Below are 61,611 nucleotides of genomic sequence, written 5' to 3'. Positions count from 1 at the left end.
TCAGGTTGTCTTGGCTGACACGTTTTCTTCAGTCTCAAAGCCCTGACTTTGATGTTTTCCCTTGCTCTTTTCACTGTTCGTGATGGCCCATGTTTCAATGCTGTCCTGAATCTCTGATGGCAGACTGGGATCTGGGATGTGTCACTCCACTCTAAACGTCTTTTGACACATGCAATGCAGCAGGGACTCTCCTAGCTTGCGTAACTCAGGGTGAAATTCATCCTTAGAGCCAACTGCTTTTTGGATGCAAATAAAGGCTAGAACATATGACCAGTAAATTGAAGACTGTCCCAGATGTATAACCATAACTATTTGGGTTAATGGTGATTTTTAAATGACTTTGCAATGATCATATGTCAGCACGTCCTCTAGCACAGTGCTTAAATCTGAATTTCCGTCACACTGAGGTCTTTGTGCCTTAGCAGATGAACGATGCAGTTTGTGTTTTGATGTGATAGTGTGTAACAGGGGTTATGAATCAAGTACAGACTGTTGCTGAAAAGACACAGAAGAGCTGGGCTGTGGCACCAACAGAGAGAAGTAAAGGAACTCAGCTGCTGAAAGGCTGTGTTTGCTCTCTCCCTGTTGTACTGGAGAAAATTGCTGGTTGTGTTTTGTGAAGCATTATCTCTCTTGGCACCCTGTGGCTTTTCTTAACGTGCTCGGGCTTTTATTTAAAACCTGAGCAGTCACGGGGCAGGGCTACTCTGAGCCCTTGAGGAATCCTCTGGTCAGCCTGAGCATTTGTCCCATGGGACAGAGAAATAACCCCTGACCAAGCCTGTCCTTCAGCTCTGGCTGTGCACAGCTAGGAATGGGGGGATGCCCTGAAGAAAAGCAGCAGCAGAGGGGTTTGCTCTCATTCTTGGAAATACTGTGTAAATCTGGATTAAAGGCACAGCCCTGAAGCTCCCTCTCAGCAGCCCCATTGCAGGGAGCAGCAGGGCTGGGCCATGGGCACAGCAGAGCTTCCCTGCAACAGAAAACAGCCGAGCTCTTCCCATCACTCTGCCAGAGCTGGGGAGGGAGGAGGAGCCTTGCCAGGGCTGTTCTGTGCACAGGGATGTGGTTCAACACTCGCTGCCTGAAATGCAAAGTCCAGGGCCAGAGGGTGCAGGACGTGGCTGAAAAACATCTGTGAGCTCTGCAACCCCAGCAGGTCCTGCCATCCTGCTGTTTTCAGGCTCTGAATATCACTGGGATGCTGACTTCCCAAATGACTGTAGCCTCAAAAAGTAAACCTTACATTTTGGAAAGATTCGGTGCTGTATTTATATGAAGACCTAAAAATGGGACCCTCAGGAGAGCAACCGTTTTTGTCTGGAATGAGTTGATCAGGCCTCACATGGTTGGTTTGTTTGAGCAAGGAGCACATTGTGAATGCAGAATGCATCCCGTAATAAAGGTTGTGTAACTCAGATCTGATTCAGTAGAGAGTGGGGCCTGGTTACAAATTCATAGCATAAAGTAAAAATAGTGATTCTACTATGTCAGATTGGTTCTAACTGTGCCTGGATTTTTTTTTTTTTTTTTTTTTTTTTTTTTTTTTTTTTTTTTTGCTTTGTGTTTGTTTGGTTTGGCTTGAAGTTTTCAGGAGGAGTATGTAAGCCAAAAAAATACCAGATTACTTTCTGCTGCCCAACATTGGTTCAAAACTAGAAACCAAGATGAAAAATTTCAATGCAAAACTAAATAATACTTCAAAACCACAACCTTCAAATTCTTCCCTCCTGCCCTACAGCTAGTGGTGATAAAAATGAGAGCTGATTCATTTCTTGGGTTTTAACCAAGTGTTAGCCATAAGACTAAATATTTAGCTGGAAACCCAAAGGAGGAAATATTAATAATGCAGTATTGTATTTATGATTTATGCTATTATGATTTGATTATGTAAACAGAACATAATGGGTTTGAAGTAAAACGTGAAAATTCAGTTTGAATATCAGGAAGCATAGACTGCCTGATACTGTCCCAAAGGAAGGGGTGGAAACGCCGCTGTTTGGCTCTCGGGGAGACGGGAGGCGGCCGTGCCGGGACAGTCCCCGCCGCTCCCCGGTGTGCCGTGCCCGGGGAGATGTGTCCCAGCGGGCGTGAGCGAGCAGGGCAGGCTCCTGCCCCGGGGACCCTGCCGGCCCCAGCCCGGGAGCAGGTGCCGGAGCATTGCCGAGCGACGGCGCTGGAGGGGTGAGCTCGGCAGGACCCCCCTCGTTCCGAACAGCTGCTGCTTGTTTCTTCAGCAGCCCTGTGCTTTCGCAGTGACCAACACCGGGAGGGAGGAAAGCGAAGCTGCACCGAGGATTCTGCGGTGGGATTCCGGGGCCGGCGGCAGCGGGAAGAGCTTTCCGAGGAGCCGCAGGGACAGAGGATGCCGAGCTCTGCCGGCGGGGCAGGGCCCGCCCGCGCTCCCGTTCCCGGCGCTCCGCCCAGCGTCCGCACGTGCCCGCGGGAGCCCCGCACGGCGCGGCCGCCCCGCCCCGCCTCGTCCCGTCCCGCCCCGATCCCAGCGCCCTGGGCCGCCCTCCCGGCCCGGCCCGGCCCGTCCCGTCCGGTGCCGTCCCCGCCCGGCCCGGCCCGGGCGCGCCGCTCGCTGCCTTCCACTGGCGGCGCGCGGGTGCAGCCAGCCCATCGGGCGCGGTGGCCAAGTGGTAAGGCGTCGGTCTCGTAAACCGAAGATCGCGGGTTCGAACCCCGTCCGTGCCTGCCGAGGCAGCGCGGTGCGCTGGCAGCCCCGCCGCGGGGAGGCCGCGGACGCCGCCTCGTACGCGGCTCATTTTTGTTGGTCACCGTCGCAGATCCGGCCCCGGAGCCCCGCGAGGAAGCTGCGATCCACGGGGAAGTTCCACCGTGCGGCCGGCCGGGTGTCCCCGGCTGCCTCGTGTCTGTGCCGCAGAACGGGTTGGGAGCCCGCGGCTGAGCATCCCCCGGTGTCCCCCCCAGCACCCCGGATCTACAAACCCCCTTGCAGAGGACACTTCTCGGCGTTTTGCCTCAAGACCCGTGTCCTGAACTGGGTGAATCACATGTGAAACAGAGCAGGTGTTTGCCCTGTGATGCTGCAGGGAAATGTTGGGTGTGCTTGGCTGTGAGGAATCCTCTTGCTGGTGCTTTCTCTGTAGGTGCAGGCCTTGATGTACTTCTCACAGATAGACAGGCCGAATCCTGGAATAAGCAAGTGCTTAGTGCAGTTAAAATCATACAATTGGCAAGGTTAGACAAGCCCTATAAGAAGACCGAGTCCAACCATTAAGGCAGCACTGCCATGTTCAGTGCTAAACCATGTCCTCAACTGCCACAGCCACATCTTTTAACCCTCTCAGAGATGGCCATTCCACCACTTCTCAGGGAAGCCTGTCTGGCCACCCTTTCCTTGACATTGTACCATTTACACGAGAATTTACCCTAATTGCTTGGTTCTTGATCTGTCAGTCTGTGCAAAGCATGACACACGTGCGAGGGCATTTCTGCTGCCTCTGTACAACATCACTTTGGTTATTGCTGCTTTCAGACAGCTTAAAATATGTAGTCATTGTATTGCAAAATCAGCAATAGCTACATATCTGGGCAGAGCAGAGGAGTCTCTTCCAAACAACTCACTGCTTCCTTTGATGCTTAAGAAAAAGCTGTTTTGGCTCTTTCCTGTGCCACACTTGGCCTGGACTTGACTGGGCAGGAGGCTGTTTGCCTTTCTCAGCAGGGGCTGGAGGTGTGTGTGCATGAGGTGTTTGAGGAGGTCTGTACAAAATGGATGTGCAGGATGCTATTAGCAAGCCACAAAACAAGCTGTAGTATGTTTTGATATAAAAACAGGAAATGCAGTTTAGAACTTGTTTAGAAAAATGCAGACACTATTTTACTTGCAAAATAGAGTGCTGTCAAAATCCCATCACCTTTGTTGGAGGCTTTTGAGGATGAAAGTTCCAGCTTTGAAACACCCTATTTTGATTTTTTTCCCCCCCTACATCATTTCACAGTGGAATATCAAACCAAAATGTTTCTACTGGTTCAAAAGCCATCTTGCAGCTTTTGCAGAGATTTTCAGAATTCTGTGGGTTTCTTTCTGGTCGAAACCAGTTGTGAAACTGAGTTTCTCCCTGAAGCAGGTTTCCCATCCTGTAAACTCGAGCAGTTAGGTCCTGCCCAAACGTGTGCCACGAACCCAGGACTGTGAACCAGGTATTTTAATAAAGCTCTGGCATCGCTGTTCTCTGTGGCCGTAACACATCCAGGCAGCTCACCAGTTGCTTAACTTCAGTCTCTGCAGAACTGGAATATTCCCTTTTAGCTCCTGGGTGTCTGTGAGGAAGGTCCTTCACAGGCTCCATGCTGAATTCCCAGGGGAGGCCCACGGGAAAGCCTTGTCCCAGGATTGCTGTTGTGCATCTTCACTTCTGGAACAACACCACAACCAGATCCTTTCTGTTGAGGAACAGGCAGTTCTGTGTGTGCCATCCTGCCCTTGTTGTTGTCTTCAGGGCAGGGTTGTGCTGGGCAGGTCACCTTTGCTCACCTCCCAGTTTCCCTCGTATTCACTCAGGCAATAAATTTGATTTTGGCTTTAATTAATAGCTAAAGTCCTGAAGTGGCAGCCAATGAACTTCAATCAAGGCATTTATGATCTGATCATAGCTGTGCTGGAGATGGCTTTGGCTTGTGGTTTTTTGGTGGGTTGAGGAAAGAGTTATTTATTTTGGACACAAGTTATGACTAAAAACAGAAAAATTTTTAGGTAGTCCTTTTGAGTTGCTTTAAGATCTTTGATTTTTTTTTTTGCCTCCCTCTGAACATAACACCTCTATGAAATGAGGAGTTATTAAATGAGGATTAAAATTAGGCCCCTTTTAATTACCTAATAAAAACAAAGTGCAATTAATGTACTTAAAAGATGTGTTACTGCTGAAAATCTTGGCCATATTTAAATATAGAATTCCCTGACCTCTCTGGCTTGACAAACCAGTTATTCAGAATCCAGATATTTTCATGACTGCTTTAAAATAAGTGTAAAAATTAATCTATTGTAACAGTATTTCTTGTAAAATTTCAATTTAAGCAGTATTTCTGAGTTATGCATTCTTGAGAGGCTGACAGAAAATGTTTGCTTTTGAAAGGTAAGATGTGAATGGAGACTAAAAATAATGGGTTTAACTCAGATTATTATAACATTTTCAGGGCTTTGCAACTTTCCTGAGTGTCTGTCGCATCCTCCCTTGGGTCTAACTTCAGCAACCAAAAACCAGTGTTGGGAACACGGCAGGAGCTGTGTCTGGGTCAGAAATAGCAGTGAGATCATTGGAAAGCCTTGCTTGGACCTTGCTGTGTGGAGCCAGGCAGGGGGATTGTCCCAAAAGCTGGGCAGACCCACTTCTCCCATTAATAATGTGTTGGATTGGTTTTCTACCTCTCCCTCTACCTCTCCTGCTTTTTAAAAAAAAAAAAAAAGTGGAGGGGAGGTGGTGGGGGGAGAGAGGAAAAAACCAGCCACCCAAGCCCTGAAACCTTGACCTTGTAAAGAAAAGGCCTGTGCTGGGTTGTGCAAACAGAGCGTGGTGTGCCAGGGGTGACCAGGCAGAGCCAGCTGGGCCATGAGCCGGGCACAGTTCCCCTCCCACTGTGGGGGCTGTCCCAGCAGCCCAGACCCCTCTTTGTGATGTGAACCACAGGACCAGGGTGGGAGGATACTCCGTGTCCTCAGTCTGAAACCACAACAACATTTCCTGCAGGTTGGACAGCTAAACTTACAAAGTGTTTTATAAAGCTGCCAGTGCCAGTGAGGCCACCCCAAACTGGGCAGGAGGCAGCGAGCTCAGATGAGGCAGCAGAACAGTATTTGCAGCATTTACAGCATTATCCCAAATATAAGGCAGAGTAAATTAACCCATGAGTAAATAAATCTCAAACTGTGGAAATCTTCACATGGCTATAGCAATGTGATTCCCGTTTCTATTATGCCTGGAATTTAATGGACTGCTGAAGTTTGACCAAAAGGCATTTCTTGTGTCAAAATGAAAAATTACAGATCAAAAGGGTGACTTTGCAGACAAACATATCGATCTAAAGCCTGGGTGACACAGACTTCCTGGAAGAGAGCCCAGAAGCATGTCTGTGTTTAAAGTCAAATGGCTGTAGCCTTTTACCACTGATGAATAAAAAATGTTTTTGTCTGCATGCCGAAGGCTCCAGCAGAAACAGAAATTACTCCATTTGTTTTGCTGGAGGAGCAGGTACGTGTTTGTGAATAGTAATCCATTGAATGCTGCAGAATTCAGTAATTCTAAAAATGACAGTAAGATAGGAAATAAGAATTATTTTTTCCCCTTGAAAACCCTGTTTATAGCACTATAGGAAAGGCAGAGTGAGAATCCTTATTCTGTGTTCAAGGGGCAGAGTTACTGGTATCCCCTTCTCCAGCAATGTGAGGGGAGCAGTTGTGAAGTTCCCCTGTGAGGAACCCAGTTGTATTTTTGCTTTGGTACAGGAGTAACAACTCTTACACAGGTCCCCGAGGTTGCTACTGTCATCTGCAATTAGATATTAATGGACAGGTCAGGGTGTTCCTACCTGACCAGGATGGATGGAGGGCCCAGCACAGCAATGCTGCTGCTCCTCTGGAAGCAAGGAGTACCAGTGGGAATGACAGCTGCAGGATTTTGTGAATGAGCTCTGAGGACATGCAGGAGAGGGAGTGGGAATCCTCACTGCTGTGCTGGTGTAGTGCAGAGCAGCGCTCAGCTTCCCAAGAGAACCTGTGAAACAGATTTTAGATTTAAAAAGTAGTGCTGAATGGCAGCTACTGCTTCTGGGGAGCCCAGAAAATGCCAGCTGACACTCCAGGCAGTGTGTCTCAAATGAGCTGCAATTATGCAGGGAAGGAGGAGCTAAATGGATGGGAGATTACTAATCCCTTCTTCCCAGCCTGTTTAACCTCAGCAGCACAGGGCCTGCTGCTCACAGAAGCCCTGCACTTCTCCCTGACTCCCTCTCAGTTTCTCATGATCCTGGCTGCAAACTATATGAAAAAGAGTATCAGAGCCTCAGCCTGGAAGCTTTGTGTGCCTGGAGGGGTTCTCCTTATCTGTGTACACTCTTGCCTTTACCACTCAGTGAAGTTCACTGCAGTGAGCAAGCTGTTGCAGGATGAAGAGCAGTAACACGAGTATAGCTTTTATTGTGATGATCTTTCTGTAAATTGGAAAAAAATTCTATTTGAGCTGATGAAATGATATGTTTGTAAATGCAGTGCCATGGGAGCAGAGTCAGGTGTTGGATTAATATAGCAATGGGACAAGAGGAAATGGCCTCAAGTTGCACCAGGGAGGGCTTAGATTGGATAGCAGGAAAAATTTCTTCACCAAAAGGATGCCAAGCCTTGGAAAGAGCTGCCCAGGGAAGGGGTTGAGTCACCCTCCCTGAAGGGATTTAAAAGATGTGTTGCTTAGGGACATGGCTTAGTGGTGGACTTAACAGTGCTGGGTTAATGTTGGACTCCGAAAGGTCTTTTCCAGCCTAAGCAATTCTCTGAATCTCATGGAGAGGAATTGCCTTTGCATTCTGCACAGTACAGCTGCACGGGCCTGGTGACTACAGTGACAAAGCCAGGCTCAGAGGCCAGCCTGGCATATCAGGTCAGTGCAAAAGCTTCAGCAACAAACAGGACAAGAGACAAAGAGCACACACTGAAGCACAGGAGGTTCCATTTGAACATAAGGAAACAGTTTTCTAAGTGAGCAGGACTGATGCTGGAACAGGTTGTCAAGTCTCCATCCTTGGAGAAATTCAAAAGCCATCCAGACACAGCCCTGGGCAACCTTCTTTAGGTGATCCTGTTGAGCAGGGGGTGGGACCAGGTGACCTCCAGAGGTTCAGTCTCAGCTAGTCTGTGAAACTCCTTTGCCTCTGAAGTTTTACTGTTTGCTGTGCCTGAAGGACATGGGGCCAAACCATCCCCTGCACTGAGCAGTGGCTGCCTCAGAGGGTGCTCCCTGGGGCTCTGCCTTGCCAGATCATTTGTGGTAGTGGTGCTTCAAACTAGTGCTGAGTTGGTACAATCACCCAAGTTAAAGAATTTAAACTGTATACCAATTCAAGGCAAGGACAGCCTAATATAGAATGTAATGTTTACTGTCTTTGAAGAAGCTGTAATAAACTTGGACGGGAAGCTTAAGCAAGAGATGGAGCAATCAGCTGGCCTTGCAAGTGTGTCAGAGGGTCCTTGGGAGGCAGAGGTCCTTGATGGCATTGTGCAGTTTGCACTGTCACAGCCTTATTGGGACTGTGAGGATTATGCATCTGGATCAGTGGAATCCCTGTCACTAATTTCACAGGGATTGTACCCAAGTTTGAACACAGATTTCATCATAGGAAAAGGAAAGTAGATGTGTGAGGCTCTACTGGTGTAGCTGGGTTTAAAGCCTCATTTCATGCTTCCAGAGTATAGATAGGAGGACTCATACCGTGGCAGCATCTTTAATTTTAGGAAAGTATCTTGTACAGTCCTGTGGTCAGCAGTCACTGTAATGCCTCAGTGCCTGTGCAAGATCTGCACAGTGAGAAATGAGCTCCAAGCCTGAGCCTGGTCTCTTTGAGACTTGCTTGGGCTGAATTCCTGACTCCTGTCCTTTCATCACTCTGGGCCCAACTGAAAGAGTACTTGTGAGCTACCAAATATAGAATGTGCACAGCCTATTTCACAACTGGAACTTGCAAATGCTGGAGTGGATTTCATGGACTGAAGCCCCCCAGGGAGGGAGCATTACAGTAAATAATGTTAGTGCATTTGTTTAATCCCTGGGGATTGTGGAACGTAGGATTAAAGTGGGCTAAGGGGATTTCCCCCTTGACAGCTGCTCCACAGTGCACAAACACACACACACAATTTTTTTTTAATGTAACTTGTTCAGGCCCAAAGAATTTAAACTGCATATGGTGCTGACTGTTATTTCCACATCTGGTTACACATATCTGTCTCCCCCAGTAATTGTCTTTAATAGACACAACTGGGATGAGGTAGTTGTACTAAGAAGAGACAGAGCTCTGTGTTTGAACAGGAAACCATCATTTCTGAGCTTAATCACAGCTCATTAGTACTGTGATTTTCTTCTTTCTCCAATACATGCACACATGCTTTAAATATGAAGGCCCAATTTTTGATAGGGTATTCCTCTTGTATGGATGATTTGGCAGAGGTTCTTTGGACAGGCAGAGCCTTGGCCAGTGAGCAGAGAACCAGAGCATGTCTGAGCAGTGACTGGAGGTTGCAACTCACTGGTTTTACTGGGTGCTCTGAGGTGAACCACCAGGTTCTAGTACAGATCTCAGAGGAGGGACTGCATTTTTCTGTGCATTCTTAATGAACCTGGCTGCTTGGTGTTCCTGCACAGGTACATGGGGTCAGGCCAGCTCCTTGCAGTACATCATATTTGCACATTTCTGAACTTTTAATCACAAGCTTGCTATTCCTGCTGTTCTGATCAAAAAAGAAAAAAAAAAAAGAAAAAGAAAAGAGAGATCTGACCCTTGTCTCTGGCATGGATTCATTCTCACAGGTGAAAAATTTCGTCCTGTGCCATCAATGGGTTTCAACTATTTCTGTGATTACACTGTGTTCAAGTTTAACGTCTTTGACAATCCGGTCTCTTTCTCTACAAGGTCAGGCGCTGAAATACCAAGCTGTTGGCTACCAGCCATTCTTGCTCACCTGCTGCTTAGTGCCACACAGAAGAGTTAACAAATCAATGGATCTACTGGCAGGGAAAGGTACTACATAAGCACAGGCAGGATTGAGAAAGACAGACTCAGATTAATGCATGTATTCATTCAACTGGACCAAGCAGTATCCACAAGGTCCATGTCCCACTCAGCAGCAGGCAGGGCTCTCTCCCACCCACAGAAGATCCCTCCTGACTTTGAAGGTTTCACACCTGGCTTCCATTTCGTGAATACCTCTAAAGGAGCTACTCCATCTCATTCGTGGGTCTTGTGAAAAATGTTTTTTTTCTTCCAAAAAGGGCTATTTTCAGAAGTGACAGAATCTGTTGTTCCATAATTGTTTTTCTGGGCTATTGCTGGTCAAATGTTATTAATATATTAACCTTTTGGGTGCCAAACATCTTAAAACAAACTGGTTATGTTTATTTTTAGAATTGTGTAAGTTGTGATGCTTTACAACTTGATATGCTTGTGATTACATCTGAACTCTATGTGGAACTAATCCTCTTCCCAGCTCCCATCCAGGCAGGGGGTTTACTCATGCATTCCCTGTGCATGGACTCTGCACACCATGAAGGGCAGCCAGCAGGTATTTGTGAGAGGAGATGAAGTCCCAAGACCTGACCTTCTCAGGTACGGAAGTACCTCCTGCCAAGGGAAGACTGCCTGACATCTGCTTGTCCTGTTACTACCACGGGGCTGCCAGGGTGGGCAGTGGAAGTGGGAACAGGTTGCCAGCAGCTGAGCACGTCCTGTGGGATCAGGCTCCCTGCAGAAGAGCTCCTGCTGGGCAAAAATGCTGTGTGAAAGTCTTGCTCTGCTCTCATGAAAATTAAGAGGCGCTTCACATCAGTACTAGTGGGGGCCAGGTCAAGACAAGAGGCAACATGTTTTGAGGCTGCTGAAAATAGCAAATTAAGCAGTTGGTCAGGACATCAGAGAAGAAATGTGCCATCAGCTCAATTAGGGAGGAACTCCCTTCCCTAGCTTATGCTCTTCCTTGCATACATCTAGGTACATTTTTTGCTGTGAATTTGTTGTTCTCAGAATTGTTCTGTGGTGTTTCGAGCAGCTACATGATTGAGACTGAGCAAATAAAGTATTTACAAAAAAGAAAGAAAATGAGAGAATGAGGTTGGTGGATGTAACTTGCATTCTATAAGAGTAGCAGTCTCTTATTTCCTAAAAGCTGATGAGGCCTTTTCTTGTCCAACCCGTGACTTCTACAGCATCTATTCCCTTCACCAGAGAAAAGGTTAGTGTATTTTACACCTTTTTGGTAAGTCTCAATTTCTACCGTACTTTCTAGGCATCATTTCTGCAGAACCTTTCCAGATGGTCAAGAAATTCTTTCATTCTCTACCTTCTGTCAGAATGTCTTATTTTCAAAAGGCTCATAGAGCTCTGTCCCTCTTCCAACCTTTTTGCCCATGGTCCATGATTCACTTTGCATTCTACTATCAGTTTTAAACAACATGTTCCTTGGCTCTACATATTCATCAGGCTTCTAGCCAAGGAACACGTTCTTCTGTGTAGAGGATGGCTTCACAGTGTTGATCAAGAGCAGTTCCGTGGCAGAGCAGTTCAAGTTCTCTCTCTGGCATTCTATCCATGCAGGCCAGGTACAGTCACTCGCCATCTCCATAACAATGCATGCACAGAGTTGCCATGTCTTCAGCATAGGTACAGGAAAAAGATGTGGTGTAGATGACAGAGACGTGCATTGGGTGCTGAACCCAAAGATTTAAAAGATAAGGCCTCTGGCTGTTAACTTTGATTTTTTTCATGCATGAGCACACAATTATATAATGCATGAACACAAAATCACCACATGCATGAAGGCACAACAATGTCATGCATGAGAACGCAATTATTTAATGCATGAACGCACAATTATTTCGTGCATGAGCACATGATTGCGTCACACATGAGCACGCAATTACGTCACACACGAGCACACAATTACATATTGCATGAGCACAGAAGTCATCCCAAAAGAAGCCAAAAAGTTTTCAGGTCCTTGTGAAGCTGGATTTTCTTAAAACACATTTACAACTGAGTGTATTGTAATGAAACTACACAATCTGTCTGTACCTGGTAAAGCTGTGCTTTGTGCCCAGGTTTTCTGGGTCATAGAGTTGTACTCGCCCAGCTTTACTGGAGATGTAAATGAAGAGACTTGGCACACATGGAAGGGTAAAGCATGTCCTCTGCGATACAGACAAGGTCTCCATGCCCGCTTCAAGGTGTGCAGGGGAAGGCTGGACATACAGGGAGCAGTGCAGGGAACTAACTGTGCAGGGAACAATGCAGGGAGATGTACGGGGAGAAATGCAAAGAGCAGTGTAGGGAGACGCCGGCTGCGAGCAACCTCGGTGCGTGGGGATGCGGAGCGGGTGTCGCAGCCGGGCGATGCCGGGGTGTCCGCAGGGTTTGTCCGCAGGGTCCTGGCCGTAGGGTTTGTCCCCCCGGATTTGTCCCCCCGGGTTTGTCCCCCCAGGTTTGTCCCCCCGGGTTTGTCCCCCCGGGTTTGTCCCCCCGGGCCCGGCTGGCCCCGCGCAGCGCCGGGAGCGGCCGGCAGGGGGCGCGCCGCCCCCTCGGTGCGCGGGGCCGCGGGGCTGCCCCGGCGGGAGGAGCGCGGGGAAGGGCGGGAGCGGCCGGGGCTGCGCGGGGCGCGGCGGCCGCTCCGGACCGCGGACCCTCCGCCTGCCCCGTGCGGGGCCGGCCGTGCCGGCAGGGCGTCGCGGAGGGCAGCGGGTGGGGAGGGCAGCCCGGCAGAGCTGCCGGAGCAGCCGGGCCGGGCTGCGGCGGGAGCTGCCCGGCGCAGGGGTGGGGACTGGCCGCTTCCTTAAACGGCGCGGGACCGGCGGAGCGAGCCCGCACCGCGCCGGTGCGCCGGGCCGCGCCGACCCTCGCGGGACGCGGCCGCAACACGTGGAGCGAACTTTTGAGGGACGCGTGTCTGCGCCGGACGGGAGCCCCGCCGCCCGGGACCGCAACGCTGCACGGAGCAGCTCGTCTCTCTCCGGTTTGATGGCTTTGGGTGTTGGATTTTGGCTTTTTTTAACTAATGGGGTTTTTTTTCCCTTCTGCTTTTGGGTGGTTTTGGTATTTTTTCCGTCTTTCCCCTACTTCTCTGGTGCTCTTGTGTCGGGACACTTCAATCTCGCTGGGGCAAACGCCGCGTTTGAAAAGCCGAGAGAAATGTTGCAACGTCCCTTGTGGCAACGCGTTTTATTTATTTATTTTTTATTTTTTGCCTTTTGCAAGGGCAAAGAGGAAAGGTAGGGAAAAACCCACCGTGATCAATAACGGCTTAAATACCCGTCTGCGAGCCACCGGGCTGCGGGAGGCAGGAGAGGGGAGCGCGGCCGCCCACCCTCCGCCGCTCCCCGCTCGGCTGTAGCTCAGCCCGAGCCCTTCCCGTGCGGATTCCCGAGGACCTGCGGCTCTGGGCGGGGAGGCGGCCGCGGGGGCCCGTGAGCCCCTTTCCAGTGCCCCCCCTACTCAGAGCAGGTAACGGAGAGGCTCGGGATTTTCTGTCCGTTTGGTGTTATCGCTCTCGCCTCTCCGCGCACGAAGTTCCCGCAGGAGCGGGATCGGGATCGGCGCTGCCGAGTCACGATGGGCGTCGGGGCCCGGCCCGAGGTGCGGGGCTGGAGCCGGGACCGGGACAGCTCTCAAGTTCGGGGAGGGGGCGGCACGGATCGCTGCCTCCCCCGGCGGGGGGAATGATCCCGCTCCGGCGGGGTCCCCGATGGCCCCGGGGCGGGGGCTCTGCGCTGGCGGTGGGCACCGGCCAGAAAAAGGGGTTCCATTAAAGATAGCGGTGAGCAGTGGCCGCCTGCGCCTGATGGGCGAGCTGAGGGCTGGGTCTTTGCGGGCGAGATGAGAGGTTCGTGTCTTCAACTGGCCTACAAAGTCCCAGTTCTCGGCTCCCGGGACCTGCCGGGCGCGCAGCGGGCGAAGACGGAGCGCGGCGGCAGCGCCGGCGCTGCCCGGGGCCGCTCGGGCGGGACGCGGGGCCCGGCTCGGGCGGGTCGGGTCGCGGGCACGGCGGGCGCTGCTCGGGCTCCCTCGGGGACCGCGGCTTGCCCGGCGCTGGGGCTGGCGAGTGCCCCGGCTGGCCGCGGGCAGAGGACGGAGCTGGTTCTCCGCGAACCGTAAGTGCATTTTGTATTCTTCTGCCTCGGAAAGGGCCTTAAACGTGCGCGTCCTACCGGTGCTGGCGGCCATCCCCGCGGCTCCGCGGCGGCCCGGACCGGCTGTGCCCGGTCCTGCCTTGGCGCGGGGCGAGCGCTCGGTTTCGCTCCCGCAGGACCATGTGCATCCTTCCCTCCGCTTTCACTTTCAAAAAACACATCTGTTTTCTTTTTCCTTTTTCCTTTTTTTTTTCTTTCTTTCTTCTAAAATAAATCTAGTCACATCCGTACAGTCACATCCATTCTCCCGGGAGAATTCCCGGGAATTCTCCTCTTACTCACCTAAGCGTTTTTACCACCCGGCATTTCGGAGTTTCTTATTATTTGTCGGATTTTGCTTCGGCACACTGCACGTCTGCAGACACTGGTTTGTGCTCCTTCTTTGGGCACGGTGTATATACAACTCCGAGTGTATATATTACTCTTGGCTTGTATAGCGTCATATTTATAACTTCTGTGCCCTTCTGCATTATGTTACATTACATTTTGAGTTCTTAGAATTATTTTGAGTGTCCTCAGAATTTTTTTATTTATGTAGAGATGCTTTTACTTCTCTCTTGTAAAAAGTCAATGATATTGACCTCCAGTAAAGAAAAAGGCCAAGTGGCAACAGTATTCTCATGGCTAAGGTCTATAAAAGCAAATGGAAAATTAAAATCTTCCTGTGTGTTTCTTTGAGCCACTTAGAATTTCATTTTCTGTATAATGTAGCATTGCAGGAGTCTACATTCTGTGTGTGTGTACGCAGACTCACACAACTTTTATGCCCTGTTCCCATGAAATTTTTACAAACAAACTCAATTTTCAGGACAATTTTTTGTAGCCATTACCCATGAAAAATAACAATGTTATTTCTTTCGCAATTAGGAGAAATTTAGAAATGCTGTTACGAACCTCTGCATATTTTTTTCTCCTTCAGCCGTTTATATCCCAACACTTGTGTGCAGCACACTAACGTGTATTAATAGCTATTGCTCTGGCACATGTCAGGACATACAGACCTTGAGAGATCAGAATTATCTCCTATGTGTGGACCTGTGTGGTCCCTCAGGTGCTTCTTTTAACTCGGGGGACAGTGGATGCAGTCAGGTCTTACTTGGGCCTGTTCTCTTCATGAACATCTTCTAGTTGGGAGCTTTCTTTGAAACCAAAATTTCAAGGAAAACTTTTTGCACATTTCTTTTCCCTATATGCTTGTTTTTCCAAAGAACTCGGTCTAGTGGCCACAAAAAGGAAAACTACGTGGAAGTACGGAGTAAATGCGAAGATACTGTTACCCACTTAGGAGAGAACCCCTTGGAGCCCACTCTGCCGCCCTGTTTGCAGCCCTCTTCTCCCTGCAGATCTGTAGCCCTGAACGAAATTAATCTGCAGTGAAATCACAGAAATCTGATTCTAATCATCTGCCCTGGAACAAGGCAGTGCTACAAGAAGACGAGCATAGTGTAAAAATACTTTAGGCACGCGGAGCCGTATCATTAACATTAAAACCTGATGGTGTGAAAGGGGGACGGGGAGCAGATTCCTGTGCCTCCTCAGCCCGCTCCTTCCAACTTGTGCAGCTTGTTAGGCGTCTCTGGCAAGCAGTGATTTTTGTGGAGGTTGGTTGTGTTGCTGGTCGGGCTCCTGGACTTACTGGTGGGCTAAAGTGAAGTTTTCCCTTTCATATGAGAGTTTCTTAACTGTGCTGTTCTTTGTTAAGCTGGGTAAACAGCCGAGTTTAGCTTTTGTCAGGTTTAATATAATCGGGATTCTTTTTTTTCCCAGCAACAATTGATTTCTTCCTGCCTTTAAGTTGCTCTGGCAAGTTTTGTCCCCCTGAAACCTATTTTGGAGCATTATACAGCATAATTTGAGTTACTGCCTTTTCATTTGAGTGCACCAGTCAAGATTCAGTGGAAGCTTGGCTTCTGTAGAGAGTGAGCGCTCAGCATTTTATGGTCACCAAGGCTTGTTAAATGTGTACCTTTGAGCTTCCAGCTCCCTAGTCACTTTTAGATTTTTCTTAATGGCATTTGCCAAGGTGAAAGGACACATTTTTAAAGCAATGCTCATCTGTTTGTAGTGTGGATATAGTTGTCTGTAGCTGCGAGAACTCTGTTGACAGACTGGCTGGTACTGGGAATGTGGGTTTTTCTCCATTCATCTACATTATTAGGATTATTTAGATCGTAGCCACATACACTGTATTGACAGGCACTTTCCAACTTCTGTCTGTGCCCCAAAGAACATACAGTACAATGCAGATGTACTTCCCAGCATCTGGTTTACACTGTGGAGTTTAAACATTCTCTCTGAATTAAAGTTCAGGCTGGAAGGGAACATTCCCTCATGCCCCAAATGACTTTTTGTGGGTCAAATTACCAAGTAAAAATATTTTATTTTTAAATAATATTGCTCTGAAGCTGGGTTGGGGGTAGACCATGGTTTAGCACTTTCCAAATGCTAAAGAAGATGGTTCAAGCTTCTGCTGCAAGTTGTGGACAAGCTCTTAAATTATTGTTTTAGCTCTGAGGCTTTCATAATGTTCTGTGCTCTCTGGGATGCAGATTCAATTATTCCCCCCTCCCCGGTTAATAATGGGGCTTTGTTTTATTTTCACTTATAAACTTTATGCCTCTCTTGCTAATCTTTCTGTGTGTACAAATATGCTTTCTTTGTCAGTCAGACTTGGCAATACTTAGGCCACACTAAACTAGTTCTGGGCAGTACAGCAAGGCTTTCTATTTATCAGGGCCTTTCCGGAGAAGTTTATTACACTGTAGGGGTGACATTTTCAGCCTTCTGAAAGAGTTGGTAAATATTTGGCAGGTTTTACTCCTTCAGGAAAAAAAAAAAAAAAGGCCATATTTTATCTGTGATAAGGCCTGAAAGAAAACTATCTAGGCATTAAGGTTTGAGTTGTCAGGCAGAAGGGTGGGGTTTGTGCAGGATATTCTTTGAATTGCCCTGAGTGAAGTCAAATGTTTGCCTGCAATTTAAGAACCACTGTTCCTCTATGTTTGCAAATAGAGACCTTCGAGCCAGAGCTGTATTTTAAGTTGCAGGAGGGCACAGAGCAGAGCAAGCCTGTGCTGTCTGGGTTACAGATATGTGCAGTCAGGGGCAGGTTGGAGTCAGATCGTGCCTGGGATCTGCTGTATTGTTCAGTACAGACGTTTCACAGAATCCTGGACGTGCTTGTGTCAGAGCCTTGCACCCTTAGAGAGGACTGAAGCTCACAGGAGTGGAGCAGTGAGTGTGTGCCCAGCTTGCAGGCACTTTTCCCTCGCTCTTGGCTGTCTCTGCAGATGGCAAATGCCGAGCTCAGGCTGTGCTCCAGGCCAGCTCTTCAGCACACACAGGCAAACCAGACCGGGAAGGGAATGTGCTTCTCTGTTCCCACTGCTGGCCTACTTGAGAAAATCCTTCCAGCTCCTGATGATTTCATCACTTCCCTTCCTGAGGACCCAAAAGTGCCAGGTCCCAGAGGGGAGGGGAAGAGGGGAGGAGAGCCTGGAAGAGGCTGCAGGATGGCTGGTGCTGGCCCACAGGTAGGGACACACCTCTGGGCCTTTGGCTCCTTGCCACAGTCTGAGTGACATCCCTGTCAAAGGTAAATTGGTGGCACCTGCGTGACTTTCCCAAAGCACTTTGCTGTCTCCTTTTGCCAGTGTGATCCTTGCTTGGTAGAGGGGTTTCTCCTGGGCTTGATTCCTCTGGGGAGCAAGTAAGAAAAAGGAGGGTCTATGTGATGGTGCTACCAGGAGGGTTACAACTGCCCAGATCCCGAAGAGGGGAGTGTCTGATTGCTGGGGTAGGGAAACCCTTCCTTGCTGGGAGCAGACCACCTCTTTCAGATCCCATCACCAGCCTGGGTGTTTGTGTGGACCTTGGTGTGAGCCAGCAGCAGTGTGGAAAAGAAATAATGTGGCTGCAGATTGAAGAAAATGAGCCAGGGTGATGCTGGTGTGGGGACAGCTTCCCCTTCTCAACTCATGGGCTTTGGATTCATGGTATAGTTATTTAACTGAAGAATCAAAATATTACCAAGATATTGCTTGGTAGATTTGATTTTGGATAGACTTCCTGAATTTTATTTGGATCTTGATGGTCTGTCAGTTTATGAGGCTTAGGCGTTGGGTTTTCCCTTCTATGGCAGCAGGCAACAGGCCTTTGTTCTTTGTGAATTTTGGGAGAAAGTCCTTCACTGTGTCCCTGTGTCCCATTCACCCATGTGGTTGAATGATGTGCCCACATTTGCAGGATTTCAGTGTTTTCTCAATACAGATTTGTTAGTGACACCATTTATAGGTCCAGGCCTGGAGTTGTGACACTTAGATCATGCCCGACGTTGTAATTAATGATATTATTATTATTATTATTTTAATTACAAAGCATCCCACCTGACCAAGGCTTTGGAGTCCTGCTCAGGCAGTCACTGTGCAGAATGTGGCTAGTGGTGGGCAGATGTTGGCCCATGGAGTAATGCCCCCTGCTCCAGGTGGGATTCTGAGGAGCAGTCATCACCTGAACTGTCCAGTCTGCTGAAAGGGTCAGTCCTGGATGGCTGAAGGCAGGGCAGAATCTCTTCCCATCCTTTTCCTGGTGAACTCTGACGAAAGAAAATAGTGACATTCCAGTTCTTGCAATTGGTTTGAATCTCTATAAATGCACTTTCCTTTTTTTCTTTTCTTTTCCCGTTCCAAGTATGGAATTTCCTCAAACTATAAAATTTGAAAGCAGATTAGATTCAACAAAATCTCTCTGCATGACAACTTTTAAAGTATGGTGAGGAACTCAATTTAAAACACTTTAATTCAATCAGCAGGCTGTAGGAACTAATCTACAGTGGCCCAAAGGCCTGCTAAAATTAGTCATGGTTTTATGGTTTTGGAAAAAAACTCTTTAGGGGTGCCTCTGTTGTTACAAAGAACAGGGCTTTTGAGTATATGACTGTCGGTAGGGTTAAATTCAAATATGCAAGTGCAGTAGTTTAAGGAATAAATTCCAGAAGCTGTTCAAGACTCAGCTGCATTACAGAGCAACGATCAGGTTGGGTTAGGCAGAACTGCCATAGACTGAAACATCTGGAATAATATCACATTTCCCCAAAGTGGAATTTTCTTTAAGAGCAGCAGCAATTGCTGATATATGAGAGGGTGGAGCCAGCAGTAACCTACAAATGGCTGGAAAATGAATTAAGAATTTATAGAGTGAAATATTGAGACTTTGTCAGGAATCATGATTTTGATTATGATCTCTTGTTTAAAGCATCAGCTAATTCTGAGAACTGGGGCTTTCCAGGCTGCAGGGATTGGTTGGACAGTTTCTGCTGCAGCCAGAACTCAGCTCCTTGGCACTTTTGGCTTTTTAGTCTTTTGATGAATTCCAGTGAAACAAGTTGTGGCAAACTGATTTGGAGCTTTGGAGCCAGAATATGCATGAAAAATCTTGTATGAAATGAGAGATTGTTTCATAAAAAATTTGAATGTAGTTAGGTTAAAATGTGCTTGATTAAAAACTGTAAGTGCTATTTTGATTTTTGAAAGAAAGATAAAGGTTTCCTCAATTCTTGCATTATAGGTGTATTTTACACTTGAAGGATACTGTAGAAGACTTGAAGTCTCGGTTGCATTTAAAGTATTTTTTATTTAAAAATCTGCTTTGACTACAGCGATATTTTGTATAATTGTGACTTCATCTGTTAATTTTGAAGGAAGTATTTCTGAAGAAGGAAAACATTCCCATGCAAATAACAGTTGTACAGAGCAAGAAACAGAAAGGTGCTTAATCACAAATAAGCTCGCCCATTTTAATTTACCTTGGACCATAACACCAAAAGAAAAAGTCTTTTGGAAAAAAAACTTTAATCAGATATTTACAGTATCCATTTTTTCCATCTTGTGGATTAATCAGCACTACAGTTAATGGTGTTTTGCATCAGGCTTTCAATATGTTTAGAATGTCTGCTGCTGTACACACCCCAAAACTAGTCTGAATCCACATTTTAGAAACAACCTAAATGAAGAGGGTTTCAAACAATTTCACTGAACAATAAAATTCAGCTGAGTAACTTAAGCTGAATTTCTTAAATCTGAGTCAGTAAAGACTTCCCCAAATGTCATGTACAATAGATTGTAACAAAGGAGCAGAACTTCCCTGAATCTTTGCACGGTGTTTGTTACTGCAACTCAAAGTGCTACTTTGAGATTAGAATTACTTTACTCCAAGTCCCAGCCTAAATTTAGCTCCAGAATTCACATACTGCACTCGCTTCATTGGAAGAGTTTGGTTCTCTTGCAGCATATTTGAGCTAGTTTTGCATCTCCTTGGGGAATAAATTACAGCCTGAATGAGAACATTCACACGTATTTATGGCATTAATGCTCAGTGCAGTCGGAGGGTCTGTGTGCAGTCAGCCTTTAGAACTATTGCTACCTCTAGCCCCCTTCCAGGGCTTCATTTAATTTTTGTATCAATGGCCATCAAGGGCAGTGAGAAATAGTGAAACTTTTTTTTTCTGACAGTGTTTCTTTGCAAACACAGCAGTAAGTTTCTCACTTTGAAATTTCCATCAGAGTGAACTCTTTCCCCTCCCCACAGCCCAGCCCCGTGTGAGTAACTGCACTTGTATAGCGAGTTGTTTCACATGCCCCCCCAAAAAATGCAATAAATCCAAAGTAAGGAAAATGCTTATGAGCCAGTTTAAGGTGTTATGTAATACTAGTTACATAAAGTTTCAGCTGCTTTATATTTTTAAGGTATTATTGCCTTCAAAAAGAACACAAACTGCAATTTAATTTCAAAACATTTGATAGTTTTGTCTTAAAATACATAAATTTGGATTGTAGATGTGGCTGCATCACAGAATGAATTTACAGCTCTCCAAAGAAACAGCAGGTGTGCCCAGTGCTAAATAAAACATCTCCTGTAAGCCAGCAGAGATCTCCTGATCTGCACCAGCCCAGGATTTGTCCCGTGCTCTAATTTTGGTGACGGGTAATGTTTTCAGACTAACAGTCACGAGCACACTATCATTTTATAGCACTATACTCAGAACTGTTGGAAAATTCTGATGCTTTCAAACCTTCTATAACTTTGAAGTGTGTTTTCCAAACAGAAATATTTTATAACTGGTCAGCTATCAGTGTTACATTAATGCCACATTACGGTCAGTTGTTTGCAGGCAGCAAACAGCGTTTCAGTGCTTGAAAATACCTCTGAAGGATGAGCTGTGCTGTGGGATGGTGTGGATGCAGTTGTAACCCCTGAAGCTCTGGCCTGCTGGGCTGCAAACATAAGGGTTTCTTTAAAACCTGTGCTCAGGATCTTGTGCTGCCTGTGCAGTTCACGGGAGGTGAACAGAACCAGTCACCAGGCTGAGCTCTTCCTCTCTTGTCCCCTGTCCCGCTTGAGTAAATTCACACCCGGAAGGAAACACTTTATTCCAGGTGAAAGAAATGTAGTACATCCCAATACAGCCTCCAGAAACAGTCTCTCACCTGAATGATTTCCACAGCAAGTAAAGATTTTACTTGAAATGAAATTTGCTGTTACTTCACTATTCCAGGCATGGCTTTGAATGTAAGAAGCACTGCTGAGCTATTACCTGACAGCCAGAAGCCTCTTGTTCATTAAAAGTATTTTTAAAGGGATAGAATTTTCCCTTTTGCCAAGCATTTCTTGTGCCCCATGCAGTACTGAAGGGCAGTCATGAACCTGGACACTTGTAAAGCATTAACTGATAACACCTCATTCTCACTGCAGTGTCTCATTAGAAGTATTTGGCAAAATGGTTTGTAATTCACCCAGTATGGGGTTCAGTTAACTTCATCAGTCTAAACAGTGAGTCCTCGGTCTGGACTTCCCCCCAAGGCAGAGGAAAGGGGAGATGGCTCCAGGGTCAGGGTGTCTCACAGGGCCAGTTAATACTGGAGGCTGGGAGACAGCTCTTACCCCCCACTAATCAGGAAGTTTGTACAATCAGTTTTGAGTCACAGATGTGAAGGCTCCCCAGCAACTGATGCAAATGGAAAGGTTTTAACCACATATTTCAGTTAACTCTTAGATTTGCTTGATGGCTTTGGTGTGAGAGGTCTAAAACTTGAAGATGAGAAGCTCCTTCTGTAGCAGGGGACTGGTGGGTGGGCACCAGCAGCAGGATGTGCCTACAGCATCCAGATGGTCTGAATGTTGCTGTGGCTTTCTTTCAATCTCTATGGCAAGTGAATTGGGGTTTTTTAACCTATTCTTATGGCTCTAAACTAATAGCAATTTTAAGGACACCTAGCTCAGCTTCATGTTGCCAAATCCTGTCTAGTTGAATTAATGACATTCAGCAAATGAGCGGGGTTGTGCTGTGACTTGCTGCTGTGAGAGGCTTCTGGATATATAGAGTTGGACCCCAAAACCAGTGGGCATTCTCCACAGTAACCAGTGGTTATGAACCTGTACTGGGCAATCTGCTCCCTTTGAAAAAAACATTTCAGAGTTACCCATAAGAAGTAATGCTGAAATGAGAGGGAAAAGTCATGTAAATTCTTCCACACCTCCAGCACTAAGTCTGGGATTCTTAGTAATGTAAACTTCATTTTCTGTGCAAGATTTTACTGCATTTAGTACCAAAAAGAAAAGCTTAAACTTACAACAAAACATGCTGGCTTACATCTTAAGCAGAGAGCAATATAGTTTAAAAGCTTGAGGTCAATGTAGTAGTGCTTCAGGAAGAGTGAGTGCACCTGGGCTCAGCCGGCTCTCTTGGAACTGTGGATTTTTTCTCTTCTCTGTTGTACCCCAGTATCCAAAACAGACACTTTTCATGAATCTGCTGGCAAGGAACAGCATGTGATGGGATTAGCGATGAGGCGAAGCCAAAACATTTATCAATTATTGTATCTGTTTACTTCCTCAAAGAAGGCTCCCTTCAGAGGCACGTGCCTCCGAGCTTGTAACCAAACCCTCTGTGCTCTCCCTCGCGTGTTGAAAATTGATTTGCACATGCTTTGCTCCAGTGGAAGTCTCTTGGCTTGCCCCTGTGAAATGTCACTGCTGGTGGGTGTAGCTGGGCGTGGGTGTTCCCTGCCCTTGGGATGCTGGCACTGCACACGGGTCACACGCCTGCCTCGAGGAGTGGCTCTGGCCATACAGTTGTGTCTTTAAATAAAAAAAAGTGGAGCTTTCAGGTCCCAGTCTTCTCTACTTGCTCCTCCCCAGGGAATAGGCACAATTTGACCTCCCTAAATTATTATGAGGTAAGAATAAGCCTTAGCTGGAAAGGTGGAAAAGCGCAGTGAGAAAAGTCCTCAGGATCATGTAAGCTGTGGCTAATGAAATGTGGATTTACGTGACCACCCATAGCTGATGCACATTTTATGCTTGACTTCTTCCATGCGATGAGTCCACTGCTAGCAGGGGCAATAGTTTTAATTAAATGCTCCACATTTTTTTTTAGGACTTTGTACACAGCCCAGACATAAGGGAACTAATTCACGAAGTGTGCAAATGAAATTAATCTGAGTTCTTACCTGAAGCAGTATCCAGGCAAAGTAAAAAACTAAGCCAAATGCTTTTTAAAAGCTTGTAAATGACAATAATTAGCTCATGTTTTAATGCTCATACATTCTGACCATATACATAGTATTGTAATGCTCATAATCAGTGTTGGTGCAAAAATGGGGAGAGTAAGTCCAAATTTGTAATTTTTTAAGAAGTCAGCAACTGGGCTTTATGTAAATTCTTTCGAGTGTATGAGCACAGGAGTATTCTTGTAATCTTTCCACTCATTTGACCTCAAAGAACTGGTTAATGGAGAGCACCAGAACACCTGATAGATCTACTTAAAGCTCCAGGTCAGTAGCATGCTTAAGCACATGCTTAACTTAAAGCATACAATTAATCACATCCCTTGTCCACAGAGTAATTAAACTTGTGCTTGTGTACTTTGTACAGCACAGTACCTGCCTGCAGGCATTCTCTGAATAATACTGTGCCTGTGAGAAAGTGGTGAATCAGAAAGTGATTTTTGGCTGGAGTTTGAAAATGAGCTTAAAAGAGTGAGTTAGGCACCCAGAACTTGTTAGATTTGAATAGCTACGGACAAGCTGGTCTTGTCAGCAAACCCGAGTAAGTAGCAAGGTGTGGCCATTTACTTTATGGTAATGCTGCGTCAGTTTTGTTTAAAGTGAAATTATTTTAAAAACCCTTTTGCTCGGTAATTCCCTGCTACTCTCCTATAATTCTTTGCTTCCCTGGGCAGACCAGCAGATCCCAGCCTGGGCAGCCTCTTGCTGGCAGCTTCTCTCTTAACTCACTGCTCAGGGTTGAGGTGGGTTGGGCACTGGGGGCAGGTCAAGGCCAGCAGTGTGGCTGCTGCTCCTGTCAGTGATCAGCCTGGGTAGGGCTCTGTGGGAACACACTCCCCTGGAGCCAGCAGGCACACAGGCACTGCTGGTCATTATCCTACCCCCCTCCAGCCCTCTCCAGCTGCTCCAGCACTGCTGGGGCCAGAGCCTTGGCTTACAGCTGCCCTACTGAACCCACCAGCCAGTGATAGCTGGGCAGAACTGTGGCTGGGACTCCTCCAGCCAGTCCTGGACTTTGTCTGAAACTCAGCATGAGCAATAGACCATTATCAAGAGGCTGTTTGGATGTGTCCCCTTTCCCCTCTTCTTTTGGAGACTTTAACAGAACAGCAGTGGCTGGACTGGGCTGGTTGGCCATGCCCTGGTTAATCTGCTAGGAAACATGGAGCCTCTTCCAGCCACAGCTCCTCCCCTGGCATTTTTCTTCTACTGTTCTGCTGTTGTCCCTTGCTCTCCCTGTCCTGGTACCAGCCAGTTTGATGTGTCAGTCATGACAGCAGCGAGCTCCCACCTGAGCTGCTCTGGGTGTGTTTTGCCCACACACACAGGAGATTTGCCATCTTCTTTGCCAGCCTGAGCCAGGTCATGGTCTCTTGCCACTCCAGATGAGTGTAATGTGGCAGCCTCTAGTAGCTTGTTGATGACTAATTGTTTTATTTTATATACTTAAAGTCAGCTGCTTCAATCTGCTTGTTCTCCAAGGTGCTGTGTATAAATGCTAGTGAGGTCACCACGCTGAGGCAAACCAGGGCAGCATTAAAAGTTACTCTTTGAAATATTGGCGCCTGGCTATCTGAATGGTGGGAGGCTCGTTTGCAAAGCAGCCTCCATGGAAAGTCTGTGTAATGTGTTTGATTATCCAACCTTGCCATTTTCAAAGGGATCCAGTCAAGATGAAGAGAGCCTAAATGTACCATCTCCTAAAAATAACTGACTTTCCAGCTCCTCTGCTGATGTTGGGAGTGGGAGAAAAAAAGGTGATCCTCCAAAATGAGGATTGTAAAGAGAGAGGAGGTGTTCAAACCCACCTCTTGTCAGCCCCAGAGGATGGGTGCTCCTCCACTAGTGCTCAAGTGTTCCTGCACTCTGGGGTCCCAGGCAGCTCCCCCAGGCACTGGCTCTCCTGGACAGGAGCTCATCTGGGCAGCTCTGCTGGAGACAATGACAATGGGGACATGGTCTGGTAGTTGGCAAAGTGAGACACTTCCTGAATTCTCCTCATGTGTGTATTTTTAATTTTTTGTGGATAAGGGACAGGGGCAGGACTGGCCAGGATGGCTCACGGTTTTCACTGTGTATTCCTTTTGTGCTGTACAGTTAATACTTCTTTGGGGACTGCTCCTGTAATTTTCAAGATGGTGATCTTGATTTTGAGAGACATCAGAGCCATGCCTTGTTCCAGAAAGCAAACCCCCCCATGTAATGGTTTCTGGAAGTTTTGCCAGCGTTTCTCCAAAGCAGCTCATCAGTTTCAGGGCCATGCTGGTACGGGTTGCTCTCTTGCTGTTGTGTCCACTGGCTCATGCACCTGGAGCCAGCTCCAAGTTTGGGGAGTGTACAGTCCCGGAGTCCTCAGAGCCCTGGTGTGCTTTCAGCCGCTCTGAAGGCAGCCCTTCGTCTTTTCCAAGCTATGTAGAGCCAGCACTGCTGCCATCTAAACCCGGAGGCTGAAGCTCTTGTCCGGGCACAGCAGGATCGGCAGCTGCTGTTTAAAAGGCTCAGAACCTCTCCTGTGAGTGGGTGTTACTCACTTGCTAATACCAGTCCATTCCAGCTGAGGATCTGTCCCTTTGTTTTGTGTATGGGACAATTTGTTTTCAATTTTTGTTTCTGAAAGGAAACTGTCAAGACAAAATTCACACTTAAAAAAATTAAGGGAAACAGCCTTTTGTCCGTTTCTAACAATCCCCTTCCATGACTAAAGCTGGAAGAATTCTAAAAACTGCAATAATTTTCTACCTTCACTTTGGTTTTGTTCTGCTCTTGCATTTTCTAAGTTTCAGATACAGCACAACAAAAATAATTTGAGTTAACATCAGTGTAACCTAGAGATGTGTGCTTTGATCATCAGAATCTGATTGTGCTTTATCTAGAAATGGGACAGGGGCAGCAGGGAGCCAAGAGCAGCTTAGGCAATATTCACTCTTCTTGTTGGGCACAGCCTTGTGCTGGCTTTGCAGTCCAAGAGGGAACTTGCAAAGCCTCTGTGGAGGGCGTTCCCCTTCAGCACATACCCATCCTCACTCAATTCTGCCAATCACCCAATGCCAGTAAAATAAAATTGGGGGTGAGACAGCCTGTCCAGGCTGCAACAACTCCAGTTACCTGCTTTTCTGTGCCCTGGGTCTGCCCTGCCTGCCCATGGTGGGGTCCTGGCTGCCGGGGAGGTTGTGCTCTCTCTCTGGGGCAGGGGCTCATCAGATTTTTTTCCATGGTGGTACAGCAGCCAGTGCTGCAGGGACCTGGTCCTGCCTGGGGCTCCCCTCAACTACATAGAGTTGTTTATTGTCAAACCAAGAAGAAAAAAACCCCAAACTTTTGAAAATAATAATAACAACATGCATCTCATTTTCATTTTAGTCCTAAAAACTACTTGATGCTCATTCCAAAAGAATTGATTCCTTAAATGAATGAAGCAGTCAGGAGTGCTGCTTTCAGTGTGGGACTGCTGATGCTCTGACTCATGCTCTGCTTCTCACGGGCTCTGGCTTTTATGCTTCATTTAGGACACCAATGTCATTAGCATTTAGAGGGCTTCTGCCTTTTTTTTATTATTATTGTTACACTGCTGTTGTAACTTTCTCAAAGATGCAAATAACATTTGGATCCGAATCATGGCTCATGTTTTATTACCAAATCAGGGCATAGGGTTTGCTTTCAGTTGACTTACAGAAGAAATTGTAAATGCAAATAAGGTGTAGCTCTGTGCAGTTCTGAGAGGGTCTCTGGGGGTTTTGGATGCCAGGTTGTCTGTTACCATGGAGTGTCATCACATGTGGGATGGGTGAGGATATTTGTCTTGTGTGGCACAGGGCTGGGACCTTTGTGACTCCCCAAGCATCCCTGGTCACACCAGCTGCCTGGAGATGGCTTGTGTGAATGGCAGCACTGCAAATGTGATGCTGGCAAAGGGTCCCTTGCTGAGGCACCCATTGATGCATGGGGAAGGAAAGGAAGAAAAGCCCTTAGAGTGCTTAGGGGGTTCCCTGCTTTGACATAAACTCTCCTGGAAGTCCTTGAGCATGTCACAAAGTCCTTCTCAAGGGCAAGCCCATTATGGGATGGGGGGCACCCCAGCTCTCTACAGGCAGAATTCATGGGGAAACAACAGAGCAGAATTGTGGGAATCTGCCTGTAGTTTCTGTTGAGTCCACTGCCATAAAAATACTGATCAATTAAAACCAAAGTGTTACTCCTTGCTCTGAGAACATGCAGGGCTGGGCTGGGATTTCCATGAGGATGTGCAAATGAGGGTTGCAAATTCCTAGGCAAATACTTAGCCCCTTTGTAGTTGGAAATGTATAGATGTTCTTCAGATATTACTTTAGCTGAAAATTGTTAAGAAATCAGAAGTAATTCCCTAAAAATCTCAGCTTTATTGATGAAGGCAGCTGCTGCTGCAGATTGGGTGTGAGCTTTCCTGCTGGGGCCTGGGTGCTGCGAGTGCCCTGGGGAGCTCCACGTGCCCCTGGGGTTGCAGGTTATGACCCGGTGTGGGATGTGTGGGGCCGGTCAGCCCTGGGGTCTCCACTTCCCCTGAGCAAAGCCCACTGCTCACCTGGGTGCCAGAACATGGAGTACCTGCAGGACAAGGCAATCCTGTGGCTGGGGTGTTCCAGGCTGCCTGCAGCGAGCTGTGCCAGGCTCCTTTTGGTGGCATCCCTGCGAGTGACAGACGAGCCATCTGGCGTTACACTGAAACCCAGCACAGCATTCACTTAGGGGGAGCCCACAGGGATGGCAAAGCAGTTGCCCACCTTCCCCTGGGGTGTGGGCTGGGGCTGGGGCACTGCTGGGCACATCAGCAGAGCTGCTGTGCCACGCTGGAGAGAACAGACCCTGACAGACCCTGCCCTCCTGGGGACCGACTGAGCGGCAGCAAGAAAAATGAGGGACTTTCAGGGGCAGCTGTGTTTTACTAACCCAGTCATAATGCCCCTAAAAATCCTTATTGTTCTTGCAATAGTCAACTGTGGCATGGGGAGGCCTGGAAGGAAAGCTCGAGGGCAGGCAGCCCTGGAGGAGAAGGGCTGGCAGGTCGGAGCAGGGTGTCAGGCTGGGGACAGTGTTTCTGTTGGAGTGGAACTAAAAGGAGATGGTGGTGTGGAGTGTGTGCTTCTTATGATGCTCAGGGCATGAGAACTGGAACACAAAGACGGGGAAATTAAACAAGCTGAGTGCTTTCCCTCCCTCTTGTGTCTGTCTGACATTTTCCCCCCACCAGAAATAAATGCAACTAGAGAGATGCACCCCAAGCCCACAGAAAGAGCCCTTACCCAAATCATTCCTCCCCTCCCAATTCTGTTTTACTCTTCTTTCAGCAAACTCATTGCAGGTCTCTGGTCATCCACAGCATCTTTCTCTGAGCTTCATTCCTGCTCTCACATCTCAGATTAACTAATTGTGTGCAAAGAAGCAATTTGTTAAAATTCAATTATTTGCCAACTTTATGCATTCTAATACTTTATTTGCATTTCTGAGAGCTTCTGTATGCTGAGTAGAAGTTTTTATTTTCATTGAACTCTGCAGCAATGTTCAAAGCTTTTATCCTTTAATAACTCTAGGGGTATGGATAGACAAATTAATGGCTCCCTGGCCCCACAGCAGCAGCAGTCCTTTCACATTGTCTGTGTGGATTACTTATTCATTACCTTTCTGAAAAGGCTTTGTTTATGGCTTTTAGCATTTTTACCAATTAATTGATACGATTATCAATTAATTCTGCTTTATATGCCTATGCCAATAGATTAGGAGTGCATGCTTTTTTTTTTTTTTTTTTTTTTTAATTGGGTTTTATGGCTCTGGAGCAAGATTTACTCATTTGTTATTTGTCATTCTCAGGAGCATTTCAACTGCTTTTCTTAAAGCTGAATTCTTTATAAAGGAGAAGTGACTAGAAACCCTGAGCTGAGTCCCAGGTCTGGCTTAACTTTGTAAGGGACACTGACACACTGAGGCTGCTCCACTTAAGGTATGGTATGAACCAGGAGCTGATCCCGTGGCTGTGGAATGAGTGTTCACATGGAGCCATCCTGACACGGAGTCAATAGCCAGCCACAGCTACTGCAGCTGCTGTGTAAGCAAGTCCTAAAGGACAATCCTTGTCCCAGTGACTGTGTGACAGATAAGACAGACAATGGGCACAAGGAAGGCACCACTATCAGTGAAGGATGGATACTGTTCAACCCACAGGGAACAAAGAAACCTGGGCTGCTCAAGGCCCCACAAAACTGTCCAGGAATGTCCTTCGTGCCAGCTGATTCCAGGAATGTGACACTTTTGGAATTGTTTGTGTCAGGACTTCCTGCTTTGACACTTTTGATTTCTGAGACTGCCTCATCCCAGGAAACCCCAGATCCGCTGCTCCTCTCCACAAGGATTTTTGTATCCAGCAACTCTCCTGTCTTCTTGGGATACTGAAACAAGATGAAAGGGCTTGAATGTTTCCTTGGCAAGATAGGTGGATGGAATTAGTTTAATCTGTTCTGATTCTGACACCTACAAGTCAACTGACCCAATCACCTCTTCTGCTAACAGGCTGCAAAGCAACACTCTACTACTGTGGAATATTCTTTGTGATGGAAACAGGAGGATCAGGAATGGGGGTTTGTAACTATTTTGGATGAGTTTCTGTAAGAATTTTTATCTTTAGTATCAACACCTTAAATATTTATATGTTAAAATAAACACTTTTTTTGCCCTGAAATACTGGAATATGCCTCCCCAGCTTCTTCCTTCTTCAGCTTTGCCACTGTGAAGAGAACTCACCCATGGATTTTAAGGTCAGAAGGACAAGTCAGAACTTCTAACAGAGGATGTTCACAGAGCAACTCCTGCAGTTCATCCTGCAGCCCAGGCCCTGATGAATGGATTTTTTTAATGTATTGTGGGAACTCTGCCTATAGAAATGTCTGAGAAGCTGTTCCAGGGCTTTATAACCTTGTATCTTGTTCCTTGTGGCAAGCTGCAAGCTGCCTGCTTATCCTGGCCTCTGTGGACAAAACCCTTCATGTGAGTGACTGCACGTGGAGAATAGGAGAGCACCGTGGCTTGGGGCTGTTTTTGTCAGATCTGTTCCTAAAGCAGCTCCCCCAGTTGCCACACTGCCTGTCACAGAGGAGGGTTGGTGCAGTGGAGTCTGCAGGGTCACTTGGTACATGGCCAGGGGCTCAGATGCAGGATCCCTTGTGCACATCCTGCAGTGGGATCCAGCCCTGCTGGTCCCTCTATAACACCTGAGGACATTGTCAGCAGACCCAAGTCCATTTCTTAGTGCTCACACTAAGCCACTAAGAGTTGAAGAACAAATCTGACTAGACTGAATTTTCTTTCTTTTTAAAGTTTAGTGTCACTTAGCACCTCCATTATAGCTTGAAAAAAAGCAGAAATACCTAAAATAAATGTGTTTTGGAAAGTACATGCAGGCAATTATGGTTTTTTTTCAGACTCAGTCTCAGGTGATGCCCTCAGCTTCTACTGCTGTTAAACACTGCCCCAGACTTCCTTCCAGTTGCCTTGTCTGTGCTAAGCATCATGAACATGAAAACAGATCCTGCTGAAATAAAACACCCTGGTCCTCACATGTACACCATTTTTTCTCTGAAAAACAGGTAACAGCCAATGTACTTAACCTGAGCCACCAATGATGCTACTTTGCCCATCCTTGGAAGGTACAGAGCATCTGGATTGGTCACACAGTGACCACTGCCCACAAAGAACTGACCCAAGGCAGCAGAGAGCAAAGAGTGCAGGGTGAGATCCCAACAGGGAAAAGAAAAAAAAAAAGAAATTTCTCTTCAAGTACAAGTAATTCTGTTAATGCCTGCAGAGAGTCTCACTGCAGGGGACCCTTGCTGAAACACCTTGCCCTGTTATCAGCTGCTTTCAGTGCACAGCTCCTGTCCAGAACAGTTTAATGTGGCACGTTCAATCAAACTGAAATTGTATGTCAGACACATATGTGGAATAAAATTAGAGCAGGAAATACATTTTGCAGGCAAATTTATTGATTTCTTTTATTGAAGCCCTGTGGTACTTTGCTCTAGTTTGTGATGAATAAATAGCTACTTCACAGAGGAAATAGAGTTACTTAGGCAAACTTTTGTCAGTTTAAACATTTGATTTTCAGCAAGACTTAATAAATCCAAGCCTTCAAGGAACCTTTACCTTTAGCAGGTGGTCACTGGGCTTTGTCTTTTTAACTGGACCAGAAGTAGTCATGTTTTACCAAGTGAACATTTGCTGGAGTTGGTGGGAAAGAAACTACAACTTCAGTGGGATGGCTGGGCCAACCTTCACACGAGCTGGAGCCTGTTCTGATGCCCAGTTTTTATTGCCTGGGGTTGAAAGGCTGATACTTGATGCTTTTTAAAGAGAAAAACCAAAACAATCCTACAGTAAAGTGAGCTGACATCCCTGGGTCCCGAGTTCAGCACACAAACTCATCAGCTGATCTAGAACAGCATGACTGTGCCTTTCTCTGCAACTTTGTTTGAAAAGTTTGTTATGTCATTGGAGCAGGATTTGTCTTCTTAACCTGGAAGCCCAACAGACAGAAAGTCCTCTTATTACTGAGGTTGATGCTGCTTTATATGCAGCTTAAAAAAAAAAGAAAAAGTATGTGCTGTTTCCTGAATACTAAGGATACAAGAAAAACAGTTGTGATGTCCCAGGTAAATAATGTTGTTGGGTGTAATGATTTAAATCCCACATTATAATTGTGAGGAGTCCTCTTGGCTATTTGTCTTGGTGTCATGGGCCCATGTCCTGGCTTAGTGTGACAAACACTGAAAGGGTCTCTGATGATTAGTATACCTGCAAAATGCTCCTCGTATTTGTAAGGCAATATTCCTGTCAACTTCACTTTTTCTGTCTGTAGACTCAGACTGGTTCTTTAAGCTCAATAGCAACACTCTCATAGAAAAAATGTGCAGAGAAATTCGGAGTTGTAGCAACCCAGTTTGTAAATTAGGGTACCAGTAAGCTCATAGAGCTGGCCACAATGCATTTAGTCTGCACTTAAAGGAAGGCACCCCCAGACTCCTCAGGCTGCTCATCTGCCTCATGAGAGAAGCTGAGCAGTACAAGGACTCTCTGCTGCTCTTCTGAAGCTGTGGAAGAGCAATTTGTTTTCTCCTTAAAGTTCCTGTGACTTTTGCTCAGCGTTTTTAAAGGAAAAATTAAAGACTTACTGTTTTCTACAGCCTAACCTTTACAAATATACTCCCAGTTCATCCACTTCTGATGATTCATTCACTTCTCTGACAGCAGACTGCATCCAGATTAGTGCCAGCATATACAGGAGGCATTTTAAATCATTACATAATAAAGTGGAACAGGGAAGGACTGATGATCCAGTGACATTTCCAGTGTGCCATTGCACAGGACAGGTTGGTACCACACTAAGACCACAGCCCCATTACAAGAATATTCTGATATTTATGTCTGGTGTCGTGGATATTATGTTATGTGTTGTACATAGTGGTTTTTGCTCCATGACAGGTGAGAAGCAAATCTATGGATCCCAATGTGTGGACTTCCAAGTAGTTACAGCTTGCACATAATTGGAGGAAAGAAAGCCAAAGGAAATCATGTGCATTGGAATCAAATACCATTTTTAGGAGTGTGTATTTCAACAGTGATTAAAATAGCCAGGGAGCAAGGCACACTCATGATTAATGAGTGTGAGCTGAGGGCATGTCCTACGCCTCAGGCCCTCCTGAGAGACACCATGAGGAGCAGGAACTGCTTGGTGCAGCTTTATCTTCCTTCATTGTGTGGATCAGCTTTATCATGTGGCTTGAATTACTCTCTCGTGTTCCTGAAGCCTGTGCTGTGTGAGAGCAGCTCCAGCCCAGCCTGAAGCAGAGGCACATCCCTGCATCCCCTTCCCATGGGGCCGGCAGCCAGAAGGCACTTCCTGAGCTCTGCCTGGCATGCTGAGCTGGTGCTAGACTTGGAACGAGACCAACCAAATGATTATTTTAAAGCCATTAATTTTTTCTGACTCTGTTCTTATTCACATTTTGTGACTTTGCTGCTTCCTAAACCCCTGCACGTCCCTCTGGCCAGTGGCAGCTAAACCACTGAGCAGTGATTTCCCCAGTGGGTACAGGCAATTTCATGATGGACAAACCTGTGAGACACACGAAGGTGAGCTTGGAGGCCCTCAGTGCACCCTGTCCCTGTTCCATGACACAGCTGGCCACCTCAGCACTGCTCAGCCCCGTTCAGTGGGGCTCCCTGGCCAGGCTCAGTGGGCTATGGCAGCAGGGCTGGCACTCTCCAGTTCTCGGATTATTTGATGGCAGATGAGAAGCTCTCCAAGGCCCTCAGAGCAGCTGTGAGTGTCTCTGAGGGTGCTGGGGAGGGCTGAAACCCACACAGGAGGTGAGCTCCACCCTCGCTCCCTGTGTGGCAAGAAGCACAGGCTTAACCTCTGCGTGCCTCCCACCCTGGCTGAAGCAGAGATAGGGAACTCTCCCTGTCTCAGTGGGTTTCTGCAGCACTTAATTGATTTGTGCTGCTAAACAGCCCCGCAGTAAATGAGTCCAAGGTGTTAAAGAAGGATGTGTTAGTGGGAAAGATCCAGCTGAAACAAAGCTTAGATAGAAACCATGTGTGGAGCTGCGAGAGAGCACCCTCACCATTCCCAGTGCCCGGCCCTGCACGGGGTGATTCACGCTTTACAGAAACCCTGGCTTGTTTCCAGGCCTCTGGCTTGCCCTGGAGCATCCCTACTGCCCAACTGTCCAGTGGGCACTGCTGCTTCAGAGCCCAACCAAGCAGCCAAGTGGCACCAAGGAATGCAGCTGCCCTGTTCCACTGCTCTGCCCATCAAGGGTGTCTTTTCCTCCACAGAGACAATACAAGGCATTGCTGTAAGAAAACTTGAAAAAGACACAAGTGGGGAACTTCTGGGAATTCCTCAGGTTTTTTTACCAGCTGCAGAGGAGGGAGGGTGAAAACTGTCGGCTACAAAAATGTTATAGTTTATGCTGTTAAACAAATCATCATTTGTCAACAGGTAGCTGAATGATGTCCAACTCCACTGGCAGAGCCAAAACTGATTTTATTCCCAATGCTATTGTATAGTTAACAGCTGGCAGCAAACTGGCAATGAAGGCTGTGCTGGACTGATAAATAACCCAACAAGCCTCTAACAGAAGCATCTCATGGAATGACTGCAGCTCACGCTGGAATGTGTGGAGCAAACGCTTGTTAACGATCTGTGCACAGGCAGAGAACTGCCCAGGGAAAAGGTACTGGCAAAATGGTATTTAAATAAGACACAGATTTCTTAGGGTTATCAAAAGATCAAACCAAGTTTTAGGTCTAAGAATACCAAACCACAGCAGCAAACCAGCAAATGTTAGCATTTCTCACTGACTGAAACCAAGTCTGGTAATAATGAGTGAAATGTCCCATCCAGTTCTAAGATAGGAAAGGCAAGCCAGAAAACCAACAGAGAAATATTTCTGCATTTGTTTCACAGCCCCCAAATTCAGCTGGAGAATTTTCCACTCTTCCAGATGTTTTCTGAGGGAGAGAGAGATGTTCTGATTTCAAATGCTGTGTTGCTTCTAAGCCAATGAGACTACACCTGGGAGAAGGCAAGGTGACAAGTGACAATGCCCCGTGAGGTTCATACAGTGATGTATCACTGCCCCGTGTTCATTAACACTGCTCAGGTTTTGTCTTTGCTTTGCAGGCTTTTTATTTCTATTATGGTTAAGACCAGGAATGTGTGTCTCTGAGAGAGAATGAGCATGGGGCTGAAAGCTTCATCTCAGTGCAAATAATATTTTGGCAGGAAATCTGCAGGAGATTAAATTAGGGGCCTAACAACGGAATATTAAATATTTCAAATTTTGATTTCCTTTAAATAAACAGCTACAAAAAAAGGAAGAGTCTGACAAAATTAGCACTAGAGGAATCCACTAAGGGTCACTTGTTTTTTGGTGCAAATTTAAAAGGACTTTTTATTATTATTTTTATTGGTAGCTGTATATGTCAACATGCTATTTCCTCAATGCGTTTTGAGTCCAGATTAGCCAAAGTTTTAGGTATTGGCAGACTTGCTACAATGGAAGGGAAATGCCAATGGAACAACTTTAAACATGATCCAATCCCTGATGATTCATTGGATGTGTTAAAATTTCCTTTGAGACCATGTAAGTAATGCAGGGACTGGAGTGCAGAGTGCCTGTGACTCAGCTCTCTGAGGCATCGGGAGGATGTCAGAATTACTCACTAGGACAGGAGGAATCTCATTTATCTATTTATAGGCAAGGCTGAGATGAGCTTGAACCATTAAAGAGCTGAGTTTGCCAGTTCCCATAGGGGAGGAGCAGAGAAGGACCTCACTTTAGCTTTTGAAATCAAAGTTTCCTTTTTTCCCCCCATTTCCAAAGCTGGTGAGTGGCCAGTTACTCTTTCTCATGCTCACACAGGCAGCGCAGGGCTCCTCCTCCTTGTTAGAGGCCAGTGCCCACTTTGCCAAAATCCTGTCTGCTGCACGTTTCTAGGAACACAGGGCTCAGCATCACTGAGCCAGTCTCCCACTATCACAATCAATTACATCATATCACGCTTTTTGGCAGGCTACTCCAACACTTCATTTTAAATTTCCAGCCCTAATATCATTTGTTCTTTTGCCAACATCGTAATTTAGTTTAAACAATTCTCTTTTTTTCTCTGATCTTTACCTATCAGATATATTTACCAAAAACAATCGTATCTGCTCTAGTCTTTGTTTTGAGAAGCTAAACAAATGAAGTTCTTCTAGTCTCCTCTTGTTCTAAACCCTCTAATCATCCTTAATGCCCTTCTCTGTACCTGCTAATCTTCCTTGAACATGAGTGAACCTGTATCTTCTAGGACTGTGTTTGCCTTTCCATATCAGATTGGTGGCTCACAGTTATCCCTCAGAGCAAGTAATTCTCTATGTGGGTTTTTTTACCACCCTGCTTTTGTCATTATCAAGTGAGTAATGTGATATTCTAGTGATTAATTTTTAACTGCCTGTGTTTATACTTTGTCTATTCTATCTCAGATTCTGTCATTAAGTTATTGCTGATTGATGTTCTGATCCTTCTCTGTATTAGCAAAGCCCGTGTGTCCTCAGCACATTTCTTTATGACATTCCTACAGCTGTGCCAGTCATTAACAAAAAAAGTAAGATTGGCTCAAGACTGACCCTTGAGGAGTTCCACTCTCTATCTGGCATTTCTCCTTCCCACAGAGCTCCCTGTCCTTGGCTTTGGCAGTTCTGCCTTTGCCATCCACACTAATCCCCATCTTCTCAAGTTCAACTACTAATTTTCCGTGTGGTGTAATATCAGATTCTTGACTTATGTCTGGATAGAGTATATCACCTGTATTTCATTTGTCTTGGAAAAAAAAAAATCAGTCATCAAAGAGAAATACGAGGTTATGCTGAGCTCCTTAATGTGCCAGTTCTTTCCAAATCCTGAGGTGGAAATCTGCCAGGGCACCTTGATCTGAGCACATGGAATTCTTTAAGCTTTTCCTTCCGTCTTAATGTGATAATTTTCATTCCCTTAAGTATGTTCCTACTACAGAAATCCCATTTTTGCCCCATTGTCCAGTATGATCATCTCTACTGAAAACATAGGTAAAGTGGTTTTAATTCATTTTGGACTATATGTAGACTGGTCTAATCTCAATCCCATTCTCACTATATAATGACCACGTTTTTCCTCTTTTCCTCTTCTGTATGTATTTATCTAACTAAAACCTTCTACCATCTGTTTCACTTCCTTTTCAAAATCTGATTCACAACTTTACTTTTGACATTTCTCATTCTATCCTTATATTTTCTGATCTCAGCAAATTAAAACGGGAAGATTGAGGCAAATAATGCCTTCAGTCTTGCCCCAACACTCTTCTCTGATGCCACACTCTTGGACAGAGTAGCTCATAAAGCAGGTCCAGAACTGCTGGACTGAACATGCCCTTTGGCACAGGGGCTCAGCCCTGTGCAGGGTGATGGGCTCCAAAGGCAGGTGGTCATTTTCTGCAGTGCTTCCCCTCCTGACCTCTCATTTCAGTCCCTGGCTGCACCTGAACTGCACTGAACTGAACATCCCATTGCTGTTGAGACCTTCTGCCCATCCCTTGCCTGCTCTCTGAACTCCTGCATGTGTTTGGGGGCTGGTTGTTTATTCCACTGGTTTTGGAGTGCTTCCCTTCAGGGTTTGTCCTCATGCATGTTTCAGCTAGTTTTGAAATCCAGTTCCCATCACATTCAACTCCTCAGGTCTTCAGTGCAGTTGATTCCACTCCTTTGTTCCATTAATTTCTCAACATTTGTCCTTTGTGAGATGAATACTTTGGTGTGTGACTACAGACAGTGCTGGAGATTCAGCCCTAATGAGGTGCCCTTAAAAACTCTTAACCAGAGTCTTCAGAGGCTCTGGATGACTCAGAGCTCAGCTTTAGAGACAGTGAAAGAACTTCACTTGCCTTTCTCGTATGTGTGAGACACTGTAACCTTTCTCAGGATGAACTAGCTTTTTCATTTTATAGACAAGTGAGACATTAAGATCCCACTTCAGAACATACTGCACTCTATGAGGAATTAGTTAAGTGCCTGAGGTGAAGTAAAAAGCCTACTAACCCACCACTGAGATCACTGCAGCAGTCAGACCTTGCTCACCTGAAAACGACGTGCCTGTTCCAAGCTATTTGCTTTGAATTCTGTCTGGTTCTTGAAGAAAGCAAAGCTCACCCAGACCGTGGATTGACCTGTCCCAGACATGCAGCCAGGACTGGCAGCAGAGGCTTACCTTAAACTGGCTGTACAGGGCCAATTCTAGAAAAGTGGAAAGAAACACTCAAAACACATCATAAAAATGTGCTGGTCACACACAAAAAAAATCACTGCTATGTAGGGTATCTTTACTCAAAGTGGAATTTGAAGCTCAGCAGGGGAGCCACCCACCCACTCACTGACTTTCCCCACTGCCATGAGAATTGCTCCAGGACCCTGCCTGTGACATGTCCTTGCTTTCCCCATGTTCTGAGCTGCAGAATGGCAGCAGCACAGCCCTCCTTCCCAAAACAGCATGAGACACCTACTGCAGCACTAAGGCCATGCTGCTGTCCCAAAAAGATAGAAGATGGATGGAAGCTCTTCCATTGGCAAACTGATGCATGTTCCATCCCTGTAGAAGAGATGAAATGGCAGAGCAAAGCAGATTTCTCTCCTCTCTACTTATAAATACTCTAGAGGGGAAGAAAAACTGCCCCACTCCCAGAGCATGTCTGCCTTGAATTCACAGTGCTTTGCTGGGCACCTACTGACCTTGGCAGTGTCACAGGACCAGTGTTTGTCTAAAAAAGTAACCTCCTTGTGAACAGGCTCTTTGCTTTGGGAAACACAAAGCAGTCTTGTCTTCCAAGTGTCCAAGCCTTCTTTTCATGTCTGTTTAGTCCTTCAGTAGCATTTATTTTTGGCCTTGAGAGAAAAAACACAACTCCACATTAAAGGGATGGTGTCCAGTTAAACCCACAGGCTGCACCACCCTTTGCTCCCCCCTTGCAGGGGAAGGCAGTGGAGGAGACCAACAGAAAACAAGAGAAAAGTCTATCTCCTGTTGGGCACAGAACTGCTCTTGCTTTCTAGTGAAAAGGAGCAGAGCATCCTCAGCAGCACAGAGCAACTGGCCAAACAGGCCAGAGCCTGGATGCCTGAGGCTTTTGAGTAACAGTAATAACAAGTCCAGAGACTACATTTCCACTTGTCTTCATTTCCAAAAGCCTTTCCAGCTGATACCTCAGAGCAGGGAGACACCAAAGTTCCACATCGTTGTCCTGAGTTTGTGGTGGGTCTGACTCTGGCAATGCCAGACTTCAGCACATCACCTCTAAATTATATCAGAAACACAGCCTTTCATGCTGGCCCCCAGTGCCCACAGCCCTTCCAGCTGCTCACGATGTGTGAGGGAGCTGAGGAGGGGCTGCAGGTCACCACTGCCTCCTGAGCCACTGCAGGAACACGTCCACCCTGTTCCAGGTAAGTGCTAAGCCAAAGTGCTCAGGCTTCCAATGGATTATGCTCACCTGGTTAACTCCATACAGGAGAGGTATTCCCAGACCCAGTGCCGGCTTTGTCACCTTCAGCAGAGTCTGTGACTGTGCGTGGCCTGAGGCAGCTGCAGAAGGGCCATCTAAAGGCTCACAAAGCTGAAGCCTGAGGCACAAAGTTCAAGGCAGAGGTTCTGTATGGACAGTGTGTGTGGTCACGACCTGCATTCCATGGGGGAGAGGCAGAGAGGAGAGCAGGACTGCCTCAGGAGCTCTCCTGACGGGATCTGCAAGAGGAAAGAAGCTCGTTTTGGCCACAAACTATGTTTTGGGCCACCCGTCAGCATTCAGCATCCCAGGTCAGGGAGTGTGCTCCCTGCCTATAGCACAGTGACTGAGCTGGGCCCCTGGAACAGTCACTAAAGCCCCCTGCTCTCAAGCTCTGTGGGACAGTGACCACAGTCCTGATTCATCTCCCTCCTACATCAATCTTTTAGGTATCCAATCTGACTTCAGTGATTGGAGCTGTCAGGCCCTGGATGTCCACGAGGGCATGGCTGAGCCCAAAGAAATGGAGGCAGCAACTCCTGGAGGACAGAAGCTGCAATCCTGTCTGCCTCACACTTAGCGAGTTAGGGGAATATTAACAACTCATCACTCGGAATAAGTGCTCCTGGATGCCTGGCTGACTTTGGCAAGGGGCACTTTGGGAAGGATAAAACTGTATTTTCATTCCTGAGAATCCTCCTCCAGTAATAAGATGTGCCCCATGGGATGCTGGTAACATATTGGTATTGTCTGCAGTAGCTGGGGGCTCGGGGCTGACATTGCTAAGCCATACACATGAAGCACCAGTGAATGTCAACAATTCAGACCCAGCATTTACAAACACAGACAGTCACAGGTAGGCTATGCTCCAATTAGTCTGGGAATCTAAAAAAAAGGAAACAACTATTGTATTTGTATTCTTTCCTTTGCATATAAAACATCATTAAAGTAATTAGAAAAACAGATGCATTGTATCAGTAACTGACAAATTAAGAATTCAGTCATGGTTGTTCAGAAACCCACTGCCTCCTTGCAGTACCAATAATGATTATTTATAGCCTGCTCTGCAAGGAAAGCAATCCAGAAAAACGGAATGATTATAATGTAATGCACTCATCCCCAGGGAGAAGTCTGGTGCAAGTTGCAGCTGACATCTCACACCATTTTTCTTGTCTTGAATTTTAAACTTTATTGTGAGTACTGTTTGTGTATTTTGCAGAGAATGTCTCGGTTCCTCTATAACAAGTACCCATTTTATTCCTGCTGAATTTCATTGAACTTACTCCTGATTTGTAAGAGGCAGATCCATATTACTGCTTTATAGAGCAATCTCTTAGCTGCCTATTCACAAGGATGTGCAGCCTGGCAAAAGAATGAGCTGAGGGAATGAGCTGGGTGGCAGATGAGCTATTAGTCTCGATGATATCACCATAGCATCTGGAGCAGTTACATGCAGCACTAACACAGGGTATGAGAAATTCTCTGCTCTCAAAAAGAGCTAACAAAGAAAATACACAAGGGTGGGAGGTATGGAAGAGCCATAGAAAAGAGAAGGAGCTGTACAATGTCACATCGCCAGCAACTGAGAGAGGCAGGAGCAAAATCCCTGCCTCAGCCCCCTTCAGCTTCATGCTGCCTTTGCTCATTTTTGGTTCTGCATCTGGATATGATGCATCTTTAACTGGAAGTTCAATTCAGAAAAATAATTTTTTCTTATTTGCTTAAAGAACTGGCTTTCTGCTGGTTGTGCAAACAAATTCTTTCCCATGATTAATACCTGTCTCTTGTGCTGAAGACATCGTTCTCTGCATAGATCAAACCTTAATGAAGCAAAGCTCTCTTCTCAGAAAAGAACATTTCCCATTTTTTTTCTGCAAGTATTCCTCCTCACAATTGCCCTTGTTTAGCCCTATGATAATTTTATGATGCACTCCCAACATAACTCACAGTACTTCTCATTATTGTGTGCCACAAGTGTTTACAGAGCCATTTTTGTGGCAGATACCAGCCTTTAGACATTCCACATTTCCTGTTTCACTGGAGCCAATCACTCACTGTTCAGTACTGAGATGCAAGTCCCTAATTAATTTATACACAACAAAGCACTTCTGTCATTGCAATGAAAGTGTAATGGAGAGCAGACCATTAGCAAAAATTGGCTATCAAGCATGAAGAAATTATTTCCTTTTCATGTTTCCATCAATATTAAGATTGATTAATCATCTTGCAAAAAAACCTCCCCCAAACCCAAACGGCTTTTACACTTTTCCACCAATGCTGGATGGGATACATGTGCCAGTTTTGTTTTCTCTCACAGCAAGGAAATCTCTCTGATGTGCTGAGAAGAACTGGGGACTTCACAGGGAACTTCACAACTGGTTCAACCCTACTCCTATTCTCTTTATAGAATCAGAATATAATAGCCTGGTTTTAACAAAAAGAAATCAAGATTAAATTCAATATATTCTGAAGGAGTGAAAATTCCTAGCAACAGCTGAAAGGGAAGTGGAATCTATAAATGCCTCTTTCATCTTTATCAAATTACTATTCAGTGCAGTTACACTTATTAATAACAACATCCCTTAAACCACATTGTGAAAATCCACTAGCAAGAAATGCTTTAAAATGTTCAACAGGCTGTAATAGATATTTACCAAAAGCTAAAACAATTAAATACTATGAGCAGAGTGGGCATTTTCAGGGGCCATGGAGCTTGGCAGGGGGACTTATGGGATGATCAGAAATGGACAGTTTGCATAGCATAACTTTTTAATTCTATCATCTCAATGAGCAAGGGGATAGGCAAGATAAAGAGTGTTTTCTGACTGTTCTTTCATCTCACTTCCATATGTACTCACCCCTAAAATTGCTGATGGGCATTTCAAAGTCATCACCTGTGGCATTTGCTATAACTGAGGTAGCAGACTGCTGTGAATCAGGTTGGGAGAGGAAGCTGTGAGAGCAGATCACTGCTCCCAGAGGAAACATCCTCTGTCCCAAACCCTGACAAGAAGAGCCCTTCAAGAAGCTGTTTAATTTTCCCCATGAGTGTCTGACCATGGGGGCAGTCACTGCATTGTTTTCTCCTTCAGCACACCCTGCACTGGCCCTGGAAATTCTCATCATCCCCTCCTGTATTTCTTTACTCGTTCTTTTAAACACAGTTGAAATGTCAATCACTGCTGAGCAACCACTGTGAAAGAACTGGATATTGACTCTAAATTCAGGTGGAGGATTCTGTCATTATTTTCCCACCAAAAAAAATTTGCCATTGCTGACTTTGGCGCACACCCCTCAGCACAGAAGGCTCGCTCGGGTCGCGGGGATCGCTGCAGAGGGACAGACTGCGAGTCCTTCTCTCGGCTGCTTCCAGCTTGGAGCAGAGAACAATAATGGCACAGAGAGCTCCGCTCGTTCCCCAGCCGTGACTGCAGCTATCACAGCCTCCCGCTGCACCAGTGTAAGGAGGGTTTTGATGACATTTTCTTTGTTGCTGCAGAAGGCAAAGCCTGAGTCGGGGATTACAGGGAAAGGCGAGGGGGAAGGGGCAGGAGATGCAACCGCAGCCGTGGAGGGAGTGAAGCAGCAGCCCTGGGGTCTCCGTGCACTTTCTGGGCTGCACAGGGGCTGCTGTGGGCTGCATTAGGTTTTGGCTGACCTGCTGATAGATCAGGTTCCCCTTCCAGATTTGATAATTTCCTAAATCCATAAAGAGATGCCTGAGGCAGGTCGGATTGATTCTGAGGCAGATACACACTGTGCAGCCCAGTTCCCTCCAGAGTGAAAAGCTCTTTGCACATCTAAGCTGCAGGCATAATTCACCCCAGCCCACAGACAGACCTGAGTCACAGAGCAGCCACCCTTGTGTTCATCTGCCCCCCTGGGCCTTCCCCTTAGGAGCACAAAGCAGTGGCAGAACAAATCTGCGGCAGAATGTATCTTCTGTAATCGCACACGAGCCAACTTGTTAGATCATTTTCTGTCCCAGCTGAAATTGCAGCTCCATGATTGCTTGTGATTGAGCAGAACTAAAAAACACATAATTACATGGGCCAAGGCACAGACATCGGCAGCTACAGATGCTGGTGCTTAGCTGGGAAAGTGCAGCACATGGTGGGGAAAAGAAAGTTGGAAATGAAGTGTACATTCCACCTCATCCCACTGCAGAGCTTTTGGCCTTCAACCTGTGCAGAGCAAAAGGCTGGAATTTCTCAGGTGTCATGACAGATGTGTGGCACAAAACATCAAAAACTGTATCAGTGCTTGAGCTGGTGGGTTCAGCTCGCCCAGCCAGATGAAAGCAGTCTGGACTAACACTGGTGAGACAATACTTGGCATCTCACAGGCACATCATTCTTGGCTGTAACATCCCCCTCCTGGTTCATGTTCTGTTTTCTCTGTTGTTGACCTCCAGTGATGGAAGAAAGCGGTTGGACAGGGAGAGGGAAAAGAAAAGGCAGTGGATGGTGCTGGGAGCAGAAGAGAGGCCTGAAGGAATGGGAAAGAGAAGGAACAGCTGTGGGGCTGGGAGGGAAACGGAGACAGGGAATGAAACAGATATGCTTCCCCTTTGGGAGGGTGGGCTGAGCCCGTGTGAACAAAACAGCTAAAATGAAAGGGAGGAAACCAGAGAAGAGAAGAAAGATGGAACAAGGGAGATCACAGAGAACAACAGGAAGCAGCACTAAGAGGACAGAGATGACGGCTGGGACGTGTTGGGGAAAGAACACAGTGAAAAAAAATCTTCAGGAATATTATGCAAAAGACAGAGAGAATTAGAAAAAGATCAATGAAAGTGCCAGCAACCCAGCTGCTGAAACTCCTGTACACTTACGTCAACATCACACCACAGATCAGCACCGGGGAGGAGGTTTGGGGTTGATTTTTAATTGCATGGAAAGGCTTTCAGCAATGCAGAATATGAACTTCAGCTCCCACTGAAGTCAGAGTGGTTCACAGGTGCTTACAGCCACAGGAACACGAGACCCAGCTTGATAAAGGCCTATGAGATGGGAAGCTACGTTACAACCTTGAGAACAAGCAGCTATACCTTGTCCAACTCCCACCTCAAGGTGTGATAAGGACCAGCACATTCAGGCAGGGACCCCAGGGCAAGGACACTGCCCAGTCCTGCCCTGCACCACAGCAGCCATTTGCTTCCTTGTCCCCATCAGCAGTGAGGTCCTTCATTTACATGCCTAAGCTTGAGCAGGGGTGAGAGGCATCCTCTTTGCTGCTTGAAGTGAAATGTTTGGCTTATTGGCACAGCTTGTTTAATTTGGCTGTTAGTGCTCGGTCAGTGTTATTAGAGAAAGCAATAAAAACACACTAAATACAAGGAACTACATTAAAACAACACCGAGTTTGCAATGCAAACCAAAAAAGCAGGAGGGCTGAGTATGGAGACAGCCATTCCCTCCTTCAATCATCCTCTTCTCCCTAAATATGGGGAGTATTATGGTGGAGGGGTGGAGGGCCCAGTGGTCACCATTCATCTGGGAAGTGTCAGATCTGTATCCAAGTCTGGCTCCTTCCCCCAGTGCCAGGGTGGCTGCTGAGGTCACTCATTCTGCCAGAGTTTTCCTTCAGTGCAATCTCCCCAGAGGCAACTGGTGTCCATCCTCAGCCATATCTCCCTCCAATCTACATAAACCATCGTTAAAGTGCACCTAAAGTGTTCTCCCTCTCCACACATTGCTGCTGAGCTGCTTCCAAACTGAGTCCTTACACTTGCCATGTTTTTCCATAGTTTTCTTGTGACCATATAAAAAGGGGCAGGTCCCCCCAGCACAGAGATGGACTGAGAGACGTCAGAGTGACACACATCACCTGCCCTGGCTGGTGCTCACTGCTTGAGCCCAGCTTTTGCACCTCTCTTAGATTTCTTGGTTTCTGCTCTGGCCTTGAGATCTTCAATTTGCCCATTTTATTAACTGATCTGAGCCACAGCTGTGTCCCCACATTTTTTCTGCACCAAGAAAACTACAACTGCATATTACATCTGGGACAATGGCAAGGTGATTGTTGTTAATCCTGGGATTCCTAAGGAAACAAAACTCTGCAAGTATTCATTGTGTCTCTGTGTCTGTCTGTGTGTCTGAGTAGTTCTAGAACAACATCAGAAATTTCAACACAACAGAGGGGAGGATGTCTCAAAGCTCTGAAGCTTCCAGAGGTGACTGGAGATGACAGCTGGAGGATACAGACACCATTAGTATTCCCCCAGGAAAAGGCAGCGGTGAGTGCTCCCTCCACAGCAGACACTGCAGACACCACATGGGTGCTCATGAGACCTGCTGATCAGGAAATTACTCCTTAATAATCTCAGAGTGCCTGAACACCTTCTCTTGCCACTCCTATGGGAGCTGGACCCTGCACAGTTGTTCCAGTCACAGCTTTCTCCACTCACCTGTCTTTCACCCTGAGGCCCAAACTCCAGGGGAAGGGGGTCCCTGAGTGCCACTGCAAAATGGGCAGGAGGCAGCAGTGACAGGATCCAGTGCAGAGTGCTGGAACTGCAGTGCTGCCCCTCAGCACATCCATTGTTCCTGTCCAGGGCAGCTCTGGTGTAAATGACAGGAACTGGATCACTGGCTTAAGCAATGTCAGCACGTCCCTTTGAGGGCATTCACTCCCCTACGCCATGAAACGACAAGTTATTATTTAACAGCAGACCTCACAGGGAGGAATGGTTTTCTGTATTCATGGCTCTAACAAGCATAACAATTGTTTACTGTACTCTGAGCAACTCAACAGTAGCTATAATGTTATATTATAGAGAAACCTTCCTAAAAATGTATTTCCAATGCATCAACATAAATTCAGCTGGCATTGAACACCAGTTGAGCCCAGCTCGAGAATCAGATTGTGCACTACATTTTGTGCAGCTGTGCTTGGACTCCAATGGGGAGCTGTGGAGCCAATGCCTTGCAGTGCTGGAGGGAAGGACAAGAAGCAGCATAGAAGCAGACAGAAGGGCCACAGGTTCTTTTCTCTGTGGTCAATGACAACAGAAAACACCAGGACCATTTTCAAACTGGATAAACTGAGGGTTTGGAAATCATAACAGCAGTTTCTAACCTGGGTGCTGACTTGTTGGTATTTGGTTATAGAGGTTCAGTCTGAGTCCTGCACCAGCATTTTTTATGGAGATGATTCATTATTATTACTATTTTATTTCATCCCCACACACTAGAATAGCATCTAGAGGACCCTGCAAGATCCTTGGAGGATCCTTCCTTGTGCTCAGTATTTGGACTCCAGCTCATGCTACTGTGCCTCAGCTTCCTTACTTGCAAATAAGGCCAAGACAAAAACCCCTCAACCTAGGGGTGTGTTCAGGTTTGGAAAACAATACTAGCACCTTGAAAGGTTTCCCTAGAAGCCGAGTTCTACAATTTGTTGCTTCAATTAAAAAGTCCACAATCCACAAAAAAATCCACAATCTGTTTACACTTCTTACAACTATCTCTCTAAAAAAGAGCTGGGCTCTGGTAGCTCATGGATTTGGCACAGCTTGTCGAAGGAACAGGCTCACCAACCTTCCACGACATACAGCACTTCTGTGTAACTTTGCAGGCTGTGTTTGACTTGTCTGAACTTGAACAGTCACCACTGATTGATTGGCTTCTAAAAATACCCACCCGCCATGGTTCGAAGTCTGGAGAGCTCTTGTTGATTTAGATGGAGACTTTGTTGCTGGTCAGAGGCTCAGACATCTGACACCCGGGCTCTGCTCCTGCTCCTGCCCCGGGAGGGACCAGCAGAGACCCAGTCCTGCTCCACACACTGACAGCTCTCAGTTCTGGGGCAGGATGAAAGCAGCCCTACACGTCTCTTCTCTTCCTGCATCCCCATTTCCAGGCTCCCCTGCAGCTATTGGTACTCAGTGGGATGATCTGCAGCCACCAGGAGCTGGAAGTGTCCCCACAGTGATGGGAGAGCTTCCAGAGGCAGCCACTGCTGGCTGAAGGCATGGCAACACTCCCTGGAGAGAGACGCAGAGCCAGTCACTGCCACCAGGAGAAAAGCCAGGCTGCCACCTCCAGTGGAGGCAGAGGATGTCCTGTTGATCTGTAACCTGTCACCGCCGGCACTTTTGTCACAGCTCCCAAATCCATCATCAAGCCAGCTCTAAGAGAGAGCTCCATCAGGGGATAACTGCTTTGGGCTCTCTGGAAGACCACAGCTAGACAGTTGCCTGTGGAGTACCAGGCTGACAGAAGAAATTAATGGTGTTCTGGGAGCATGTGGGACTGCGGGTGAGCACTGCAGCCAGACCCCACTTTCACAGCTCCACTTCCCTTTTGTGTACAGGTTACAAAAGGGACCTGGAACTGCTGCCCCAATCCAAGGTCTTGCAGAACTCATTGTTCCAAGACCCAGAGCCCTCCTTGTTTCCATCTTAAGTGTATTGCATGACAGTTTATTCTGCCAACCAAAGATTTCCTTTCTTTTATATAATACCCTTCCTCTGCAGCAGCTGCAGAAAGCAGTGCCCTCTCTCCAGCTCTCCTTTGGATTTTCCTTGCAAGCATCACTTATTGTCCCAGTCACCTTCTAAATTCAACTTTGGATTTATCCTTCCCAAAGATGGATGATGAGAACTATCCATGGCTTTTCAGTTCAGCTGCTCCTTGTACAGTGGCAGGAGCTGTTCCTCATCTTTTCTGGAAACAGCTTGCCCGATAAACCCTATGATCTCATTTGGCTTTTGTGTTCAGTTTTAAAAGGGGTATAAAGCAGGCTCTCCAGTATTTCACTTCATTTTATTTTAGTGTTTGTTATCTGGAAAGAAGAGGGTAGTTAAACTGCCTTTTTAATTAAATTCCTTTAAGTCTTTGAAAACAATAAAGAAAGAAAGATAGCAAACAAAGTAAGACAGAAGAATTACCATGTGTATGACCAGAGGTATTTTTTCCCGTAACACATTTATATATAAATCTCTTTTCCAAAAACTTGCAACATTTCTCAGTTGCTCAGTCTGTCTCCCGGGTAACTTGACACCTCACAAGAGGAGCCTTGTGCCTCTGCTCTTTAGTGGGACATGAGTCTTAGGAACTCTGTTGAAATTCTCCTCTAAATAAAGAGTATTCCTAGTTTCTGGAAGGTGAGAAGTGCTTGGGGTACTGCATCCTTCTCCCTTTGCTTCTCTCCATCTTCACAGAACTAATGAAAAAGGCTCTGAGCAGCAGTAACTTCATTAAACCATGGTCCCTTTGGGCACACAGACTCTTTCTGTAGGTCTGGGAAAAGCTCCTAAGAATTTACATGAGCAAGGAGATAGTAAATAGGCTTAGGTTTGCTGTAAAAGGGTTCAGATCTGCAGTGTCAAATGTTTAGAGCTCCATAAATTAAAAATAAAATTGAAAAGCCATGGGTTAGCTGAAATAACCTGACAAAGGTTCTCTGTTGTCAGCACAGCATCTACAGGATGAAATCTCACGCTTGCACTGGATGTGGAAGAAAGGAGGTCTGTCAGAAGCTCAGACCCTGTCATTCATCCCTGGTGCAATAGTTCTGAAGACATCCGAGTGCAGAGCTGCATGCTGCTGCATGCTGCTGCATCCTGCTGCATGCTGTGTCTCAGTGTGCTGGAACCACCGGTCCCAAAGAGATCAGGGCAGCTGGAAGCACCAGTGTGCTCAAGTTGCTCATCTGCCACTGCTCCAGCTGGCCACAAGTAGCACAGAGTGGATGTAAAACACTGCAGGTTCGACTCATAGGACAGTCTAAAACCCCATGATATTAAGGCTGGAATTGGGGAATCAGGAGGGTGCTGGTGTGCAGGTTGCTCCGTGGGACAGTACTGCAGCAGCACTTCAGAATTCTCTCCAAAACCAGACCTTTGTGGCAGCTGCTTTTAATGTACATTCAGCCCTTTTAAAGTAGATTTCAGAAATGTGAGACTGGGTACTGAGGGCTACTTCACTGTCAGCCAAATGGCTCTCAAACATTGCTGCTGCTGCTGCCTTTTAGTAATAGCTACTTTAGGCAAGTTTTTTTTACAACTTGCCTGATTTCTTTTTTATTAATTGCTCTTATATGCTTTTTTGCTTTTTTAAAAAAAAAATTATTTAATAAGGAGACAATGCTTTCTGTGTCTCCTTCCTCAGATACCACTGCTTTCCCAGGGACCACTCAAACACCAAGGCCAGAAACCAAGTTCAGTTATTGTAGGTTGAAGTTAATCTAAAATTGGTGACTTGTCAATTTTAGTATTTTTAATTTCCCAACTGTCTGCTCGAATTACACACACATAAAACTTTTAAATAATATGCCTTCTCTCTCTCCCCACATAGAAAACCACTGTGTTCCCCTGTCCTCCATGGAGTATGTGACCTTTAGCTGCTCTCCCTTGCTTATCAAGTCAAGGAATTCATTCAGCTCCTCAGCAGCTCCAACCACTGACTCCATTCACATCCCTCTAAAGGCCCCACCAGCTCCTTGATCAGTTTAGAGAGATTTATACTTGTGTGCCCCTTCATATCCTTCCTCCTCAGGCTTTGATTTACCATTGTGGCTTCCTTATCACTCTATAGCACTTCCCACATGTTTGCCTTTATGGCTCCTCGTTTTCCCTCTTTGAAATCACCCCTGAGTTGTGTTTCCTTAATGGCAGTGGGAAAAATTCACCCATCAGAGAGGCCTTAGCAAGGAGCTGTGCATGTGCAAGCCTGGGCTCCCGAGGAAGGCAATGGCATTTTGCTCCTCAGGCTGGCCCTAAGCACAGGAAGAACTTTCAACCCATATCAAACTTCTTTGGGCAGTTCTCAGCCCCTTGCCTGCCTTTACATTTCCTGTGCATTCTCTGAAGAAAAGCTTTGTGCCCTCCACAAGGCATGAGGAAATATGACCTTTTTCACCTGCTTTCTCAGTGCCCCCTCTCAAAGAGCCACTCCAGCCCAGCATCACTTTCTCTAGCACAGACAGTTCCACAGCTGCAAAATTTTGCTCTTCATTTCTTTTTCCCCCCTCCTGGGTTTTGTGACCTATTCATTGCACAGTTTGTGTTTCCCCATTAAAAAAACATGACTAATGGGAAAATGCAAGGTTGTGCTGGAAAGGACAGTGGCTGGGGTGACCACCACCCTAAGGATCCCCATTAGGGCCTCAGGGGTCCCAGGTGAACCGATCTGGACCAGAAAGATGGATCAAAGGAAGCCACAGCCCCCTCAGTGCTCAGCTGCTCCTTGACTGGACCCATGGTTTGAGTTCCTGATCTTTTAACTCAGCCTTTGAAGTTACTTTCACATTCATTCTCCTGCTCCTAAATATTCCCCTCTGCAGGGATTAAAGCTGGTAGTAAAATATCTCACAAATGTTTACGATCACTATTACACCTGTTCCTAGAAGAATTTCACAGTCAATTAAGTCACATTATTCTTTTCATATTGGCCTTTCCTGCCCTGGTATCCAGATTTCCCAATAACATGAACCAAGAGAGAGCCCTGGCAGGTTATGAATTCAGAGCATTCTTTAAAGTGTTTTAAACTCAAATCCTCACCAAATGCAGACATGCAAGCCAGGCAGATAATGAGATGTCTTCAACCAGCTGAACTGCAAAAAAAAGAGGGAATGTTTCCTGTAAACATTGCCTCTAAAGCACTGGGATGTGTATGGCCAAGAACTCAAGTCAGCTGCTATAATTTCTAGATCAATTTTACCCAAATAAAGGCATTCCTGCTCTACATTGCACAGCTTTGATCCTTTAAGGAGGAATTTCAGTAACCAGCGTGAGTTCATCCTGATCTGGATACAACCAACACTCCAGCATGCAAGAGGCTGGGCAGAAAAGCAGGGGGAAAATTTAAGCTTTCTTTGGCATTTCTTCAACCTGAATTTCCCAATAGAAAAACAAAAGCTCGGCACTTATGGGTGAAATTCCCCTGTGACAGAGTAAAGCTTGTCTTTCAAAGAGGAGTTAAGGCAGGCACAGTCAGGCCATTCTGAATTAGACTCTACAAAGTCTAACTAGAAGCAGGAATAGGAAATAGAGCCTTTGAGAGTCCCCTACTCCCATCAAAATCACCTGGAAATCCCAGGTGCTGTAAGGAGAGGAGAGTCTCCATTTGTAAACTATTCCTGGCCAGAGTTCAATTTTCACTCTGATCACTCACTGCCAATCAATTTTCAGCCTCTTTTCTCCTGTAACCTGTTTCAGCTGTTAGCACCAAGCAGCAATAAAACCATATCCATGTTCACTCAGAAATCACATTGAAATGCCTTCATGCAAAGGGAAAAGTTTCACATCCTACACATCAGATTTCATGTGGGAACATCTTTCAGACTTCCAGCATAGAATAATTTTTCCAATAGGAAAAATCAAGTCCTATGGTAACTTGTCCTATAGGCTGATCTAATAATTATATTCACAAGGATCACTCCCCATCTTTGAATGTTCATGAAATTGTCATAGAGATCCCACAGCTATATCCTCCTCTAGTTCTAAGGAAAATCTTATCCACTGAGATACAGTAAATTCCAGCACAATGCTCAATAGTTATAGCTCTGTCCTAAAAATCTAATTGCACAACACAGTAAAAATAGATGCAACACAAGCACTTACAAAAATGTACTGCAATGTCAAACAGCTCTGCCAAAAAAATACAATGGCAGGCCTTGGTCCTGCAAAGCCCCACATGCAGTCACGCTGCTTTTTCACACATTTGGAATAGCTTTTCTAAAATCCATGCAGCTATCCATAACAGGCAAGGCCTTTTGCAGGACCAGGGGACTGCTTTACTTGTTCTACTGGTGGAAAATTAGATCTGCTCACTCCTATATAACCTCTTTCAAACAGTATTGAATTACCTACAAGTTACTAAAATTAGACTAACAAATAAATTACTTTGCAGCCGAGCTGATAAAATGTGACTGTTTACATATGATTTAATCCTAGAACTAAGATTAAAGACTACTTCAAACAGAGCCTTTATCCAGTATGTCATATAAAACTCTGTTTGGTTTCAGCAGAGCCGAGAATGACTTTAACAACCTTATTAATCAAAGATTAAGAATGGAAAAGATCCTACTTGGCACCAGGTGTGCCATTAATAACAGCTGGGATGCAGGGGAGCTGCAGGGTGACCCAGCTTGAGCACCAAGGAGGAGCTCCAGAGCTGGAGCTGTGCCATGCCCAGAGCACAGACACAGCTGGGCACAGCAGCTCCAGAGCAGGGACAGGAGCTCCTGGGACCTCCCTTCTCACACCAGCTCTGCCTCAAGTCCTCTAAGCCTGTCATGGATACGCTTGAAAATTCAAAAATCCAAAATTGCCTAAATCACTGGTTTCTAGCCCTAATGAAGTCCCCTCCCTTTTTGTTGTTTTGTGTCTTGGATGAATCAAGGCACCTCACCTTTCCCTTGGCAAGGGCACTGTGGGCATGTGTTTAAATACATGTTAAGGTCCTTGTCCATCTCTGGGCAAGCCCAGCACTCCAGAGCACAGGCAGAGACTGAGCACCACCTTTATTGGCACAGCCACTGGAGCTCCTGCCACCCTCCTCTCTGGAGCCCACAGGCACCTGGGACCAAGGCCAGGCTCAGGGCCGGGCACCTGGGCTCTTCTCACAGCAGCTGCCATCTGCCAGCACCTCACCTGGCCATCCCTCTGTCCAGAGAACTCCTCTGCAGTGCTCCACAGTACTGGTACAGCCACCCTGCTCTTCCCCCAGGAGCATCTTTCTGCTGAGGTGGGAAATCAGCCACTCTCAGGTCAGAGTGTGGTCCATGGTTGACTTGTAGGCACTGTCACAGAACAGAGGTGAGGTGGAAATGGGCTGGAGTAGGAAGAAGGTCCAGGCCTACAGGACCCCGAGCCTCATGTGAAGCCCTGCAAGGTCCTTTCTTCTCATCCAGGGCAGAATTCCAGCACCACAGGCTCTCCCAGCCCCATCAAACTACACAGGGAGAAGAGAAAATCTGTTCCACATTAAACATATCTAACAATAATTTTTAAGCACAACCACAAAGGCTTTGCCTGAGTAGTCCTCATATTTACCTCCCATGCAGTCCCAAGTTCCCCAAAATGAATGAGAGAGACTTTGCATATCAGAACAGTCTGGTTGCAGCAGCTGCCCTGTGTATAAACACTGGACAAGGACAAGCTTTCCCATCAAAAACCCACTACAGAAACTTTGCAAGCCCACCTTTTGGGTTTTGGCTCTTGCTCTGCAAAATCCAGGTCTACATGGGCAGCAGGCAGCACACTGGGATGGCATCCAAGGATCTAGCTGGCATTGCCAGCCCCAGCTCACCTGCAGCATGTGAAGTCAGCACAATCAGCCTGACTGACCACCTACAGGTGAATTGGCTCCCAGCTGTTTGTTGTAGTCAAGACAGACATTTCTTTCCCCAGGATCATTTTAGAGGATGTTTGTCATAAATCTCCCAGAGGTAAAAAGAAGCAGAAGAAAAGATCTGGAATCCTCCCTTCTGCTGTGCAGTAGATAAGCTGTGATTCAGCATGAAAGTCCTTCTGAGTTTTTCCTAGTTCCCATTACTGCAGTGCCCAAGTATCCCATTGTGAAACAAAGTCTCCCCCAGCGAGGTGCAGTGCCAATGCACAAGAAACATCAGGGGGTTTACAAAAGAGAAGAGCAGTCCTGGCGCCTGATATTCTGAAAACTGTGCAGCCGACCTTTGGAAAGCAATTCTGAAATCCCTCTCATCAAAACAGAGGCTTCTAAAGTCACTTCTCATATTTTAAAATGTTGGTCAGATCTCTGCCCTGACAGTTTAGCAGTGGAATTCAAGCTTATGATTTGTACTCCACAGCCTTTACTTGCTTCAATTTACTGCATGTTAAGGCCCGGGCAATTGCAGAGAGCACGCACAGAATTTTCTTCCTGCTTATATTGCATGTGGTTTGCATTGTTTAGCTTTTATTGTGTGTCCCATGCTATTAATGCTTTGTGTTTCTTTGCATCTCCCAGGTGAAGGACTCAACAGTGTAGAAAGGTAAATGCAGCTGAAGAACACAACCAAGTCTGGCAGAGCCCCCCATTCTGTGACTATTTTGAAAATTTAAAATTGTCTGGTAAAGTGCTGAGTGGTGCCTTTCTGCTCCTGCAGGAAGCCTGGGCTCCTCTGCAAATTGCTGCCAAGCTGGTGCAGGACCAGACTAGTTTATCCCTGCAGTTCCCCTGGCAGGCACTGGGTAAGTGACTCTGAGCTCTCTGCCCTTTCCACAGCACAGAGCCAGTGTCTGCACGTACCCATTTCCTTGGGAAGCTCTGGAAAAGGGCAAAGCTGAAAAATGCTCTACTGTACAGTCAGCCCTGATCCAGCTCTTCCTCCCCTGCAAGTCCCAAGGGCTTTACTAGCATGCTACTGTCAGTACCAGGAAAAAAGGAAATTCTTCTGAAGGTGTTTGGGAGCCAGGACTAAGTGTGCTGACAGTTATTTTCTTTGCACAGAGATGCCATGTGTTCAGGTTTTCCTAAATCTTTTTTGCCTCATACAGATCATGAATAGCAGAATTAGAAGACTTTATATATTGGCTGAAAAAGTGGAATTTTCAAAGGGAAGTAGAGATAAGCAACTGCTTTTCTAGGATTCCTGACTATCCAGCAGCCAGGTTGAAAATAGCCATTAGTGGACTTTTGTCATTCCTGGTTTTGTCACATATATAAGGATCAGATACACAACAGACACGTGGCCCTGAAGATCTGAGCCTGCTCTGTGCTTCTACAACAATCCCAGTGTCTGAGATTACCCTGTGTGTGCAGATCAACTGCACAGAACACACACACAGGATGCTTCCTGCAAATGCTGCATTCATTGTGCCAACAGACAGATTTCTGCAAGGAAATATTTACCTCCACTTGGCTTTTAGCAAGTCTTCCTGTACCTCAGCCTGTCAGTGAGATGCTGTCATCAATCCACAAACCCTGCAAACGCCCAGGACAGATATAATTTCAGTTGAATCAAAAAGGTCACCCAAGAGCAGCACAATAACACAACCAACTCAATCACACGGGGTATTTGTCAGATCTTGTTCCTGTGTGTTCTTCTCAAATCTGACTCTCTTAGATCCTGACTGAGCCATCACACTTCTGCCTGTGCCCCCAGTACTCAGACATATGTTCAGCTTTGGTTAAATTTGACTTCTTGTTGTGTTATGCAATTGAGCTGAACTCAGTGTTATCTTTTGATTGACTCCTCCACTATTCCCCTCCCAACGGATTTATCTGAGGCCAATGACAGCCAGCAAATACTTACTAGAACTCTTGTCTTTGGCAGCACATGCTGGCAGTAAGTGTTTTCAGGCAGTTTGAGAAGTGGGTGTCACTTACATTAGCTCACTCTAAAATCTTGACTCACCCTTCATGCACATAATCCCTCCTGCAAATTCTAGGCCATGGATTTTAATAGAGTTCCCAAAGTAGGTGTGAGGGCCGCTGCTAATTTAGTTCCTATTGATTTATCTTGTCTCCTTTCATGGCAGCAAATTGTAAATGCTTCCTTTGCTTCACTCGGTGTTTGCTCCCTGTGTGACAAGTCTCTAGCATCGATGGAATGTGTTAGTGAAAAGTGCCTTGATGTCTGTTTTCAGTATCACAGAGACAGAGCCATCATGCAGTGACAGTCCCACTTTGGGAGAGCTGTCTCCTTCAGCCTCTACCTATTTACCCAGAGAGGAAAGCTGAGCCCTGTGACATGAAGACTCCATAGTAAGACACAAATAAAACTCCAGAAGACTTGAAATAAACCTAAAAATAAATAAATGTCTTTAGCATTGGAGTTCAGGCTTGCTGTCAGTGCAGGGCAAAGAAGTGGAAGTCCATGGTACAGCAATGCAATAGGAAACTGAAGTTTCATTAGGGTGAGCAAAGGCAGCTCCATCCAGCCTTTTGTATGCATGTTTAATTGAGGCTTGATCCAGTCCTGAGCCCTGAGAAAGGCCTGTGTTCCAGCTGCTTTTAGTTCTCACTCTTGACTTGAGTACTAATCACGTATTTTTTGCAAATATAGCATGAAGCATTCCCTCTAGGGAAAAGGACATTTAGATGGAGTCTACAAAGACCATACATTTTCTCTTTGGTTATAATTATGTATTACATTAATTTTTTTTTTTTTTAATGAACAAAACAAATGACTTAATCTTTGTAATTACACATTTGAAAAAAAGAAATGCTACAGATGCCTTTTGCAGTGTGTTTCCCTTGCCTCCTTCACTGGGAATCCCAGCCTGTGCCTCTGAAGGAGATATGCTGGGACTGGCATTTGCCAGCTCAAATCCACAAACTTCTGGTTGTGCCAGTTTGTGAATTACAGACCTGCTGTCTGCAAATGACTGGTTTTCAAAGCAAAAGCAGCCATCATTTCAAAGGCTGAGAAAGAAATCTATCATAAATCAGCATATATGGATTTTATTTATAAAGATCTAATTAAATTTTGTTCTGTAATTCCAATCTGCTGTTTACATACACAGTGTATATTTTTTCTTCCTCTTTTTGGCCATGAACACAATCAATATACCTTATAATTCTCTTCCTCCATAATGTGCCTGGTTTTTATGCTGGTAAAGTAACATCTTAGCCTATTGTAGCTTGTTACAGTGCACTATAGAATTTTTATAGTATGTTACAGTCTGGTTTGGAGATCATCCAACCAAGCAATCTGCTTCCTTTTAAAAAATAACATAAAATACTGCATTTTTCATAATGTGTATAAAGTCATGCAGAAATTCAAGCATGGAAAATAAACAGAGCATTGCCAACACCAAGCACTTAGCAGTCCTGTCCTAGGCCACAAAATCACAAGTTTGCCTTACAAATCTTGAGATTTCAAAGAAACATAATTTTGGGTTTCCTCTATTTGCCCTTCTTCCTTTTAAAACTTTTTGGTTGTTTTTAAACTATTTTGTGCAATCACAAAAGTTGTCAATTTACCTTCAGCTTTAAAGAATGCTGAAATTATCACATAATTATAGGATATGAGGAACCAGAGCTTTGAAAAACAACCATAACAAAATCTATGGTAAAACTGCAAAAGTTGGTGCTAGAGCAGGCTGAAATCCACTACCTTGCATAGAACTGACACATCCTCATCCCTTTTAACCCTCTCTGGGATGCTCAGAGAGCTCAGCAAAAGCTAAGGCTGCCCTAAATACATGCAACAGTTTCTTGTCTCTACTTCCCTTTGAAAATTCCAAATTTTCAGCTTACTATTTGACAGGTTTTCTGCTACCAAACCAAACAGGATTCTTGGCTGGAAAGAGTATTTCAAAATAACATGAAATGTTTAGTTCAATCTAAAATATTATTTCCTTTAGCAGAGTTTTGAATACATTTTTCCCCAGAAAACACTGAAAAGATGGCATTATTGATCAACCTACAGCAGGCACTGCTTCCTCCCAGTTGTTCTGCATAACTCTTAGTCAGGAGGCTGCTGCTCTCACTGCTCTTGTGCTGGTTCAGCTTCCATGGAGAGACATCCATGCCTTAAGGACAGGCAAGTGTGGTGTCACTGAGTGCTTGACCAAACCCACATGTGGCTGGGCTCACCCAGGGATCAGAGCTGTGCAAGGGCTTCTGGTGCTGTTGTGTTTTATACACAAGAGTCACACAGAGTTCCCACACCTCTACAGGACACTTCTTAGTTACTGTGTTTGTTAAAGGGTAAAAGAAGCACCACGCCTGTGCAGTGGCTCAGCAGCTGCTCCTGCAGAACCATGGCTTGGGAAGGGCTGGGCTGCATTCCCATCCTCCACCTGCACCCAGATCCTGAAAGTTCACAAGATGGGCCTGCTCCGACTTCCCTGGTAAAACAAAAGCACTTCACTGGAGTCAGCAGGGCCAGACAAACAAGGATTAAATGACAGGTCATCTGTCTTCTGTAGCCCAACCTCAGGCAGGACTCAAAGGCCTTGCAGTAACAACCTGGCTGCCAAGCTCCTCTCCTTGGCTCTGCCCTGTGCCCGGAGTCAGCACCAAACCTTGGCCAGGCAGGGCTCATTGCACTGCCCCAGGCTGTCCTCATTCCTGACACACTCATGGATCTGCTCAGGAGTGGCCTTCACCAAAGCATCCAAAACCCAATTACAGACTGGGGAGCTGGGAACTGATTTTACCATCCAGGGCCAAAAGCTCAAGGCCCAGTCACATAAATGATGTGCACAAGGAGCCCTTCCTTACATGAGCAGCCCCACAGCTCAGGCAGGAGTGCCTGGCTCCATGCATGGATCATTTACAGGTGATTTGTTCTGGAGTACATTAATTAGAGGGCATCTTTCACTGCAGCACTGGTTGCCAGTAGGACTGTGAACAGCACATCTATTCTCAGTGTTGACATGTAAGGGGAGCATCGCTTCAGCAGTGATAGGAAGGTGTTGAAGGGATAAAGCCCATCCTTCCAGTAGCTCCAGCTCTGGAATCACAGCAGGCCATGAGCCAGCCAGGCACTGATCTGCTCTGTTCCACAGCCCCACCATTAACACTGAGCAAGTACCTGTGGGATTGCAAAAACCTCACTCTGTACTTGGCATGTTCATAGGTAAAAGGCAAAGCTTACAGGAAAGCTAATGAACAAAAAGCAGCTGGGGAAAGATACAGGCTCAGATCCATTTTAGATGCCCAATTCCTACTGACAAATCCCCTGGAGTTTGAAGGATACACCTGGAACTGCAAACTCAGGGCCTCAATGCTGCTGTGGAGTGACTCACACTGACCTCCCTGAGATCACACAGGGGGTGCACCAATGCAGGGAAAATTAGGCCTGTTCTGTCACCCTCTCCATCAAAGAACACAGGTGTGAGCCAGACAGCTTCACCTTGCTGAGCCAGAGGCAGGGCTGGAGTGTAGCAGCATTAATGGCCAAGGTCCCATGTCCACAGCCATCACAAGAGACCCCCTTGGTCCCATGGAAAATTGTGTCCTGTTCCCATCAGCTGACAAAGGCCTTTTGCTCTAGGAGAAAAAGAAATAAAAAAGTAGCATGGTTCTCTGTGAAATTCAATCGTTCCTTAAATGTCCCCTTACGTCTACCTCAGGCCACACTGTGAGTCAGTTTGACACATACAGGGCTGTTTCGCAAGGCAGCGTTATGTGTGCCCAGATGTGATCAATCACCCAGAGCAAATAACCCTCTCCAACAACTACCCAGTTCCAGCAAGGGCAAATGTCACTCCTGGGCTGGTGGCAAGCCCACAAACCTTCACACCCACACAGGGCAGGGTCCTTAGAGATCACAGGACTTGTGAGAAAAGGGTCTAGTGAACATCATCCTAATGCCACGTCCCCCAGCAGTGAGGGGACTATGCAAGAATGATTTCTGCCCTGAAAAATGAATCAAATTCTGCCCAGCTTTTAGGCCAAAACAGCTCCCCATGTCCATGGTGAGCTGTGAGGCACCAGGAGTTGTGGAGTTGTCCTAATATCTACCTGTGCTCACGGGGCACCCACAAAATCATTACATTAGTTTGTACACGGTCACTAAATAGCATGAGAAGGTTGTGGGTCTGCTGGCATGGCCTGAGCTCTCATATAGGATGGAGAGTGGATCAGAGAACAGACTGGGGTCAATATGAAGTGAAGAACTGTTCAGGAATGTCTTGCTGAAATAGCCCCTGAACTCTGTGAAGACTTTGCAAGCAGCACTGTAAATAACTTTCTATTAGGTTTTGGCCCTCAGCTTGTAAGGGCAAACCCACAATTAAAACAGGCTGCAAAACCAGGGAAAATAGCAGCACAGAGTGCCACAAATCCCCTGAGAGGGGAAATTCTTCATCCAGTGTCCGGGCAAACACTCAGTGCAGATGTAATGGCAGAGGTTTCTGCAGCCTCTTCTGCAAGGTTTGCCCCTGGGTGTCCCAGCATAGGAGCACAGCTCTCCATGGGAGCCAGCAGGGAGGGCTGGGGACAGCCTCCAGATGTGCCCGGGGACAGGCAGGGAGGTGCCTTCCAGATCAACATTTGTTTCTACAAACTCCTCCTGTGCTGCATGAGCTGTGCCCAGGTCCCCGCCGAGGGTGGGCTCAGATCTGAATGGAGTGGGTGAGACAAGATATTGGACTTGTATCCTCATAACCTCTGCTCTAAACAAAGGGGCAAAGCCATTAAGTAAGACAAAAGCAAATAAAAAATCTGGATGGTGAAAGAGCCTATGTGTGTGGAAAACATGGTATTGACCCAATAGGGCAGGGAGCAAAAATTGCAGCTGAGAATCACAGCTTAGGACAGCATGGGTTGTTCTGAACCATAGCAACATATTTAGACTTCTGTGTCACAAAATCTCCTTTTCTCAAGGCAGCACCCAGCAATCTGGGCAGCAGGTTGTCCAGTGGCACCGGGTGTGAGGATGGCAGGAGCCAAATGCTCCAGGAGCACTTCTCCATAGGAGAAAGTGAGCTATAGCACTCTCCACAAAGAGCTGTCTTGGTAATTGAGCAAGCCAAGGCTTTTCTGGAAGGAAAACAAATCTATTTGCAGACAGGCTAAAACAATAAAGGAAAATTTAAAAGGCTGAACAAAGGGACTGCAAAGTCAGTGACAGAAGTTAAAATCTCAGTAGCAGCTGCCTGCTAGTGGGCAATGGGGGCTGTGCACCAGCCAGGACTCACTGCCCTGCCGGGGAAAGAAGAGGTGCAGCACGAGGCTCCAGAAATCCAAAAGATGTTTCACACAGCACTAAATTATCAAAGCCAGAATCTGCATCTAGCATTCAAAAAAAAAAAAAAAAAAAAGAAAGAAAAGAGAAGTGCTGAAACCGTGCAGTCTCCTTGGGGAGGAGCCAAACGCCAGGGAAAGACGGAGCTGTCGGGGTCTGAGAGAACGCACCGTGAGCACGGCAGGGAGCAGGGAGCCCTGTCCCTCCCTTGGGAAGCTGGAAAAATTACACAGCTTCATCACAGACCTTTTCCAAACAGAAGGATGAAGCCTTTATTCCTCCTATGGTTCAACTCTCTGAATCAGCTGTAAGGCTGCAGACCTACAGGGTGGGAATGTAAAATCTTGAATCCCGTGTGAGACCTTCTTGTCACCTTGAGGCAATGGCTGGTCACGGAGTATTGAAGATGGACACTCAGCAGGGAAATTCCCAGT

The 61,611-nt window shown here is 46.2% G+C and overlaps 1 long non-coding RNA gene and 1 other non-coding gene across 2 annotated transcripts; both read left to right on the top strand.

Annotated features, from left to right (window-relative positions):
• The first annotated feature begins 2,628 nt into the window (after positions 1–2,628).
• On the top strand, positions 2,629–2,700 carry TRNAT-CGU (transfer RNA threonine (anticodon CGU)). The gene has a single exon. It is a non-coding gene; the product is annotated as a tRNA-Thr (tRNA).
• A 10,338-nt stretch (positions 2,701–13,038) lies between these two features.
• Positions 13,039–30,884, top strand: LOC148221553 (uncharacterized). The gene is made up of 2 exons (XR_015807751.1): positions 13,039–13,218; positions 29,309–30,884. It is a non-coding gene; the product is annotated as an uncharacterized LOC148221553 (long non-coding RNA).
• The last annotated feature ends 30,727 nt before the right edge of the window (positions 30,885–61,611 follow it).

The sequence above is a fragment of the Sturnus vulgaris genome, chromosome 20 (genome assembly GCF_052056855.1).
Source record: "Sturnus vulgaris isolate bStuVul1 chromosome 20, bStuVul1.hap1, whole genome shotgun sequence".
Classification (NCBI taxonomy): Eukaryota; Metazoa; Chordata; class Aves; order Passeriformes; family Sturnidae; genus Sturnus; species Sturnus vulgaris.
Note: the sequence above shows the minus strand (reverse complement) of the source record. Positions and strands in the feature narration are given on the sequence as shown.